The 68640-nt window shown below is 40.4% G+C and overlaps 1 protein-coding gene across 2 annotated transcripts; it reads right to left on the bottom strand.

Moving 5' to 3' along the window:
• Nucleotides 1–8001: 8001 nt before the first annotated feature.
• On the bottom strand, nucleotides 8002–36661 carry API5 (apoptosis inhibitor 5). Of its 2 annotated transcripts, none has more exons than XM_035012597.1 (14): nucleotides 36448–36661; nucleotides 28387–28548; nucleotides 27073–27166; nucleotides 26531–26596; nucleotides 25754–25905; nucleotides 23754–23960; nucleotides 22930–23034; nucleotides 21948–22037; nucleotides 20593–20774; nucleotides 19309–19402; nucleotides 18455–18511; nucleotides 15167–15243; nucleotides 14504–14640; nucleotides 8002–10129 (listed from the first exon to the last, which is right to left on the bottom strand). In XM_035012597.1, the coding sequence occupies exons 1-14, from the start codon at nucleotides 36514–36516 to the stop codon at nucleotides 10047–10049; spliced, it is 1575 nt and encodes a 524-aa protein (XP_034868488.1). In that variant the 5' UTR covers nucleotides 36517–36661; the 3' UTR covers nucleotides 8002–10046. The 2 variants fall into 2 exon arrangements, with proteins under 2 accessions (XP_034868488.1, XP_034868489.1); XM_035012598.1 differs by having other exon boundaries at nucleotides 8002–10124.
• Between the last annotated feature and the right edge of the window lie 31979 nt (nucleotides 36662–68640).

The raw sequence follows: 68640 nt of genomic DNA, 5'->3' as shown, positions 1-68640 counted from the left end.
CTTCGGCTCAGGTCATGATCCTGGAGTCCCGGGATCGAGTCCCGCATTGGGCTCCCTGCTCAGCGAGGAGCCTGCTTCTCCCTCTGACCCTCCCCCGTCTCATGTACTCTCTCTCATTCTCACTCTCTCAAATAAATAAATAAATCTTAAAAAAAAAAAACAAAAAAAACAAAAAAACATCTCGTACTATGGAAGCAACGACCACAGCTTTGGTTTTTTTTGTTTTTTTTTTTTCAAAGATTTTATTTATTTATTCATGAGAGAGAGAGGCAGAGGGAGGAGCAGGCTCCCAAGGAGCAGGGAGCCCGATGTGGGGCTCGATCCCAGGACCCCGGGATCATGACCTGAGCCGAAGGCAGACGCTTAACCGTCTGAGCCACCCAGGCGCCCCCACAGCTTTGGTTTTTAGTTCCATCTGAAAGTAGCTTTTCTTAGAGGATTGAAGTAATGAACATTCAGCTCTCTAAAAATGTGTGGCTTGCCCACTTTTTTGCCTAGTTCTCTGCCAGACAGTGGGTATGGAAATCTGACCACCGAGCAATGTGCAATTTAGCGGAATATTGGCAGGTTAACAATTGAAATACAGGATGATGGGGGTGTATACGGGCGCATGTATAGAAGGGAGAGCGGCCAACCAGGTGAAAGGCTTCAAGCAAAGGTGCTGATTCAAGCAGAATAAACAATACATGTGAAAAGGTGAAAACAGTGTCAGGTTGTAAAGGTTTCTTCTATGTCATACCAAAGAGTTTAAACACAGACAATAGGAAGTGCTCCAGAATTTTGAAATACAGGAGTGGCAAGTGAGTCTCCCTGTTCTCAGCATCTTATTTTAAGGCGTAGACATCAATCCTCCTACCTGTACATAAAATTGCTAAGTAATGGCAATTGTCATCATCTAACGTGTGTTAAGTGTTTTAATACATACTGGCACTGTACACACATAGTAATCTTTGCTGACTTACCAGGCATAGACTAGTTAAGTAATTTGGCCAAGATCATATAGCTAGTAAGTGGCAGACCTCAGATTTGGACTCAGATCTACCTGATTCTAGAGCGTGAGAATGGCTGAAGGATGGTGAGGAATTTGGGAGAAGCCCCAACATCACCTATTTAGGCCACCAGCAATTTCTCTGGCACTCATAAGTTAACCTATAGGGGGCGGAATCATAGCTTCTGTAGCTTTAATGTACAGGCCTCTACTTTCCCTAGATGATAACCCTGTCCTTGGGGATCCTGTGTTAGTTTTCTGTTGTTTTTTTACCATAAATTTACCATAAATTTAGCAGCTTAACACATATCTATAATCTCACTGTTTTCATGGGTCAAGAGTCTGGCATGGCATGGTTGTGTTCTCAGGGTCTCACATGGGTGATATAAGGCTGCTTTCTTCCCAGGGTTTGGGGGCCTTTTTCCAATTCTTGGCAGAATTCAGTTTTCTTGCTGGCTGCTGACTGTGGCCATTCTCAACTCCACTCACCATTCCTTGCTACCATGACCTTCTCAACATGGCAATTATTCCTTCAAGGGAAGCAGGAAGATGTCCACTGCTTGAGTCTCTGACTTCCTCCATTTCTGATCGCTCGGCCCAGATTTAAAGGGCTCATGTGATTAGATAAGGTCTGTCTGAATAATCTCTCTTTTGATTAACCCCAAAATTAACTAATTTGGGTTGGTCTGTAATCTGTCAGTGGACATTTGGGTTGCTTCCATATCTTGGCTATTGTAAATGATACTGCAATAGACATAACAGTGCAATATATCTTTTCAAATTAATGTTTTTATTTTCTTTGGGTAATTACCCAGTAGTGGAATTACTGGATTGTATGATATGTCTATTTTTAATTTTTTGAGGAGCTTCCATGCATGGCTGCATCCATTTACATTCCCACCAACAATGCACAAGGGTTCCTTTTGCTCCACATCCTCGTCAACACCTGTTATCTGTCTTTTTGATTCTAGTCTTCTGATAGGTGTAAGGTTTTGATTTGCATTTCCCTGATGATTAGTGATGTTGAACATCTTTTTATGTGTCTGTTGGTCATCTGAATGTCTTTTTTTAAAAGATTTTATTTATTTATTTGTTAGAGAGAGAGAGCACAAGCAGGGGGAGCGGCAGACAGAGGGAGAAGTAGGCTCCCCGCTGAGCAGGGAGCCCGATAGGGGACTCGATCCCAGGACCCTGGGATCATGACCTGAGCCAAAGGTAACACTCAACCGACTGAGCCATCCAGGCATCCTGATTTTTTTTTTTTTTTGAAAAAATGTCTATTTGGGTCCTCTTCTCACTTTTTAAAAAAAAAAATTTATTTATTTGAGCGGAAGTGTGTGTGCGAGAGGTGGTGGGGGAAGGAGCAGAGGGAGGGGAAGCTGACTCCCTGCTGAGCATGGAGCCCAGATTCTGACCTGAGTGGAAACCAAGAGTTGGCACTCAACTGACTGAGCCACCCAGGCATCCACCTCTGCCCATTTTAAAATCAGATTATTTGTTGTTGTTTATTTTTTGGTGTTAAGTTATTTATATATTTTGGGTATTAATGCCTTAGCAGATATATCATTTACAAATATCTTCTCTCATGCAGTAGGCTGCCTTTTCATTTTATCGATGGTTTCCTTTGCTGTGCGAAAGGTTTTTGGTTTTGGTTTTTGTTTTTTGTTTGTTTTTTGTTTTTGTTTTTTGGTGTAGTCCCAATACTTTATTTTTGCTTTATTTTCCTTGCCTTAGGAGACATATCTAGAAAAATGTTGCTAAGGCCAATGTCCAAGAGATTACTGCCTATATTTTCTTCTAGGAATTTTGTAGTTTCAGGTCTCACATTTAGGCCTTTAATCCATTCTGAGTTTGTTTCTGTGTATGGTGTAAGAAAATGATCCTGCTTCAGTCTTTTGCATGTAGCTGTCCATTTTCCCAGCACCATTTATTGAAGAGACCATCTTTTACCCATTGTATATTCTTGCCTCCTCTATTATAGATTAATTGACTAGATAAGGGTGGCCCAGTTAGGTGACTGTCTTTGGTTCAGGTCATGGTCCTGGAGTCCCAGGATTGAGTCCCGTATCAGGCTCCCTGCTCAGCAGGGGGTCTGCTTCTCCCTCTGACCCTCCCCCTTCTCGTGCTCTCTCTCTCAAATAAATAAAATCTTTAAAAAAAAATTGACTAGAGAAGCATAGGTTTTTTTCTGGACTCTCTATTTTGTTCCATTGGCCTATATGTCTATTTTTGTGCCAGTATCATACTGTTTTAATTACTACAGCTTTGTAGTATATCTTGAAATTTGGGATTATGACACCTCTCACTTTGTTTTCTTAAGATTGCTTTGGCTTTTTGAGGTCTTTTATGGTCCTGTACAAATTTTAGTGTTATTTTAGTTCTGTGAAAAAGATTGTTGGTGTTTTGGTAGGGATTGCGTTGAATCTGTAGATTGCTTTGGGTAGTACAGACATTTTAACAATATTTGTTCTTCCAGTCCATGAGCATGGAATGTTTTTCTATTTGTTTATAGCACCTTAAATTTCTTTCATTAGTGTTTTATAGTTTTCAGAGTATAGGTCTTTCACTTCCTTGATTAAGTTTATTCTTAGGTATTTTTTTTTTTTAAGATTTATTTATTTGAGAGAGAGAGAGAGAGAGAGCACCAGAGAGAGCGAGCGAGCAAGCACAAGTTGGGGGCAGAGGGAGAGGCAGGCTCCCCGCTGAGCAGGAAGCCCGATGCGGGGCTCAATCCCAGGACCCTGGGATTATGACCTGAGCCGAAGGCAGATGCTTAACTGACTGAGCCACCCAGGTGCCCCTATTCTTAGGTATTTTATTCTTTTTGGAATAATTATAAATGGAATTGTTTTATAAATTTCTCTTCCTGATACTTCATTATTAGCATATAGAAACATGATTTCTATGTATCCTGCAACTTTACTGAATTTATTTTTTACTTATAATAGTTTTTTGGTGGGGTCTTCGGGGTTTTCTATGTATAGCAATGTGTCATTTGCAATAGTGACAATTTAACTTGTTCCTTACTGATTTGGATGCTGTTTCTTTTCCTTGTCTGATTGCTGAGACTAGGACTTCCAGTACTATGTTGAATAAAAGTGATGAGTGGATATCCTTGTCTTGTTCCTAATCTAAAAAGGAAACAGTCTTGGTTTTTCATCATTGAGTATGATGTTAACTGCGTTTTTCATAATATGGCCTTCATCATGTTGAGGTATATTCCCTCTAAACCCACTTTGGTGATGGTGAGAGTTTTTTATCCTGAACAGATGTTAAATTTTGTTAAATTTTTCTGTATTTATTGAGGTGATCATATGATTTTTATCCTTTGTTCTGTCAACGTGGTGTATCTCATTGATTGGTTTGCAAATATTGAACCATCCTTGCATCCCTGGAATAAATCCTACTTGATCGTGGTGAATGATCCTTTTAATATATTGTTGAATGCAGCTTGCTAATGTTTTGTTGAGGATTTTTTTCTTCTATGTTCATCAGAGATATTGGCCTGTATGTTTGTTTGTTTTGGTAATACCTTGTAAACTCTTGAGTAATTCTTTTTTCAGTTAGTTATACATTGTTAGCATCTGATGACAGGAAGCATTTCCGATACAAATATATTTTTGTCTTCCAGAAAGCTTGGTTAGTTTGACTTTTACTTACAGTCTCTATAAAGTATAGAATTTTTGAAGCTAGGAATTGGATAATGATAAAACGAACTTTCTGGATTGTTTCCTTTGGGCCATTTTATCTGAAAGTTGCAGAGAATCTCCATACTGTTTATTCCTTAGAGAAAATACAAGATATAAAGATACCTCTCTGAGAGGGTTAACATTCTGTTCAAATTCTGTTAATTATCTTTTGCTTCATGGTAAACCAACTTAAATTTTAGTGGCTTAAATGTTTAATTTTAAAACATGATTTATTATATTTCATAGTTTGTTGGCTGGACTCAGCTGGGTGGTGGTTCTTCTGCTGTTGGTTTGGGTCACTCATGGGGCTGCATTCAGGTGGGACCTCAGCTGGGGCTGGAATGTCCTGAAATGGCTCAACACACATCTAGTACTTTAGCTGGAGTGGCTGAAATGGCTAGGGGTGGCTGTGCTCTCAGGGTAGTTACAGAGGCTTCTTACATGGTAGAAGCTGCCAGGCTCCTTGAGGGCCAGCCCAGAACTGGCAGTGTCACTTTTGCATTCTAGTGGTCAAAGAAGGGAATAAGGATAGTTCAGATTCAAGGGGAAAAGGAAATAGATTCATCGTCATAAGTGAGGCAGCCATGTTTAAGCAGAAAGGGAAGAAATTATTGGCAGCCTACTCTGCATATAATTAATTCCTTTAGAGGGATTTTGAATTGATAGATGTTGATAAGGTGGGTAAGGAAGGAGGCTAGTTATGGCTGGAAGGGCTGTAGAAATATATCTCCCCAACAGCTATATGCAAAGTGAATAGGATTTTCAAAAAGGAGACAGAGGATACCTAAATAGAGTAATTTCATTTAGAAATAGTTTGCCAAATAGATCAAGCAGTCTGAAGCATGAGGACTACTATGGATGAGACCAAATGTCCAGTCAGCCCAGGATTCTAGTTCACAGTGACACTAGGGCTGCTCTGAGGGTAGCATGATGGTCAGCCTTAAAAGAATTTTCCTGATACAACCTACCAGACATTAATTTATTGAAAGCCTTGCAGCTGTTACTATATTTGGGGAGAACAGTTATATTTGGGGAGTAATTGTATTGTGACTGTTCATTCTGTAAGTAACAGCCATACCTGCTCCCACCCCCAGCTTTTACTCCCACATACACTCAAGTTTCAGTATCCTTATTTTATGATGAATCCAAGTTCATTCTATTCAAACCTTTTGTGAGTTTGTGCTTTTGACCTCATCACCCTATAGCAAGCTAAATTTTAGTTTTTCCTCATAGGAATACCATTTCCTTATTTCTTATTTGCTCTTCTCTGTTCCTTTTCCACTTATTTCTTGAGAAATACCAACTGGAGCTGTATGTAGTATTTCATCTGTCTAAGGCCTTGTCTCAGATCTTGTTTGTAATATCAACCCTTTAGGACCAGAATTTTATGGGATTTTCCTATTTGTGATTGCATTAGTTTTAGGGAGTAAATGTGCAACTTCTAGGAATGAATCTATGATTTCTTAGGTTTTTGATAAATTAGGTTTCATTAGTCTAAATTTTAGTTTCCATCACACTTATTAGACTTGAATCTCATTTGCGGTTTTCCACCCACCCAGAACGGCTCTGAGTTCTTTCTTCCTATGGTTTCTAACACGGGGAGAAGATCGTGTGCTGAGGCAGCACACAAGTGGATGGTCCTGTACCCAACTTGGGAGGAGAGGCTTCCCTGGGAGAGTGAACTCTAGTGGGATCTGAAGGATGAATCCTAAGTTAGCTGGATGAATGGGGGTAGAGTGTGGGGGGTAACAGTGATTTTCTGGACGGAGGAAACATGCCTCCGTCTCAGAGCACAGTGCCCTTTGAGTTAGTCAAAGAGTTCCTTATCATAGATGAGGACTTTAGGAGCCCAAGGGTTGAAACTAGGAATCTAAGAGCTTTGGGATAGCCCCCGACCCCCGTGTTTTTGTTTTGTTTTAGCGCAGCCTGGTGCTCTTGAAGCCAAGTGTTGTGCAGGTTTGGTTGCCTCCATCTCAGATGCTTTTCCCTGACCTCTTTATGGGCTGGCTCCAAATCATCATCCAGGTCTCAGCTCACATTAATTACTTAGACTTTTCCCAACCGTTCTTTCTATGCTAAGTCACATTAGAATGCGTTTGTTTTCATGCTACTACTCTCTGAAATCAGCTTACCAGGCCTGCATAATAGAATGTGAGCTCCCATGAGTTTGCCGCTCTTGTTCACCGCTATATTCCCAGTCTGAAACACTGCCTTTTTCATTGAAAACTTACTATGTACCAAGCACTGTTTCAGGTAGTTGGAATTATCAGTGAGTAAAATACAAAAATCCTTACCTTTGTGGCATTTTAGCCTCATTACATTCTATCAGGGAGAGACAGAATAAACAACGTACAAGTAAACTATACAGTATGTTAGAAGTTGGCAAATGCTCTAGGGAACATGTGGTAGGGTAAGTGGGATTTGGAGTCTTGGCAGGATAGAAAGGGGTATTGCAGTATTTAATTTTCCTTGAGAAGGTGATCTTTGAAGATCTGAAGGAGATGGAGATGGAGTTAGACAAGAGATTAGAAAAGAAAGAGTGGCTAAAGGGACCAGCTAAGGCAGGAGTGTCTTTGCCTTGCCTGCATGAAGCTAGCTGACTGGGGCAGAGCGATGGGGAGGAAGAATAGCAGCTGAGGTCAGGGATGGAAAGCCATGGCAATGTTTTTGATTTATATTCTGAAATGAGCCATTGAACAGCTTTAAGTAGGAGTGGATCTCTGCTGTCGTGTTTAGAACAGGCTGTAAAAGAGTCAAGTGTAACAGCAGGGAGATCCATTAGAAGGCTGTTATGAAACTCTAGGCAAGAAATGATGGACATAGAAATTTCGCAGTCCTCAGCATATAGGTGGTATTAAAGCTAGAGGACTGGATGTGATCACCAGGGGAATTTAGTTATCTTGTTCTATCCATTTAAATTTTGGCTTTAGAACACTCCTAACCATTCTTGGTGCTACTTCAGGAAGACTTTTAATAAAGGCTGGTTGTCAAATTAAGAAGTTCTGACTTGCTTTACATATTAACTTGAAGATGGAAATTATTTATTTCCTAACAATTTGGCAAGTATGTATCTGATGTTTTGCTTCAATAAAAATAACCAAATCATTTTTTTCAGAAGAGTGTATTAACTTTTAAAAATAAATCTCCAAAAATGAAAATTAAAGATAACTTGCAAGACTGAACTCCTTGAAGGCAGAGCCATAACTTGTCCATCTTTATATTTTCATGGTCTAACACACTGGCACAACAGAAATAATCAATAATGTTTAGTGGATATCCAGGAATCTTAAGTTACCATAATCATAACACATCAAGACACAAAACAAAATTACAAAAGGAAATTTATTTCAAAAGCATAAGGGAACATTTACATTTGAACAAGGTGATAACAGGTGTCTTGCAAAAGAAAAAAAATTCATGGCATGAAGTTTTTCTTTCAAATTTTTGAAGCAAAAATAACCTAAGTTGTGCACTATTGCCTTTGGAAAGGTAAGAGGAACAATGAGGTGGTAAAGGAAGGAACACAGTCAACTCAGTATCAAACTTGAGAAAGTAAAGTCACTTCTGCTCAGCTTTGAGTTTACAAATATGCTTTAAAAAAGAAAAAGAGGAAAAGTTAGACTTAATGTTCAAATTTATATAACTGTAGTCCCAATACAGTTTCTGTATTTGAAATGGCTTTAGGCCACCGGCTGATGCCTCTGAGGTCCAGACTATCTGGTCACAGTTTTCAAATGGCAATTCTATGTTCCTATGTCTGTTCAGATTCCAAGGGAGCTTTAGGTTCAGCTCATAGTCTTTTGGAATGTTTAAGAGATTATTGCCACCACTCCATAGTCAAGCTGACCAACTTCTTTTGCTCACTTGTATCATTCTAGTCTTTAAAAAATATTTTTCCCATAAACATGTGCAGTAATTCTAACAAAGGGGTTTTGCTTTTTCCCCAATGTAGAGGTAACAGTAATGAAGACACCTGCATTAGAATCACAAACTATTCCTCAAAAAATATGTCAAACTACTAGAAAATGTCATTCAGGCATTGAATTTGAATAGCAAACTTGGGGAGGGAAGATTAACTGTGGAACAAAAATATATGAAACATTCAAATGCAGAGCAAAGGGCCTATGCTACTAAAAATGCCCATGACATTAATCACTCCACAAACCCCCCGTCTGTTGTTTTAACCTAAAGAATCTATTAGCTAACTTATACAATAATTTTGATTAATAACCTGAGAAGTTAAAATCTTGAAAGTGGCAAAAGCAAACCGAGAGAGCATCCCTTTCTTATTGGTACACCATGTTTTCAAGTCACTTTTCCTGGGTTGCCCTGGTTATTAAATCCCCAAATTCTAAATTATTCTATCTCATCCTGTAGAAACCTATATGTACATAAGATTCAATATTTTGGCTGTATTTCTCCAGCAGGGATCTCCAAATTTATCTTTGAAAATGCAGCCTTTGTTTATTTTTAGTTTTAAATAACAATAATCATGTAAGTGCAACTGACTCAAAATTCCTCACTACTGGGAGGAAAACCTAGGTAACAAGTTAATAATGGATTCAGCCTCAAAAAGGATCATCACCGTGTCAAAGACTACCCGTTCCAGGAATTTTAAAAAAATGATTTATGTTGTGTAGTCAAGTTTCACAGCATGCATGTATATATACACACACATATGCTTATGTATGCATGTATATTATACATACACATTTCTATTCAAATAGTAAGATCCCATAGTCAAAAGTTTATATCACAACATATGGAGAAGAGTTAAGTAAGCAGTGCAAAGCAACTTACTTCCTCCTAAAAATGTAATGTCATTTCTACATTTTAAGAAAGCTGATAAGTATTTTGCTTTTATAACACTAGGTAGGAAATGCCTAGCAGCTTTATTAAAATTAACAATGAAAATAAAATGTTAAGATTGACCATGACTCTTCTCCATATGTTGGGGAAGAAAAAAAGACAGAGGGTAGAGGAAATCAGTAACCTTTCAACTGATCATCTTTACCAGTTATCAGAAACAGACTGAATTTCATTATATTTTAGACTGGAATAGATTTCAATAACAAATTACCAAGATGTTTAAAAGTAAAAGATTCACAATATGAAGTCTGAATAATGATGATATTGCAAAAACAAGTCAAGATTGTGGACAAAGCATCCAAAAATATCACTGTGGTTTTTACCTTGGACATAACCATGGTCTGTTTACAAAAGTAGATCATACATACAAAGGTATAAAGAACATTAAGTTTTTAGCTGAAGGCAGCAGTCCTTTTAAAGGGACATCCCCGGCAATCCAATGAGTAGTAGAATTTAAGTATATTAAGCTCATGACAATGCTGAAGAATGTGATGTCTTATTCAGTAGAGTCTTCCCCGACTACGATTTCCTCGTGCTCCCCAACCTCGGCCACCTCTACTTCCCCTGAAGGCTCCTCTCTGCTCTACGAAAAAGCGAACAAGAGTTTAGGTCTTGCTCAGGACTTCATGGTACAGCAAACACAGAAGAAATGTAGCCCGTAGCTTTGAGTGTATAGCAGTAAGCTCTATAAAAGCAGCACTGGTATTCTGCTAGTCTGTAAATTCAATCTGTACATAAAACCAGGGCAACATATATACTAAAGCACATATTCAGAGTAGGTACTCAATTAAATGTATCCCACTAACAAGATGTTTCAAGGTGACAATGTTATAACTACATTTCTTCGTTCTTTATTTTGATGCCTATCACTACTAAAGATAATTAAACTATAAAAATTTCTATACTTGATATGAAATTAACAAGCCACTGGTCTTCAAAAGCTAGTGCCATGAATGCAAAATATCTTAAATTATCAATGATCAGTTTTGAAAAATTAAGCTAGACTGAAAAGCGTACCTTTCAAATGCAATGAATAGGCAATCTGTTTTGGTCACAGTATTTCAGACACCTGGACTCACAAAAATGCAGGTATAAATGCCAATAGCTTTTCTCACTGCTTTATCAGCTACGTGAGCTGCTCAGAGTACTGCCAAAAAGGTGATTATGTACACAGTGTTTAGCACACTGATGTAAATTAAGAATATCTTTTGCTGAAAAATCAAGTCACTTGTGTCATACAGTTGAATGAGTTTTTGATTCATTCACTGGTTACTCTCTTTTATAGCTCCAGAGAAATATTCCTTTAAAGAGTCTTTCCAGTGAAGAAAACTGATTGAAGTTATCCGCCAGGTTGGACTTTTCATCATACATAAATAAGTTAAGAGTCTCAAACTTCTAATTCCAGAGATCAAATCTCTTCATTGAACTTTCAAACTTCCTCATTGCAGCAATCTTGTTAGGAGCAATAAAAACCACCTGGCGTTGCCGTTTTGGATCCATAATGTTGAATGCTTGAAAAATTCCTATTAAGTCCATATTGCAATCATTTTTTTGCCATTATGGCTAGAAATATAATTTGGGTAATGTTTTGATGTTTTTTTTTTTTCCCTCCAGCAACCATGAGTTAGAAAACTAACTCGACCTTTCCCCACCTTAGCCAATATTTATCTGTTTAATGGAATGGGATCGGATTCAGAGTCATCTTTCATGTCATGGCACATTTTTCTAAGCTGATCTATTTGAAAGCCGTTTAAGTGACACCACCATGTTTATTACCCCTTGAACATATTCAGAAAATCAGAGGTGGTCTGAGGGTAAGATGTTCCCAGTAACTGATGCAGTAACTGCAGCAGGGAGTGTAGCAACCCTTATGTACGCTCTAACTCTTGCATTTTTGACTGTTTAAGACTTGGCCTCATCTATGCAGATGTCAGCACATTTTCCCCCTACTGTACTCATTATAAAACCTTCATTTTTCGGTTAATTTAACAACACACTTAACAAATTAACATTTTTTTTAACAAATTAACATCTTCATAGATATCATTATTATCTACAAGCTAGCTGACTACTAAAATACACCCTTTCAATTGTTTTTCTTTTTTTTTTTTTTAAGATTTTATTTATTCATTTGAGAGAGAGACAGAGAGAGAGAGCACAAGCGGGGGGAAGGGTAGAGGCAGAGGGAGAAGCAGGTTCCCCCGCTGAGCAGGGAGCCCGACCCTGGGATCATGACCTGGGCCGAAGGCAGACGCTTAACTGACTAAACCACCCAGGTGCCCCTACTGGCTATTTCTTTTTGATCTGCAATGGATGCAGCCATTTCTGTAGTTCAGGGAGTCTCCAAATTTTCTTTTTTTGAAGGGCTCCATCCTGAGGGACCATTCTGCACTTTCAGGATCTTTTCAGTGGTTTCAAGCTTACATTACTAACTTGAAAAACCACTGCTCCCAGTTAAAATTATACTTTCAGTTATTTTTACATTCTAGAAAGGTAAGAGATGAAGGACACAAGTCACAACATATAGCATGTTTAGTACCTCTGGGTTACTGGGCAACTCTGTATGCAGGAGGGAAAACTAAACATGAGTAGGTGTTTGTAAATACTTTGATTGAAAATGCACCAGGAAGTTGAACTGAGTTCATATTTATAAAGCAAATAAGAGACCTTGGTTAGTAAAGTGATAAACTTGGATAAGGAAAAAAAGTCTACATAAGCCTGCCTGGATTCAAAGAACAATCACAAATTCTGGTTCCTCTTCTATGATGAATAAGTTCAGGCCTATGACAGTGGCACAGTCTATTTATTTGACTGTAATAAGACAGTATATCAATACTGAGTCTCTAATAACCAAAAAGAGTAAATTTCCTAACCCCTCAGCATACATGACTTTAAAATTAAAAAGACCATCCAACCAGTCTTTAGAAAGATAAAACAAAACGTGAGCTTGACAGACACAGAAAAGTGGAATTACAATGATTTTACCAAATGTGGTTAAGAAAATCTATGTACTAAGTGACATTAAGAACACAAAACATGTTCTCCTCTCCAACTTTGAGGCAACACTGACATCCCAGAAAAAAAAAGCAACGTGCTTCTTTCTTCTGCACACAATGTCAGTTCCCTAAGAAAAGGACATAAAAAAGGTGGAAAGAAACCTGACGTAGGTAGGTCTTCCAAATCTCATCTGTAGTATCAAGAACTGTTTTCAATTGGATGGGTAAAAGAAAGCGAAGAAAACTCTTGAAATTCCTACTGTGAGAATACCTATAACCTGTTAACATTCAACTCTGAAATGTAAAATGCTAGCAGAAATTTTGCTGCTACTTTCCATTCCAATAAAAAGAGTCAGAGTTTAGTTTGCTTTGTAATTCTGTTTATGACCAGCACCCAAATGACAAGGCTGACCCCTTTAGTAATATTAAAGTGCTGTAATATCAGACACAAAAAACAATTTAACAGGCAAGCCTGTTCTGCCCTTGCTACTTTGAGGACTATGAACAACTGTTAGTTATAAGGGACTCAGATTTTTTTCTACTGACAGTGAAAAACAATCACAATCCAAGGCTTTGTATTTTTCACATCTCTTTTCCACATGCATTATGTCATCTGATTCTCACCATCAGGCAGCCAATGAGTTTCTTAGGGCAGAATCCTCATGGAAACTCAAGAGTAACTCACTTGCCCAAGTGACAAGGAATACAATTCTCTATATATTGCCACTGCTCTCAATTACTTTAAGTCAAATATAGGATCTGAGATAATAGTTGGATTTTAAGAATAATTCTCATAGACACATTAAATCATACAAGTGACTGAAGACAATCTTTTTTGCAATGAAATAGCAGAACCCTTTCCATTTACAAAATGTTTTCACAAATACTGTTTTTTCCCCCTCTTATTTGACGTTTTTAAGAGCTCTGTGTTATCCCTATTTTTCAAGTAAGAAAAGAGGCTAAGAAATGCACATTTACATAGTAAGTACAAAAGTTCAATGATCCTTCCTACACTAATTTGCCTCCAAGTCTGACTGGAGTAGAAGGGTCATTTCACAATCTAAAAACTGCCTTTCCATGATGTTTGCTTTTTATTTAGTTATTGTAGGAAGATTTTAATGTCACGATTATCTCACCTTGCAAATGATTATAGACAGTGTATGTTTCAGAATGTGTTTTAAGAATAATTACTGCAGCATTAACTGACTGGTAAATTAGACCAGTCATAAGCATATTTGGTTGTATTATTAAGCTTTGTCTTCTTAAGCAAGGTTAAGGAGCTGACTCAGTGATATTTCACCCATTCTTCTTTGAAAGGATCCATCACATTCTCAGTCAAATGAAACAAACTTTGCTTCTTCACCAGCACTGGGAGAGAATGACTAGTGGGAAGCTCTCCTGGCACCAATGGCTAACGCTAGGAGGGAGACTGCACTCTGGGCAGTGGAGAGAGACTGCAATGTACACACCTTCCTTGCCAGATGATACTTTTAACATCTGACTCCACTTCTAGGACTTCTCCTTTTCAAATAGTTAAGAAGATGGAAGACAAGCAGGAGGCAGATAAGGTCCAAGATCATTAATATCATCACATCTGCTAGAACCTATAACTATTCCTGAGGGAGAATGCACACAATGTCTTTCCTTGAAGTTACAACAGGGAAAACCAAGAATGGATGGTTCATGCCAACTTCCTTTGTTTTGTTACTTCCTCTGAATACAAGAGGCATATTTTTCTTTTCTAAGTTCTTTTCTAAGTATTGCATGCTCAATTCATTGAGCCCACAAGGGAGGGTCAGAAAGGAATGGGGTAACTTGTTTCCCCAATAGCTCTAGTTTCCCAAGCTACATCAGAAGTCAGTGGAAAGAAGTATTGTGTATGTAATATATATAATAATTAAAGTACAACACAATTTCTGCCTAATTTCTCATATTGCTTGTACCCAAACGGAAACGCTCACCATAATTAAAGTTGCTCAAATTGCTGCTATATTTCCCACTAGGAGGATTATATATCTGCCTGGCATCCCTTTTTGGTCCTGCTGGAGATTTCTTGGGTGGTGAACCGGAAGTTGTATCTTCATTGGCTCTTTTTTGCCTATAATGGTAAGAAGAATGGCAATAAAAAATTCTATTACCGGAGGACATTAAAACACTTGTAATTTAGCATTATCACTTACAAAGGACATCCTAAAGATGATAGTCATATCAGAAAAGAGGAAATAACGTTCTGAGGTCATCAAATTAACTGTGCCTTAGTTATGCAGACAGTGCCAGAGGGCATTTACAAGGCTTGAAAATAATCTGGAATACGTGGCTACAAAATCTTATGTAAGGGCAAGTGACTAAGTTGTAAAATTCGTCAAAAGTCTAGTTATGCTGCAGAAGTACAGACAAGCCTGAAAATTCCAGGGTTGTATTCCACCCGTTTATTTGATAAACACTGCAATTAGACTTTATATTTTAAGCCATGCTTATTTTATTTACATATTTTAACATCTTATTAAGATTATTTAACTGGTAAGGTACCATTTTGTATAGTGAATATAACATCTGAATTCTGATTTTTGTATTTATAAATCTTAAATATCAGAACCCTTAAATCTCTTTTAAATATATCTTACCCAATTTCAACCTTCTGTACAGGTTTCCAGGATAATGTTACTGTGCTTTTATAAGAAGGAGGAATGTGGAAAAGATCCTAAAAAGACAAAATGAAGACAAAATTTCTAATATATCTGGTGGTATAGAGAATGGTGATGAGGGTAAGAAACATGGAGACATCTTAAAGTTTAGGAGAGAGTAAGCTCTGATCTATTCTTCTTGTTCACCTAAAAAAGACAGTTGCAAGGGCACCTGGGTGGCTCAGTTGGTTAAGCGACTGCCTTCGGCTCAGGTCATGATCCTGGAGTCCCGGGATCGAGTCCCACATCGGGCTCCCTGCTCGGCAGGGAGCCTGCTTCTCCCTCTGACCCTCCCCCCTCTCATGTGCTTTCTCTCTCTCATTCTCTCTCTCAAATAAATAAATAAAATCTTAAAAAAAAAAAAAAAACAGTTGCAAGAGAAAAAATAAACAGATGATTTTGTTTACAAATTATACCTATTAAACTTCACTAATGTCATTTTGTATACATCACTTCAGAAACTGTAGCTAAGTTTTTTTCCTATTTATTTGAGAGAGAGAGCGAGCGAGCTTCAGCACGAGGTTGGGGGCAGAGGGAGAGGCAGAAGCAGACCCCTGCTCGCTGAGCAGGAAGCCTGACATGGGGCTCAATCCCAGGACCCTGGGATCATGACCTGAGCCAAAGGCAGATGCTTAACCGACTGAGCCACCCAGGCGTCCCTAGCTAAATTTTTTCTAAATGATGATCATTTAGAATTCCAGGATAAAATATATCAACTGTATTAAACGATGTCTTAAGTATTTCTTTTGCACAGCTGCAGTCACCAAGGTGCTTTAAGGGAAAAAGAATGGTACAAACTACATTGCTTTTGCAGACTTTTAAGTGGTTCAAAATTAGAACAAAATTAGAAAACTAAAGGCCTGGCTAATCATATTTTTCTTCTTCTCAAATATCTATAAATTACCAATAAGGGAAAAACACACAAGATTTAAATACCAAATTATTAGTATGTGGTAATGCAAATGTTTGCTGAATTTAAAAGTTAAAGTAATCCAGAACTGAAATAATCTAACCTCATGATATCCTCAAAACTTGGATGCATTTCTAAATATATTTATTCTTAGTATTTTACCTTTCTTATCAGCTTTAACTTTGGTTTTTTAGAAGATTTTATGTATCTATTTGAGAGAGTGAGTGAGTGGGAGGGATGGGATGAGAGTACCTGAAGCAGACTCCACGCTGAGCGCAGAGCCGAAAACGGGGCTCAATCCCGTGACTGTGAGATCATGACCTGAGCTGAAACCAAGAGTTGGACACCCAACCGACTGAGCCACTAAGGTAGCCCACTCTGATTTTTATATATAGGTAAAATTTGATTAAACTGTTCTTTCCAGGGGCGCCTGGGTGGCTCAGTTGGTTAAGCGACTGCCTTCGGCTCAGGTCATGATCCTGGAGTCCCGGGATCGAGTCCCGCATCGGGCTCCCTGCTCGGCAGGGAGTCTGCTTCTCCCTCTGACCCTCCCCCCTCTCATGTGCGCTCTCTCTCATTCTGTCGCAAATTAAAAAATCTAAAATAAATAAATAAATAAACTGTGTTCTTTCCACAGTTAAACATACTAATAAAATCACCTACTATATGAAACTTAAGTCTACTCTGCCAGATAAATGCAGGGAATTAGTGGTAAAGTCCTTTGGATCAAAAATGCTTGAGGTTTCTAACTGGACTATTTAACATATGATGTTATTAAAGGGATTTTACTTTATATGAGAAAATGGATGTTGGCTATATCTATTTGTGGTATATATATGTATGTTAATCATATTCTATACTTTAAACTGATACAGTGACTGTGTAAATTATTTCTCAAAAATAGCTCACATTTTGATTATGAATTCACTGTTTGAAATTATTATTTTTAAGGTTTTGAAATGAGTGGTAGCTAAAATTATGCAAAGAGCCCAAATGTCCATCGACTGATGAATGGATAAAGAAGATGTGGGCTGTGTGTGTGTATAAGAATATTACTCAGCCATCAAAAAGAATGAAATCTTCCCATCTGCAACAATGTGGATGGAACAGAAGTATATTTGCTAAGTGAAATAGGTCAGTCAGAGAAAGAAATAGCATGATTTCATATGTGGAATTTAAAAAACAGAACAGATGAACAAGGGGAAGGCAAAGAAAAATAAGATAAAAACAGGGCAGCAAACCATAAAAGACTTTATAGTTAAGACAACAGAGGGTTGCTGGAGGGGAGGTGGGTGGGGGGATGGGCTAAATGGGTGATGGGTATTAAAGAAGGCACTTGTTGGGATGAGCACTGGGTGTTATACTTAAGTGATGAGTCACTAATTCTACTCCTGAAACCAATACTACACTTACATTAACTAACTTGAATTTAAATTAAAAAAAAAAAAAAAAGTAAAATTATAAAAATTTTCTTAGGAGATGGGAGTATTTGTACCTCTTCTCTTTCCATGATACTCATTCTTTAATGTCTCACTGTTGCTTTCTCTGAAAAGTTTCCCTCTCTTCTGATAAAAAGTAATTATTCCATGGGATTTTTACCAGATTAGTATTAGGGTATACCACTAGTCCTAATTTTGTTACTGTCAGGCTTTGTGCTCTAGGTGTTACAAACATCAGTGCTTTTTCCACCTGGCTACGATACTGTTAACTTAGAGGAAGAGATGATGGTTACTTTGTTGTGATTCTTTTTTTCTCCCCCTCAGATTGTGTTTTGTTTAGATTAATGGATACTTGGGGAGGATAAAGAGAACTGAAGGGTATTTAGGGTTTAATGGTAAGGTACATCTTAGTCGACAGTACAGAAAGCGCTCAATTTATTACATAGACAAGTTAACAGAAAAGACCACAGGGAAACATTTCATGGGCCACACAGGCTTGTCCATCTTTAATGTAAGCAAAGCAGGCTTTTACTGGCCATTTGAAAGGACCCAACAGACCACCCGAACTTAAGTCAGTGAAATTTCTGAGTCTACACGTATTTGTTCCAATGCTTTTGGGTCAGAGAAAATCTGCATGCCTTTGTTTGCAGTATTTTCTGCAATAACGTTTAAATAAATAATACAGAGTATGATTTTATGATAGCTACAGAAATGGAACTTGGTGTTGTAAAAAGGATAAAGCCTTAAAAGGCCAAAAGTCTGGAATACAATGGTATCTCCCCTTTAACAGTATCATCACAGACCTAAAAACACATGGATAAACCTCTTGCACTAACTTTCTAGCTAGCTGGAAGGACTGGGTAAGAAAGGAACACTTACCTTGATTAAAACATTAATATTATTTGTTATTTTCAGTGCAACAACCTTAATCTTGTTCTGCAAAAGGAAAACAAAATTAAAGTGCCAATAAACTTTTGTGATGCATATCCCATTCCCATATAGAACTGGAGTAATTACACTTCTCTTTCAGAATCATTTCTGCTTACTCCCACTTCTTGACTCTAAACCAGTGTAGAGATGGCAAAGAAAGCAAATAATCTTTATGTTCCCTTGACAGGTTAGAATATTAAACTGTTATTTACCATTTATCTGGAAAAATGAGTGAGAGACAGGTCATATGTACACAGGAGTTGTTTTAGAAGTCACCAGCTTAAGTTACAGGAAGACATAATGAAAACTTAAAATATTTCATTAGAATTGGGATGAAGATTGATCAAAATAGGTGAGATCAGAGAAATCCAAAAATCCCAACACAACACACATACAGTTTGGTTTAGAATTGGCAATTTAATCTTTTTTTCAATGTAAATTGATGCTGGGTTTTCCAAAAGGTAAAAATTAAAATATCACAAACATCAATCAAATATTTGAACAAAATGTGCTAATGAGACCCTAGTGAAAGACTGGTATGTATCTAAATTTGGGAAGACTGTTCATAAACCTGGAAATATTCGAAATATTTCAACAAGGATAAAAACATAACTTAGCAAATCACTAGGCACTTAGACAATATGATGTCTTCTAACATCATATTGTATCTTCAACAAAGACTTGTATTACCAGTTCAAATGAAGTCAAATGTTACATTTCAACATATGAATTGAGCCTGAATTTGTACTACATGCTGGCTATTATAAAAAATTTCCTTACAAGATGTGACCCAGTATTCTTACCTCTTCTGTTTTTAAGGCCTCGCCTGTTTTACCCTGCAGAGCCAAGCGAAGTTGTCGGATATAAACCTGCAGTCCCCGTGCAAAGTACTGCAGCCTAAATAAAAAAGTATTGGTTAGTTAGCAAATCATTACTTCAACTTTGTTTTTAAACTCAGACAATCTTCTACTATAGCTAAATGTTCTTAACTAATAAATTTTTGAGGAAATTTTTTTTATTATCAATATATGATCCCAAGAGATACATAAATAAGCGAAATAAAAAGTTTTCCTTTACCAAAAACGGGAATAAATCCATACTCAACCTGGCAAGGGAAAGATTTGTAACAGTGTGTTTGTTATGTTAACCTGTAAAGCGTGGTCAGAGTGACCCATTCAGGAGCCATGGATTAGAATCATGGGTTCTACTCTTTCACTGGCCAACTGAAGGTCAAGTGACCTTAGATCACTTACCCTCTATGTATTTATCTGCACACAGTGTTTGATCCCCAAGGTCTAGTTAAAAATAAAACAAAATTGCTAATCTGAGAATTATTATAAACTCATATAAATCTCAACGGGTTCGAAGAAATACCCTTTTCAAGTTTGTTCCCAGATAATATGTGAAGAAAGGCAGTATACAGCCCCATCTTGCTGACTTCTAGAACTCTGCTTAATAACCTGGCATCATTTTTTAATTTTTGCAGGAATTTCTTAACTTGTAGCTTCTGACCAAATGTTTCACCAAGTATTAAACCACTGCCTTACCTAAGAATAGAGGACAGTAACAGATGGTACAGTGGCCAAGCATTTCAAAATTTAAGATGTGAAGTTGTTAATAAAATGAACAAAGTGTGTTCATGAAACAACTTATGATTTCTCCAGTGCTGCTCCCTTAGAACACGCTAAGACATTAACAACGGCAGCTCCAATTTACAAAGTACCCACTATGTACCAGGCACTGTGCTCAAACCTTTCTATTCACTGTCTGATTCTCACAACTCTACGAGGCAGGTGCTGTTACCATTTAATGTAACTGCTGAGGAAAATCAGGGAGTTAGAGAGGTTGGGAACCTACTCAAGATCATAAAGCGAGTGAGTCTGTTTTTGAAAAGGTTCTCTCCCCCACATAGATCTATCTGTTGCACCACAGGTTTATATACATTCTTGTTTTATGGATCTTCTATTTTGTCCCGCCAGGTAAGGAAGGGTGGGGAGACAGCTCTTGTAAAAGGAAAAGAAAACCAAGGGAGTATCAAGATAGCCATCATCTTTGCCAAGGATTGGGCCACTTCAATCATACATCACCTAATTTTAAAATCTTTCAGCTTTTCTGCGTTCAGTTTGGCCGTTAAGAAATCTGGAAGTTTTCGGCCCAACTGGTGAAAGCTGTACAACAAACATTCCACATAGCTGAACTGCAGCTTGGGTTCTTCATTACCAGCATTCTCCCCATTTTCTGCTTCTTCTGGAGGGAGAGGCATGTACTCCTAAGAGATGAAAATATAGAGGTATTTGCAATATGCTGTAAATGCTCTAATTATAAACACACAGTGAAATAACTACAGGGCATGCTTTTAAGGCATGAAGCATTAAAAACTACCAAAATCAGGAATTCAGGTAAGATATTTCTTTTACCTATCGGATCAATGACCTAGCCCGTCAACCCCTCCATATTAACCTATGTTGTAGCTGCTGCGACCACCACCACCGTTACTATTACCGACAGTGAAGTAGCTCGTAACATTTACTAGGCACTTACACAAATGAAGGAACTGAAATTCTGACAGCTTAGGTAATTTTTCTATGGTGAAAAAGTAAGATGAAGAATCAGGATTCAATCTAGGTTTGCCACCAAAAGCTGACGCTTTTAACCACTTTATTATGCTAATTCCAAAAATCTTTTCTGAACATTTTCCCACACTGTTTGACTCTCCTTACATTCCAAGTACTGCCAAAGGCTGTCACACTCCAGTAAGGTGTACAGGTCTGGAAGAGCTCCAGATGTTGGATGACTCAATTCATTCTATAGGTCTAATGCTCCTCACTCACTGTGTCAGTTATACAAGTGCTTACATCCAACAAGAAAATCACTTGGTGATGCTGATAATTATTTTATCAGATGGCCTATTTTTTCCACAATTATGACTTAAATGATTTTATTTCCTGGCTGCTATAGCTACTTGGCCTTGGGCAGCAACCTGGATGGCAACCTGGAGCAAATGTGAAAAATATTTTGCTAAAGGAATAGCAGAAACACCTACTATAAAAATCCTGTATTATCTTTTACACAAACTATCAACAACAGAAACAATGCCAAAGATTTTCTTTTAAAAGTAGACAACAGGGGTGCCTGGGTGGCTCTGTTGGTTAAGCTACTGCCTTCGGCTCAGGTCATGATCCTGGAGTCCCAGGATCGAGTCCCATATCGGGCTCCCTGCTCAGTGGGGAGTCTGCTTCTCCCTCTGACCCTCCCCTCTCTCATGCTCTCTCAAATAAATAAAATCTTAAAAAAAAAAACAAAAACAGACAACATGTGGCCTGAACAACTAAAAACACTTGCTAGAATTATTCTATCTAATCTGAATTTCAAAAGTTGGTTCTCTAGAAATTACATCACACTATTACATACTGATTATGCCATAAGAAAAGAAAGTTCTTACCAATAACTTGTCAAATAGTTTTCTTAAATTTGTTTCTAGCTTTTCCATGTCACCACAAAATGAACTCATCTCTGCTAATAGTTTCAATACCTAAAACACACAATTCACTGTTATTAGTATTATTTTTTTTTGAATGGGCAAGGGCTGTAAAATAAGAATGATTTTAGATAACTTTTTAAGGCTGCTTCCTGCTACAGCTTAATATTGTACTACGAAGAGACACTAAGGAAGAACTCTTAACAGCAAAGAATTATTTACTAACATTTAGAATAGGCTTCATTTGCTATTAAATTTAGTCTCTGGACACTAACTCAAAGTATTGGTAACTGCTACTATTCTTGAGGTCCATCTCTCTTTTACTCAATCCCAGTCTTTAATAAGCCAAACCCAAGACATCTGAAGCAAATGACAACAACAGTATACAGTGGGTCTCCTCTCTTTCCCAAAAACCTATGAGGGAAATGGCACACATTTCCACACTTCAGCTCAATTCAATAATCATTATTTAGTGCCTTTCAGAATTGGCTCAGCACTAGATTCTGGGGATACAGAGATGAATCAGTTAAATGTGGAGAGATAAATAAATGTTACATGTGCTGTGAAAAAAATGTATATGTACATTACAGCAGAGATACAAAGGAGAGAGTCGTCAATTATATTGGAGAATGGATAAAGGATATTTTGTATTAACCCAGTTTAAATCTGGCTCTCAATTATGGATAGAGGTAGGAACAGTCATGAATTAAACACCTTATTTAGAAATATTAAGGCTACAAAGAGAGAATCATGAACACTATAGGCAGTGCTTTCCCACTGCAGCAAACTTTCATAAATTCATAAAGCATTCCTATGTGATTAATCCTGGGACAGATTACTAGCTAGCCATCATACCTTTATTCTCTTAGAAATCAGCTCTCTATGTTATTTATGTTAAAATATGGGAATGCCTTTTTAGTACTAAAAGCAGACGTTTTTCTCTTACCTCCAACTGTATATCGAGACCCTCCACTGGTGTAGTCAAGGAACTGAGGTTAGGGAGAACCTGCTCACAGAAGTAAGTCACAAACCTTGTGGAATGCACATTTTTCTGTAAAAATCCGAGGAACAATGAGTTGTCAAAAAAAAGGGGGGGGATACTCTTTCAAATATAATAGCAGAATATTGTTCAATAAAGGCTGAGCATGACATCCAGTACTGTGGCTATAAATACAATACAGTGCATACCCCAGTGAACACCAGAAATAACCCTGGTAGACAATACACACTCTGTTACGAAGTAATCTGGAGCATTTGGACATCTATAAGTTTTCAAACTCTTCCTCAATTCTTACGTCAAATTTTTGGGGATATTTTAGTGTTGAATTTTGTACATTTTTCAAAAGGGAGGAGTCCTTTATACAGTGTTTTTCAAACTATTCTATGCACATCCTGGAAGACTCATGGCCAGGGGAATCACAAAGCCAGAGAAAAAGAGCATAGTTACCTAGAACAATGATCTGTTAAAAAATTAAAAAAAAAAAAAAGCTAAATTACTAACCCAAATGGTTTAAAAACTCAGCCAAACCATAAAGTATGATGCAAAACTCTCTAGACTTTAAAAAAATCTCTAAGCAAGACTTTAAAAAGAAATTTCTGGCTGCGTTGGGCTCTCACCAACCCCACCAAGGCCTCCATAAAGTAAATATTCACTCCACTGCGTTACTATTTTATGCAAAAGTTTGAGGAGAATGCTCAAGTGAGTATCTATAGAAATAGAAGCTTCAACAGAGTAATCAAAATAGCAACTAGGTAAAACAAAGAGCTCACAGAGAAGAGGGGCACTGCCTGCCGAGTGCACTGTAAGAGCCTGTCCACACAGTCGGGATCTGAGGGATTGAAGGTTTGCTCCAGGTCGGCTTGTTCAGCCACGAGTTCTACAAGTTGCTGCCTTCCGCTCACTGTCTGTAAGCTTTTTAACCCAGAGAGTATCTTCATGAACAGGACAAATTCTTCACCAGTCACATCTTCTAGGACCTAGAAAGAGACAATTCAGAATTACAGTATTGGTATCACTTGAATGGTAAAGAAAGAGCAATACTGAAACAGTGTAACAAATTTGTCCCTTATTAAAGTCAGATTACTATTAATATTTCTGAAATACTGATGAGAAGACAATTTCTGGCTTCAGTCAATTTAGCTTTAGAGTACACCAGGCATTCTCAGTGGAGCGCTACACTGTCTCCAAAGGTGCAGAACTTGGTTCTTGGAAAATTTACTCTTTTTTTATGTATAAAGTACAGATACACAGAGTGCATAAACAGATAACAGTGTATCTGTGGCATTAAAATTTCATAGGAGAACAGCTAAGAAAAAATAGTCCAAAAAGGCTCTCTTTGGGGGGGAGGGGGTGGTAAGAGCAGAAAAAAAAAAAGTAGAAGAATTCTATAGTCCACTGCCAAATTAGATTCAGCTTCCTATATTTAAAAGCAGCTCAGAGCGCCTGCCTGGCTCAGTCAGTAGAGTATGTGACTCTTGATCTTGGGGTTATAAATTCAAGTCCCATGTTAGGTATAAAGATTACTTAAAAAAATAAAACTTTAAAAATACATAAAAGCAACAATAAATTAATTAATTCACATTAATATGGCAACTGTATACAAAATAGGAGACCATACAAGTCTTAAGTGCTCCACATCAGTGGGTCTAAGCCTTTCTATTCACTGACCGAAGAAACAAGCAATCATGACATACTCCACCAGGTTACTAGCTGGGGCATAGGTAAAATATGTTGATATTCCCACCTGGAAAGCTGCTCCTTTCGCTCTCACTGAAGAAATCTCATCAGTAAGCAAGTGAGTGATATTGTTAGAGACAATTCTGAATTTTCCTGAACATATATATAAAAGCAATGATCTTCAAACTTTGGCACTTTATGAGTGAAAAGTTAGCTGTGACAAACCTTGTGAATCTTAGCATTTCTAACTATGCTGGTGCTGGGAGCACAAACAGGCATGGTCTCCTTATAGTGATATGGGGTAAGATGAAAAAAAAAAAAAGGCATTTCAATGTGTTTCCTTGTCATTTTGAAATGACCCAGAAGACTATAGGAGAATATCCTAAAAGTGGGGAGAGGAGTGGAAATTAGGTAAAATCTCCTGAAGGAAATGATTTGCACAGAGTACTGAAGAATGCATAAATTTTGAGGATAACACCACAAAAGATTTAAGTGTGATCACATCCCTTTAAATTAACGTGCTGATTCATCATTACTGGTGACCAAAGTGCAAAATACAATATAAGAAAAGCTTGACATTCTATGGTGATTTTAACAGAATATATCATTTTATACATAAGCTACATACTGCTAATTTCATCTTTTTTTTTTTTTAAGACTTTATTTGAGAGAGAGAGAGAGAGGAAGAGAAAGCACAAGCGGGAAGAAGCAGAGGGAGAAGCAGACTGAGCAGGGAGCCCGATGTAGTGCTCGATCCCAGGACCCTGGGATCATGACCTGAGCTGAAGGCAGGCGCTTCACCGAGCCACCCAGGCACCCCACACATACTGCTAATTTCAAATACGTTCTTTTGCTTTAAAGAAGTCCTGTTAGGGGCGCCTGGGTAGTTCAGTCATTAAGCGTCTGCCTTAGGCTCAGGTCATGATCCCAGGGTCCTGGGATCGAGCCCCTCATCGGGCTCCCTGCTCCGCAGGAAGCCTGCTTCTCCCTCTCCCCCTCCCCCTGCTTGTGTTTCCTCTCTCTGTCAAATAAATAAAATCTTTAAAAAAAAAAAAACAAAAACAAGTCCTGTTAAATGATGACTGAAGCTTACCTTTTTGGATTCAGTTAGTATAAGTTCCTCTACTTCCTTTGTTAAGACTTCATCTGGTAAAGTCTTAAGTTTTGTAGAAAGGAATTTGATTGCTCGTTCTCTAACAATGTCCTCTCCTTGAAGTATTTGGCTAAACAAGCCACCTAAAGTCCCTGCAAAACAAAACAGTTGTGTGTAGCAAGTCAATTCTATATCTTCATGAAGTTTTCCCCTTTAACTCATTTAACAGTTATTTAACAGTTATTTCTTTTCCAGTGAATAAGCATCCTGAATATCATTGATTCTGGCTAAATTAAGTCTGAAATGTCTACAGCCCCAACCATAACAGTTATCACATGCTTGTTCATGGATTCAGAAACAACTTGAGCATGACTTTCCCTTTTTAATAATTATTAATAATAAACAGACCCAGGTATTTTGGAGAATTTCTTTAATGTGGGGAAGGGAGTCTTCCAACAAATTACCAATGGAAAAGTGTGATCTGTTTTTGCAATTACTTCTGCTGGTTTTTTGAGTCACAAATATCTTGTGCTAAGCAACTTTTTTTTTAAGATTTTATTTATTTATTGAGAGAGAGAGCGCACAAGGAGGGGGAGCAGCAGGCAGAGGGAGAGGGAGAAGCAGGCTCCCCAGCTGAGCAGCTTTTTAAAAGAACACTTAGAACTTTTATGAAACAGAACTCAGGGTGAATCTGACTTTATCCTTAATGAATAATGCCAAGCTGCCCAATTCTTTTTTAACACATCAAGCACAATTCAGAACAAGAGGTGGCCTTACCTTTTGCATCCATCTTAAATATACTTAACAGGGCGTTGTTCACTAAGTTAAATTCTGCAGAGTCATCTGGAGAGAGAAAAAGTAGTACAATGTATAAAATGAATGAAAAATATCATTTGCTTCATTTTCAAACCTAAAATTCAACATAGTTTCTCACAGACTACATTGAAAGTGGAGATACAATTAAGCATTCTGCTCAAGAACCAAGAAAATACACCTGCCCCAGCTGATCTGGCATACCAGGAAAGCTTTTATGTTAAGATGGTACAATTAAAAAACTACAGGAAATTGGGGGGCAAATCATGATACATCAACATTCCCAAAAGAATCACTGTCTTTATAAACAATTAAAAACAAAGGAAAACAGCATTAGGAATTAGATAATCACAATCCAATAAGCTTCAAACTACTGATTGAAAAAAAGAATTTTAATTTCTATTAGAAGTAGTACCTCCAGCCATAAAGAAAAAAAAGCTAAAAACACTCACTTTTTTCAAAGAGAAGTTATATTTAGATAAAAGGGTAATAATAAAATTCCTTACCTGTCTGCAGAAGTTGAGTTAGTATATCTGCCACCCGGGGAAGATTTTCTCCAGTGGCAAACTGAGGCAGCTCTTTAATTGCTTGCCGTCGAATCTGAATACGATTTCAAACAAAAAATTAAGCAAATACTACCATCAACAGAAACAACAATCCCAACCTTTAAGGAAAACTAAAACCACAGAGAAACCACAATTAGGGGCATATGAGTCACCAAAATATAAAACATGAGACTTCTGGCAGTTTTAGAAATAATTTGTTCCAATTTAATAGTCAAGCTTCACAGAATAAATATGTGGTAGAAAGGAATGTTAAATACAATTACCCGACTGGAGTAGACAGATTTGAGATCATAAGCAAAGTTTATATACTGAGTACATGTAACTGCTGGGTCTTTACTACCTTCGGGCATATACTACAGTAGCCCTTAAAAATGGCTAGAGTGGCAATGACCTATCTAGTAACTATATTTACTTCAGAATTTCCAGTATTAACTACTTAATATAACATCTGTGAATATATTTTGTGTACTTAATTCCAAATTTGTGGTCCTGGTTTATTTAGTTTAAAATAAAAATGGATATGACTTATTTTTTTTAATTTAATTTAATTTTATTATGTTATGTTAGTCACCATACACTACATCATTAGTTTTTGATGTAGTGTTCCATGATTCATTGTTTGCGTATAACACCCAGTGCTCAATGCAATATCTGGCAAATTGTGCATGGAATGGTGGCGATTAACTAATTTCACTTGAAAAGCCAGGAGGTGATAGTTGAAAGTTCTCAGGAACCTGAATCAGCAGCCAGAAATGCTAACAGTTAATTCTGTTTCAAGGAAAAACTATTTCTTCTTTTTCTAGTAGTCACATGTAATGATTACACAAACCAATTATTTTTTTGCTATGCACAATATTTAGGGGTGCTGAAACTATATGATGTAACACTTAAATATCTAAGCAAGTATAAACTGATTGAAAACTAACATTAGTCTAATTTCATGTGCACAATGTATACCAATCTATGAAAAAATGTGAGCCACAACCCATTTTTTCCAGCGGGTAACAGATAAGCAAAACAAAATATTTTGTGATTCTATGCATTTTTCACAGTTGAAAGGTGGTGAAAGAGAGAATACATTTTCGCAAACATAGATTTAAGCCTCAGGACAGCATCACGCCAAACGACACTGCAGTATTTCGTTGTGCACAGATACGACTGGTGCTTCAATTACATTAGCTGCACATAGGAAGTGTCTGAAAATGGCAAGTGAGACATATGGAAACTTGCTGAAAGCATCAATCATAAACTTACTGATACATCTTCATCCTCACAGAGGTCTAACTGTGCATTGATAGCAGAATCAGCCAATTCTGGAAAATGTTTAAAGAATTTCGGAATAAACTGGGCTGCTAATCTTTTTTCTTTTGTACCACCTTTCACACCATCTAGTATCACTTGATAGGCATCTTTATGCTGAAAGAAAGAATAAAGCAGAAAAGAAACAATTTTTAAGGATAGGAAGCTAAACAAACATGAGTCTGCTTTAAATTAGAAAAGTTTTACATAGGCTAAAAAAAAAGTAGGGCTTATTTTTGGAGTTTTACTGTTTAAATTGGACACCTATATTCCTACCATCTTCTCCCCTGCCCTCTCCCCGCCCCCATGCATTATTTGTCAGTTGGGAAAGAGAGAAGGAGGACTTGAATTTTAAATGGAGAAAGCAAATAAGTTTGTTGATGCACCAAGGCTTCCTTGTACTAGTGATTACTGACCTGACCTTGTGACCATATTCATGGTTAAACATTATAATTAATATCATATCATAGAATTCTCAAAGAATTGTGTTACATCTACTTAATCATATTTATCTGATTTCAACTAGCGCCTTGATGAAGGTGGAGAGAATACAATCTTGAAATTAAGCAATAACAGGGAGGTTAGGAAGCTTTTTTGGTTTCATTTATTTTATGATACAAAAACAGTAATTCATTCTAGATAGTTAACTTTGGATTAAGATAGATTCTAATGTTACCTATTTACTTTTTTTTTAAGATTTTATTTGTTTACTTGAGAGAGAGAATGAGACAGAGAGAGAGAGCACGAGATGGGGGAGGGTCAGAGGGAGAAGCAGGCTCCCCGCCGAGCAGGGAGCCCGATGTGGGACTCGATCCCGGGACTCCAGGATCATGACCTGAGCCGAAGGCAGTCGTTTAACCAACTGAGCCACCCAGGCGCCCACATATTTACTTTTTATTAGAATACATTAAAAACTCATTTGTTTCCTTTTATTTATTTATTTTTGAGAGAGAGAGAGGGAGACAGCACACAAGGGGGTAGGGGGAAGGGAGAGGGGAAAAGGGGAGAGAGAAAGGGAGTCTCCAGCAGACTCCATGCTCAGCACAGAGCCCAACGCAGGGCTTGATCTCATAACCCTGAGATCATGACCTGAGCTGAAATCAAAAGTTGTATGCTTAACCGAATGAGCCACCCAGATGCCCCTCATTTGTTTCCTTAAAAAAAAAAAAAAAACTTCAGAAGTGCTCTCCCTTAGATACTTATAATGTGAAGGGTCAACAAGTTCCCAATCCCCCTTACACCTTGCCTCCAAACCAGTCCTTTTCTTAAGTGACAATGATCAAGCTGGCAAACAGGAGTAATAAATCCTGAGATTATAGATACACCTTCTGTTTGGACATATGAATAAAACTTCTAATTACTGAAAAACATTAAACATTATAATAATGATACCAAATGTGCACACAGCATAGTGTTTACTTACTCTGCTCAAGGCAATGCTCTGCTTTAGATATGTGTTTTAGATACTTCCATGCCATCAAAAGGAAAATAACCAATAAAAATCCAGTGGATTATAGAATTGCCCAAACTTTAGTTTTATAATAACTCTTTTCATGGACAATACTATGTTAAGTGGAAAAAATAAAGCAAAATGCAAAGTTACTTGGGTACAGTAGGATCTCAATTAAGGACTTTAATAACAGAAATAAAGTGTTCTAGTATCAAAAAGGCTACAGTCACAATTGGATATTTTAAAGGTACAGGTTTTAATATATTCTGCAAAAATACTAGATTGAAACTTCAAATACTGCCAACCTATCTAAAAAACATAAATTCTAAAAATTAGTTCCAAAAAACTAAAATTCCACCAACTGATTGACACTCCTTTTAATATCTTAAACATAACACCAACTCCTAAATAAGAAACATTTCCTGAATTAGGTTAGCTTCCTCATGAAGTGCAGACACAAAATCAGTCATTAGGAGTTACTACTTCAAAAGCATATTACACACTTTTTAATGCAAAGGTTTGAAAAATTATGGCTACCTTCTCTACCACTGTACATTCCTGTGGTTTGTCTCATGTCTTCCAGAGACTTCGTAAAATCAAAGTTTTAAACAGTTCTGACACCCTTACTTTTTGCAGGGTATCAAATCCAAGTTCCTTTAAATCAAACAAAGCTTTACTTATAAAGCCTTTTGAAGAAATTCCTTATATTATCTAAAATTAATTGAAGAATCCCTACTTCAAACAATTCATTCTCTTGTCAAGAAAAAAATATCTGAATAGAGTAAAAAGGAATCATTAGCGACATTTATTGAAAGCCTACCGGGACTGAGTAATGCCTTGTGTACATGCCTCACAGTAATCCTGTGAGTTAGGTGTTCCTACTATCCCTATTTTTTAGATGAGAAAACCAAGACTCAGAAAGTGAAATAATTTGTCCAGAGCTACACAGCTAGACAAGTAGCAGATCCAGACCTGAACATAGTTCTGATAGGCTCTAAAGTCAAGATCTGTGCCTAATACCAAGCCTCTTTAAGTTCTGAGATCTTTGTTAACAAAGGAAGAGAGAAAGAAAGCTTGCCATATGTAGGACTGTCAGAGCGAAAACTTGAATCCTAAATATAGGCTCCATACAAGCATGTACACTGAGATACAGCATCCCAAACACAGCAAGTGCTTTGAAAAGTTAAGCATTTTAACATATTCAAACTAGAAATCTAAGTTTCTACCATTGGTAGGCATCAGTTTTTGTTTTTTGTTTTTTAAAGATTTTATTTATTTATTTGACAGAGAGAGACACAGCGAGAGAGGGAACACAAGCACGGGGAGTGGGAGAGGGAGAAGCAGGCTCTCCGCAGAGCAGGGAGCCCGATGTGGGACTCGATCCCAGGACCCTGGGATCATGACCTGAGCTGAAGGCAGTCGCTTAACCGACTGAGCCACCCAGGCGCCCGGTAGGCATCAGTTTTATCAAATAATTTCTATAAACGTTACTAACAGACTTCACACTGATTACCCTAAGATAATGCAAAATAAAATGCTCTTCTTTGCCAGCTCATTAACTGTAGCATAGGGACAAGACTTTTTACAGAATCTCCCTAAAGTAGTTATTACTTCTGGTTTTCCAAGTAGGAAACAAAATATAAGTGATATTTTCAATGATCACGGTGATTTAGTGACAGACAGATTGTAACCATAATAAAGTATTTCAAATACTACACAGCACTGCTTATTTTTTTCTCTTCCACCACAAGTGTATATTTTAGCTAGATAAATTTGTAATCCTAGTAAGTTTTAATTGTAAATATTTTAATGCATTTCTGAAACTATGTATTTGTGTGCTTTTAATAGCTAATTAAAAAAGTAAACTCTAAAGAAATCACTAAAATATTTTCAAGTAAAAAGTCAGCTACAATAAGATCCACATTCAGCAGATACCTTCTACAATAAGAAATTTGTGATAGTGATTGTCAAAACACAACCAATATATTTAAGTGATCAGTGACATGCCAGGTAAAGCCATGTTTGAGACCAGGATGCAGCTTCTAGGAAATAAACAATTATTTTATTTATTAAGATCTATTTATTTTAGAGAGAGAGAGAGCAGCAGCGGGAAGGGGAGAGAGAGAGGGAGAAAGAATCTTAAGCAGACTCTGCCTGAGCATGGAGCCCTACACGGGGCTGGATCTCATGACCCTGAGATCACAACCAGAGCCAAAACCAAGAGTCGGCTGCTTAACTGCACCACCCAGGTGCCCCTAAACACTTATTTTAGAGAAGAAATGATATAGTTCCAACAAACGTATTTCTCAAGTATGACATAAAAAGAAAACGGATATGCTAAGCTATATTACTTTCTTCTTCAATTTGTAATCTAGTTTGTATGTAATACTGAATTAACACTTTATTTAGTGAAGTATAGCTGACATATGGACGTACAACATAGGGATTTGACAATTCTATATATTACTCAATGTTCACTACAATTAAGTGTAGTCGCTGTCATCATCCAACATTATTACAATATTATTGACTATTCATACTTTTACCTATTTTTGAGGGATTATAAACTTGGTCTGTGATTTTAGCTTAATCATACAAAAAAAAAGAGAGTGCTATTTCATGAAATATAAATCAATCAAGCTTACACTCTTCCATGAAGAGCCAACATACTCCCGTGTGAGAGAACAAAGGAGAAATTGGAGTTCAGGCATTATATTGATTTTTTCTTAAAGATTTTATTTATTTATTTGACAGACTGAGAGACAGAGAGCAAAAGAGGGAACACAAGCAGGGGCAGTGGGAGAGGGAGAAGCAGGCTTCCCGCTGAACAGGGAACCCGATGCTAGGCTTGATCCCAAGACCCTGGGATCATGACCTGAGCTGAAGGCAGACGCTTAATGACTGAGCCACCCAGGCACCCGGCATTATATTGATCTTAACTCAGCCTAACTGCCCCAGTCCTTTCACAGGTGTTTTTTTTAAACTTTAAAAATTTTTTTTGACTACATAATAAAAAACTAAATATATCTACATTTAAAAATTAAGTAAATTCAGAAAAATTAGAAACAAATGTAGATAATGGACCACAGCTTGCTCTATGATGGCGAGTTGGCCGCTCTAGGCAGAGCACAGTGGAAAGGGGGCTAGGGAGGTAATGGAACACTTGGCAGAGGAAAGAGAACGGAAGGGGTAGTAGCAGAAGCAGAGCTGGGGGAAGGGAAGCCGAATAGTAGGTGGAAAACAGGAGCTACAAGAGGGAAGCAGACAGACTGGAGGGTTTTGAGGCATTAAATAATGCTTCACTTAGAATTTATCACTCGAAGTTTGCTTATTAGAAAAGACACTCGGGCGCCTGGGTGGCTCAGTTGGTTAAGCGACTGCCTTCGGCTCAGGTCATGATCCTGGAGTCCCTGGATCGAGTCCCGCATCGGGCTCCCTGCTCAGCAGGGAGTCTGCTTCTCCCTCTGACCCTCCCCCCCTCATGCTCTCTCTATCTCATTCTCTCTCAAATGAATAAATAAAATCTTTAAAAAAAAAAGAAAGAAAGAAAAGACACTCATGGTTTAAATATATGATGCAAGAGTATAAAGTTCTCATCTTCATTCATATATATATATATGTGTACACACAGTAATTACATTTATATATCACTTATTATATAACATATTAACTGTGTAATTACAAATTTTATTATTAATATAATTACACCTGCTCTTTCTTTGAATATATTTCTTCAACTTTAAAGAAAAAATGTCTACTGAAGAGCAAGGCACAGTGCAAGGAGAGAAACAAAAAAATGAGTCTTAACCTCAAGACTTTATAATTTGGTAAGGGAAGAAGAGAAGTCCTCACGTGAAATAAAATATAAATCTGAAGTACTATAAATGAATACACAGTGTCAAGGAGGTTCATCAAGAGAAACATGCGATCTGTTTGAGGAAAATTAGCTGAAAACCTCAGAGAACTTGTGTTTTTCCTAACATATTCAGAGAGCATTACTCTCAGAGGAGAATCGACAGTAGTGAGGAGGGCACTCCCCTCACGGCAGCAGCACGAGCAACTGTGGTACTCGGCTCTTTGACAAAGGATAAAAATAAAAATAAATGTTAGAAGGAAGTTCTAGAATAAAAACTCAAATATGGTCTCAGAAATGTCCAGATAGGTACCTGCCAGGAAACTCAACGACCTTGACTGCAAACCTTGTAAGTTAAGCGAAAATCAGGCTTTGCTACGCTAAGAATGTAAGTAAATACTTTTTCTCCTTAAAAAATCGTCAGTGGTGTTCTTTCCATTAAGTTGGCTCTTGCTTTTAGTTAAAATTCACATGCAGGATCCTGAAACCCACTATCTTTTTTGGTGAGCAGTTTTAGGACTTTCTCTAAAAGGGGAAACGTTATTACACAATAGAGCAGAATCAGTAGCCATATGGATTAGTCCAGCTTCAGTCCTCCCAGAATTCACTGTTTGAGGCTGAGAAAATCACTACACTTCATTATGCACAGGTCTTTTTGTCTCAAATAGTTGCCTGACAGCTGTCATTACAGTGTCATGAAGGTACCGATCTCACATCATGCTAAGAAATTGTGCTAAAATTTTAGCAACTGGCACAGTGTTTGGCACACGGTAGGCACTCAAAAAATGTACTGAATAAATGAAACTGTGGGCCCTCATTGAAACCTGAATGAAAGAGCCCCTCTTCTGTTTTTCACAAACTTGTCTCCTAAGTGCTCTTTCCAAATTAAAAGCAAGATTTTTTGCCTCGAGAAAGACATTTTTGACCTCTTGAGGGAGAATTCTCAATCCTACCTGGTATTTAAGATTAAAGATGACTTTAAGAGGAAAATGTGAGCAACTCTCAATTATTCACAATGTGTATGTAAATTCCAGTTTGGATTCTATTTGCCCTAAGAGACTAGGTGGCTGTCAACCTTTTTGCTATCCAGAAAAGAATGAGGGAGGGGGTATGGGACATGACTATGTACACAGTTTCTAAGTTTCCCTAAAAAATTTCTGATCTACCTCTTTGGGAGAGCACCATCTACAAACTGAGGATCACTCCTGGTTTCTACCCCATCTCCTCTGCTGATCTGCAACAAACTCAGTTTTAGGTAGAACAATTTGCTACAATATTCCTCAAATCTGTCACAATGAATGAGAATATCTTCACTACTACATCTTTCTAGGAACAACAACAAAATCAAAATATGACTGATCATAGTTTTTCCAATCTTGTCTTAATGGGCAGAAAATTTCTCCTTCAGTACCGACCTAACACACACCCTATATTTATCTACAACAGACTGTCAGTATATTTCTCATTGACGATGTCAAAATTCCCTACTGAAATGGAAATATATTTGGAAGAAAAATAATCTGGTACTTTCAACTGGTATATTTACAATTCTAGATTAAGCTTAAGGAAGGTCCTGACATCACAATTTCTGGTGGTGGTGTTCAGCTGGGAAATAATTTCCCTGAATTACACATGTCCAGAAAAAGGGGCTGGGAGGGGCCGTGCCACATAGCCTTGCTAATGTTAGTAGCAGACTACAGGATCTTCCACTTCTTACTCCATGGGACAGACAAGCAGAAGAATCACGTTAACGAGTTCTAAGCACCGAAATAGAATTTCTAACAACAATAATCAAGATTACTTCTGGGAGAGCCTGGTTCTTTTCCCAAGAAACACACACCCCCCCACCACCCCCCCCCCCCCCCCCCCCACCCCCCAACTCCTTAAGTTCAATATACTCCAGTACTTGAAGACTCACGAAGAAGCCCGTATGGTCAACTCAACACCGCAGAAACTGCGTGTCTTGGGGAAACACTGCGGAGAGCTCTTGCCAGACAACTCTATTTAAAGCCGCTCTCTCCCCCTCCCCCCTGCCACTGCACGGTCCCGTTATATTTTCTTCACAACACTTTCCGAGGCGGGTATCCAACTTTCTTATTTATCATTAGTCTCCCCCCCTAAAGGTACATTTGGGGAGCGCACGGTAACTTTCTATCTTGTACCTTCAGCGCCCGGCACAGCGCCTGGTGTATAGCAGGCGCTCAAAAACGTACTGAATAAATGAAATCGTAAACCCTCGTTAAAATCCGGGCAAAACGGCTGGCTTCTCTTCTGTTTTTCACAAACTTCTGTCTGCTAAACACTCTTCCTAAATCAAAAGCAGATTTTTTGCCTCGACAAAAACATTTCTGACCTCTTGAGAACTCTCAGTTTAATCTTCCGATGGGCTGAGGTCCACCGGAAAGGAGAAAGACTTGAGAGCAATCTGCAGGGCAAGGCTCGGGATGAGAATTAACGCGGGGGCTGACGAGGCTTAGTTAGGAAACACCACGGTCAGAAAAGGCTGGTCAAGGGAGGCAGAGGGGCCTGGGACCGGGACCCGCGCTCTCCCTGGCGAAGCCGGAGTCTACACTCCCAGAGAGGCCCACCCCGACGAAACAGCCGGGGCGGCTGGGAGCCCGCGGGAGAACGAAGCAGCAGCCCCCGCCCGGCCTGGGGAGCGCTTTCGAGAGGCCGCGGAGCACCGGGCCCTGCAGGCCGCTCGGGGACTTACCTGGCCCACTTGCTCCGTAGCATCGGCTAAGATGCCATAGTTGCGATAAAGCTCCTCCACGGTCGGCATGGTGAGCGACAAGCCCAGGGCCCGCTCCTGCTGTCGTCGTCGACGCCGGCGCCACCGCCGCCTCTAAAGTTCTCCAAGCCCGCGACCCGCACTATTACGCCTCCAGCTGCCGCCAGCGCCGCCGCCAGTCACCGCGCTCAGGACGGCTCCGCCCCCAACGTCTACGTAAAGACGTGCGCGTTGGGAGCGGCCTTCATTGACGGCGGATGCACGGCCTGGAGTTATAGCGCCCTCTAACGCTTGGCTGTGCAAAAAGCGACAACGATGATTGATTAGCTCAGGATCCTTTGAAGGATTGTGCCTGGCCAGGAGCTGGGGGGGGGGGGGGGGGGGAGGAAAATACAAAGATGACTGCGTTTCTGCTCTTAAAAGGTCTCCCATTGTCCAGAAAAGTAATCTTAACGGGAGAAAAATAGAATGAGGGGTCGGAGAGTTTCAGGGTTGAAACATTAAGCTATTATAGATGATAAATTTCAAAGCCAGATCAGTTTATGCAGAATATGCACAGGCAATGGTCACAAAACAATTCCCTGGCTCTTGTACTCCTCGGTCAGATTAAGAATATTAAATGGGTGGGCCCGGTGATCGGTATCAAGGAGGGCACATATTGCATGGAGCACTGGGTGTTATATGCAAACAATGAATCATGGAACACTACATCTAAAACTAATGATGTACTGTATGGTGACTAACATAACATAATAAATAAAGGAATATTAAAAAGGATTAGGGAGCAGAAGGAGAGGAATCGGTGAGGTTTTGTTTTGTTTCTGAGAGAAATGTGCTTAGAGATGTGAGTAGCATAGGGCAGTGGCCATCTCCTTCCCTCAAGCCTGGGTCCATTCTGAGGAATCTGAAATATGATGCCTGTAGGTGGGAGTTGCAAAAGACTGGTTCCTGACATATGCTGAAGAAGTTTGAGTTTCCTGTGACGGCAGAGTGGAGGTGGCCATGTTGGGACCTACTTGCATTCCCAGATTTTGCTGGAGGAAGGGTGTTGGAGTGATTTCCTTGTGTCAGAAGTGGGTCATGCAACAGAGAGAGAAAGATAATAGATCCATTCAGAGTCCTCCTCCAGAGGTCTTCTGCCTGAGAGTGAGAAAGCCCCATGACAAGAGTCAATGGCAGCAGGAACTAGGTGGTGATTACAGAGTGATTACAGATCACTACAGAGTGATCCACGTGAAAGACTTGGTCTCTACCAGACCAGAGAATGTCTGGAGTACTGCACAGTTCAAGACCTTTCTTATATACTCATTTCTTCCCTCTTCTTGCTCCCCTTATACCTAGGGGGGCTCAGAAACTGCCTTCCAAATTTAGTCATGGATGAGAAGCAGAGGGGCAAGAAGGAGGCCCCAGCTGGAGCAGAAGAGATCTAATTGTAAATCAAATTTGGAATTTGGGTTCACATGTTGGAATGGACATTTTAATTTCTGAACTGAGGACTGTCTTTTAACTAAAAGTGAGCAGAAAAGTCATGGGTCTAACAGAATTTCTGTCTGGGACCAGAGTGAGATTACTCCACCTGAATAAATCTTAAAGAGATCATGGAAGACAATAATAAAAGTGTATCTTGATGACACCCCCCCCAAGTTAGGTATTCAATGTAGTGTTGGGTACATGTGTAAAAGTACAGAAAGGGATCAGGGGCAGGAAGTGAGACTGTGTGTGTTCATGTTTTGCTTTGGCTTCATGTTTTAATTCATTACAATAAGAGTATGCTAATATATACATGCTATGTGTTTGTATGTCTCTATATAATATACATACTGAAAATTTGAAACATAAAAAAAGACAAAGATTCAATCAGTGTTCCTCTGTTCCAAAATATAAGCTAATCATACAAGTTCTTTCCAACCTAATCTTACCTAACGTTCTAGGCAGTTTTATTCAGCACGATGTCCTTCCCTTCCTGGTGCTGTCTATTAATTAGTAAGCCACAGTAATCAGGCCTGTGAACTCTTCTTGTTTCCTTATTCCTCTCTGACTCTCACTCTTGGAGAATGCTTTAAATCATTTTATATTTTTCTCTATTTCCAGCTAGTCACCTAAGCTAAGGCCTAGGACTGATAATGTTCATGATAATGCTGCTGGTGATGGTAATAACAGAAGTCATTCTAATAATAACCAACATAGACTGAGCAATGATGAAGTTCTAAGCACTTTACATGAACTGATTCACAATATCACCTCCGTTTATAAACAGGCAAACTTAAACACTGAGATATGAACTAAGTTGCCCAACGTCCCTTAGCTGGTAAATGGCTCAGTTGGGCTTTGAGTCTTGGCAGGTGAATTCCAAAGCCCATGCTCTTTACTATGAAAGTATATTGCCTCTCATCCCCGAACAGCACCCCCTCCATCCCACTACATTCAGTCAATCACAAGTCTCAACTCTATACCTGAAATCTATCACATGTTTATCTCTTTCTCACCATTCCTTCTGCCCTGGTTCAGGCCCCATTGCCTCATATTTGAGTGATGGTCACAGCTTCTTAAAAGGTTTCCTTGTTTCCAGCCTCAGTTGACTCTACTTACTAAGTATCTTTTCATAATTTTGAGTTTTTTCCTTTAATTAAACAAGGTAATGTAAGAATAGGGCACTGTCATAATTCATTCAAATACTACAAAAATATTTCACATAAAACCTGAATGTTCCTCTTCACATCTCTCTTCTCCAGAGATAACTATGGTGACCAGTATGGTTTATATTCTTATAGACCTTTATATGCAATATATAGTTTTAAACATATATGTGTAAATAGTAGCACATTGTATATTTTGTTCTGTGCCTTGTTTTGGTTACTTAACATATGTTCTGTAGATCTTTCCATGACAGTCGTGCCTAGTATTGATGTACCATACTTTATTTCTTTTGGGGCATGCAGGTTGTTTCCCATTTTTCATTATTACAAACTCTGATAAATGGGTGATTTTTATTTCTTTCTTTGTTCTTTTCTATCTTGTCCAGCTTTTCCAAAAGGGGTTTTGTAGTTTTACATATATTCTCTCTCTTTGCCATTGGATCTGTGAATGGGTTCAGAGGTCATTTTTGTAGAACTCCCTCTCTTCTTACAAAGGCAAAATTAAATCCCAGAAAAGAGAATTGAATTGGCTCAGCTGAGGTCACATATCTGCTTTGGTCCAATCAGTTAAGACCAAGAATGCAACATCATGGGACGCCTTGGTGGCTCAGTCGGTTAAGCATCTGCCTTTGGCTCAGGTCATGATCCCAGGGTCCTGGGATAGAGCCCCACGTTGGGCTTTCTGCTCAGCGGGGAGCCTGCTTCTCCCTCTCCCTCTACTGCTCCCCCTGCTTGTGCTCTCTCTCAAATAAATAAATAAAATCTTTAAAAAAAAAAAGAATGCAACATCATACCAAGGAAACATAGTTCCAGGGGCCCATGTTACAGATGGAGGAGGTTGGGACTGCTCCCATAGAAGGGAGAGATGAGGAGGGTGTCGATCTCCTTTTGGGGCAATTGCTATGGCATCCTCTACCAATCGGAATGTTTAAAGGCCATCTGGATTTCATTCTGCCAAGCTGCGTGCTTGAGTAGAAGTTGTGTTTTTTTTGGCTTAACCATTCCACAAGTATTTATTGAACACCTCCTATGAGCAGGAACTGTTTTAGGATGCAACCAGGCCAAGGAGGCATGAAGCTTACATTCTGGTAGAGGGAGAGAAATGATAAACAAAATACTCAAATAAAATGCATTTGGTTTACAACAAAGCAATAACATCAATATCTAGTACAACCAGCCAAGAGAAAGTTCTCATAGGCTGATACAGTGGTACGTGACTGATGACCCAGTCTGAAATTAGCTTTACAGGGAGGCGAAGAGATCTGGACAATTGTCTAATTTACCACTTTCCCCGGAAATTTGTGGTGAACATCCCTTTCCTTTTATTGTTCCTCTACAACACTCAATTCTTTCCAGCCTGGATTGCAGTTGTTTGTATACACCACCACTAGATAATAAAATTTGGAACTATTTATTATTGCGCAATAAATGTTCAATAAATGAAGGAATGAGCTAAGGAATAAACAAATGAATTCAATCTCCTGACCATTTTATTACAGTATGGCAGTGCTCCTACAGATTCCTTGGCAGTAGGAATTTTTTACTTCGTTTTTAATTTCATTATTTTATTTTAGTTTTAGGCAAACCATTCCCTCTGTCTCCTTACCTCCCCTTCCCTCACCTACCTACCAATCAGCGGCATTTGCCCTAGAAAATTGTGACATTTCCAGTGCTGTGATTACCTTTGAATCTACTTATTTTGTAATTTTGAGATTGGGTTTAATTTTCTATTAAATATACGTTGAAAGGCTTAAAGGACCGCCCTCCTCCTCTGCCATTACTTTATATGCCTTGTACTTTGGATCAGTCTGAGAGCCTACATTCTGAGAGCTTTTATTTTAATCCAATTTCTGTCTTCCAAGGAGGCCTTTTTGATTCTAGCAGAAGAAAAGATCATGGTTCCCTACATATATCAGAGAAAGATTAAGGTCTAGCTGGGTCTTAATTGAACTAGTGATGATAACAATAGCAAATATCCTTTGAGTGTTTACTGTGTGCTTAATAGCACGTGAGCTACAGCAATAACTAAATCTTATGGAGAGCCTGAGATCTGCTAGTCTTCATCCTAAAGCTTTACGTGCTTTCACTTACAATGACCTTATGTGAGGCAGCTTCCAGCATTATGCTCATTCAAGAGATGGAGATATTGGGATGCCTGGGTAGCTCAGTCAGTTAAGCGTCTGCCTTTGGCTCAGGTCATGATGCCAGGGTCCTGGTATCGAGTCCTGCATTGGGCTCCTTGCTCAGTGGGGAGTCTGCTTCTCCCTCTACCTGCCATTCCCCCTACTTGTGCTCTCTCTCTCTGACAAATAAATAATAAATAAAATCTTTAAAATGTTACTCTCATTCGAAAACACCCTTGTAGATACACCAAGAATAAAGTTTGACCAAATATCTGGGCAACCCTTGGCCCAGTCAAGTTGACACATGAAATTAACCATCACAGGGCTTAACCATTTGATTCTGAAACATTGGTTGGGGACCCATTGTGTCACAAAGCCCAGGAACTCAGACCAGGTTCCTAAGCAATAACCAAGACTGGGAGAAAAGCCAGAGGAAAAGTTGAATTGTTTACCTGGAAAAAGCTCTGGATGAGCAACCTGAGGGTCAGCTAGCTCACATCCTCCCACTGTCTGTCCTCTGTTGGAACACAGTAGGCCCACATGTTGCCCAAGATGGTCCCTGCTACAGAGGGGCAGTTGAGAGGCAGACTCAACAAGTGGTTAACAGCACTGGATTGGAAACCCGACAGAGGAGGCCAATCACATTTTTACCCCCGTGATTTTTAGCAAGTTACTAAACTGTTCCAAACCTCAGTGTTTCCATCTTGAAATGGGAATTTTAATTATTCCACATCAGAGGGTTGCTGTAAGGTTAAAATGTGAGCACATGCCCCAGAGCCTGGCCCATAGTGATGGCCTAATAATAATTAATAATAATAATAACTGGTACCATGTTTTTTTTTTTTAAAGATTTTATTTATTTATTTGACAGAGAAAGATACAGCGAGAGAGGGAACACAAGCAGGGGGAGTGGGAGAGGGAGAAGCAGACTCCCTGCCGAGCAGGGAGCCCGATGCGGGACTCGATCCAGGGACTCCAGGATCATGACCTGAGCCGAAGGCAGTCGCTCAACCAACTGAGCCACCCAGGCGCCCTGGTACCATGTTTTGACATGCCCCTGGGCATCCCCAACTTCCAGATAAAATGACTGAGACTTAAGTAAGACCAGGAGAGGTTAATGACAGCAGTTTGTATTATTAAAGCCTTTCTGCCAATCACTCAGTTCATTTTACTCCTTCAGCCTCCTTTTTTCTATCTTCAGGTAAGAGCAATTCCTACATTCATATGTTGTGAAGATTGAAAGGATATAAAGTACTCTGAGGATGAGCAACTTGTTTTATTTTAAGGAATTTGGGACTATTCCTTAGTTATTAACTCCTGGCATTACTTATTTCATACGTTTGAAAAAGCCTTACACTTGGACACTTTGTTTTGCAAAGTGCTAAAAGCTCTGGAAATTGGCTCTCAGTTTCTTAAATAAGGACTTTGTAAACTCAGAGAAACCATTGAGAATGGTTTCTCTAAGCTAAAGAAAGTTCATGTTGTTTGAAGTGTGGCATATGGGGCAAAATGTTTCATAAATATTGTCTTCTTTTTTTTTAAATTTTTTTTCATTTGAGTATAGTTGATGCATATTGTTACATTACTTGCAGTTGTACAACCTAGTAATTTGACATCTCCCTACATCACCCCTCACCACATGCATAGTTACAGTTTGTCACCCTATAACACTATTACAATATCATGGACCATAGTCCCTATGTCGTGCCCTTTATTCCCACGACTTATTCAATAACTGGAAGCCTATATCTCTTACTCCTTTCACCCATTTTGCTCATCCCCACCCCACGCCTTCCCTTTGGCAACCATCAGTTTGTTCTCTGAAGCTATAGGTCTGATTCAGCTTTTTGTTTGTTTATTCATTTGTCTTTGTTTTGTTTTGTTTTTTTTAGATTTCACATATTAGTGAAATTGCATAGTATTTGCCTTTCTCCGTCTGACTTACTTCAAGTACATTACCCTCCAGGTCCATCATGTTGTCACAAATGGCAAGATCTCATCCTTTTTTTTTTTTTACAGCTGAGTAATATTCCATTATATAGACACTTAGGCTGCTTCCGTATCTTGGCCCTTGTAAATAATGCTGCAATAAACATAATGGTGCAGATATCTTTTCGAATGAGTGTTTTCATTTTCTTTGGGTAGATACCCAGTGGAATTATTGGATCATTTGGCATTTTTACTTTTGATCATTAGGACATTTAACAGTTTGTGAGTTAACATAAAGGCACAGTGGAGCCTGGGTATGGCCCACCTTCCTCGCTTGGATTGGTTGCCAGCCCTGTGGGGTCTCAGAGGGTGGACAGCATGTGAGACAGGGAGGGAGAGTAGCTGAGACGTTGCCGCGGTTGCTGCGGATAATAATGGTAATGACAATTACAAAAGTGACACTTCACCTATCATTTGCTCTATGCCTTGTGCCTCTCCCTTTTCCCCTTCTGGTTTGGGAAGTATAGGCTTAATTCTGTGCCATATCATAGAAGTCAGAAAGTGACATGAATTTCCAAGCTGGCTCAGCTTGATTGGTGACAGAGGTGGGATTTGAACTCCGATCCATCTGACTTCAGAGCCTAAGCTCTTAGATTCTGCAGTTTTGTGTCTTCTCCACTTTTTTGCCATTGCAGAAGCCAACTGAAACTGACAAGAAAACCCCTTCCCTCCATCTGCTTTCCCTTCATAAAGAAGGAGCAGAGACTATTCCCTCCCTGCTCTCCACTCTTTAATCAAAACAGGCTTACTGGATGCAAAGAAATGAAGGGAGGAAAAGAATACATAAATCAAAAATACAAAAAAAGTTGCCAGAGATCATGTCAGCTGCTGTGATACAGAATGACAGTGGACATGGGGCTTGGGGATGGTCTCTGTGAGGACAAAGCAGTTGCTTTAAGACCTAGAAGTTAAGAAGGAGCCAGTCTCTTGGAGAGTGGTCCAGAAGGGGGAGCTATTCGCATGGCTAACTTACTTAACTTTTCAGTGTTTCATTCTCTTCATCTGTAAAATGAGGATAATGATAGTAATGAGCTTCAAGGTAAGATGATGAGGATTTAATGAACTCAATGTAAAATGCTCGCATCATTGCCCAGCTTGCATTTTTATTTCATGGCTGTCTCTGCCTCTAGTCCTTGGGTAGTGGTGGCATGAGCTGTCTGTATTCCTCCCTCTGTCAATCTGTGTCTTAAAACTCAGCCCTTCACTGGCTTTCATCAAAACAAACAAACCAACAACAACAACAACAAAAACACCACAAGCAAACAAATTAACAATAATCAAAAGCATATTAATAAATGATAAAAACAATTTCATTCTTACGAAGCATTCACAAATTTTTTTTAAAAGATTTTATTTATTTATTTGAAAGAGAGAGAGAGAGCATGAGAGAGGGGAGGGTCAGAGGAAGAAACAGACTCCCTGCTGAGCAGGGAGCCCGATGCGGGGCTCAATCCTGGGACCCTGGGATCATGACCTGAGCTGAAGGCAGATGCTTAACCGACTGAACCACCCAGGCACTCTCATTCATCAATGTTTAAAGTCCACTTTACTGAAGACTTGGGGATCACAAGGGGGAGTGACGTTAGCACTCAGAGATCCATCATCTTGTGCGTTTCCTCTTTTCTTCCTTTCCTCTGTCTCCCTCTCTAGAGCAAGACTTTCTTTCCCCATCTCATGCACAGATGTTTAGCTTCTTTGTGGCTTGAGCATGGCGTAAGTGCTCCTTCTGTGTGCATTGCAATATTTTTCCCAAACAGAGGTGGTGCTGTTACTAGGAAACCTGGTTTTGTTAGGCTCCGTCTTGCTATGCTGTAGTAACAAACATCTCTGGAGATCTCAGTGGCTTAAAACAAGGAAGATTGATTGGTTGCCCATATCATTGTCTTTTGTGGGTTTGGGTGACTTTTTTTTTTTTATTTGGGTGTAGCTGACTCACAATGTTACAGTGGCTTCAGGGGTACAACATAGTGGTTCACCATCTCTATACCTTATGCTGTGCTCACGACAAGTGTAGCTACCATCTGTCAACATGCAACACTATTACAATATTATTGACTATATCACCTAAGATGTAGGTTTGGGTGACTTTTTAGGGCGACCCCCCTGCATACAAATGGCTCGGTGTTACATTCTATTTACATGAGCTGCCAAAAGTCACTGCAGCAAGAAAAGAGTGTCATGGAATTGAGCCCTGCTGATTTAAGTAATACTCACTTCCTCTCCTATTTCATTGGCGAGAGCAAGGTGTATGGCTCTATCTAAGGATGAGGAGGAGAGAAGCACAACCTGGCTTATGCCCAAAAGGGGAGGGAAACAGGACATTGGCGAAACGTGTTTCATGTCTGGTGAAAAATTGATCTTGACTTCATTACCTTGAGACAAAGTGAGGGGCTGCTAGAGCGGGATGAGAATCCAGAACTCTGGTCATCCATTCTAGAACCCTTCTCCCTGGAGATGATACCACCATAAGGGAAATTAAACACCTACCGAGAGCTTGTGTTCCCGAGATCAACTCCACCCAGACTATGCCTCATGGAAACAGAGAGAAACATTAAGTGTAGTTTCATTTCACAAACTGAACACAATAAAGATACATTGATTCTGAGTTCCTTTTTGGGGGAGCATTTCATCTACATTGAGCTGAATATTCGTAGGGTACATTAAAATGCTTCCATGCCATGTAAAACATCAAAGCTCAATATATCTTCACAACAAGAGAATCAACACAAGTTTAGCTTTTGTGAAAAATATATCAGCAGTTGACTTTGAGACAAATTGTCAGGCAAATGCAATCACTCAGATCAGGCCTGGCCAATGGTTGGGGCCCATTAAATCTTTGTGGAATGAATGGATGAATAAACTCTATCCTCCAGCCAGCCCTATTGCATGTATTCATTCAGCAACAAATATTGAATGCCAGTGTGATACATGATTACCTTGGGGGCTCCCAGGGGAGCATCCCTCCCAGTATTCATACTCTGTGTAATGACCTTGCACATTCAACCCTGGGCTCGCTCATGTGACTTGCTTTGTCTGAGGGAACGTCAATGAGGATGACGCAAACAGAAGCTTGGTAAACACTTGTGCATTGGAGCTGATGCCACCAGCATGGGGGTTGGGGGAGATGTGGTCCAGCCTTCCTGACGATGAAAGAACATAGGGAGAGAGCAGCTCAGTTATTATGGCTGTCCCAGCTGAACCCACCCTCCAGGTTCACCCTAGAGCTGAGTGAGCCCAGGAGAATGGCAGCAGAATGACATAAACCATAGCACTGTGAGATGCAGAAAATTCTTTGCGTAGGTCAGTGGTGAGCAAGTCTTTCCTGGAAAGGGGGCCAGATAGTAAATATTTTAGGCTTTCATACAATTTCTGTCGCGATGACTCAGCTCTGCCATTACAGTGTGAAAGCGGCCGATGGCGATATATAAAGAAATAGATATGGCTGTCTTCCAAGAAAACTTTATTCTCAAAAACATGCAGCAAGGCGAATTCGGCCATGGACCAGAGTTTACTGACCCTGTTTTAGGCCCTAAGTTTGGGACAGTTTGTTTTGCTGGGGTAAATAATGGAAATAGCCTGCCATTTTCTTCTTCTTCTCCCAGGTGTCCTCGTTCTGGGAAATTTCCATGGCTATGACTTCATTCCTGATGATTCCCTGGGGTGGAATGCCCTCATTTCTCAGGCCTGGCCCTAGGAAAATTCGGAAGTCAGCAGCATATGTTTTTAGCTTCCCTGTCGAAAGGTTCTATGAGGGCTAAAAAGAAATGGTTGTGGAAGGTGCCAGCTCCTAAGTTCCAAATGAGTGGAGGAGACTCTCGTCCTGCCGCGGGACCCCCAGACTCCATAAAGTCTGAGCAAAATGACTTCAAGCTGCATAAGAGGCAGTGTCCTAGGAAGTGTCCTAGCCTGATGGTCTCGTTATGTCATTAGAAAGACTCAGCTGTCCCTTTAAAGTGGTGGCTTCTGACCCACAATCTACACATTGCTCAAAAGCCCTCAGATTTCCTGGAATTTCTACCAGAATTTCTAGAACTCTAAGTAATGGTCTTCAAAAATCAGAATTATTGCATAAGGAAGGGTTAATCATCAAGGAGATAGAGAAGCTGCCCTGTTATTATTTCTGTTCTAGTTGGCAGTATATCTGATGCTGATTCTGGAATCAGGCTGCCCAGAAGCAAATCCTGCCTCCCATCCACTTAATCACTACATGACCTTGGGCAAATCATTTAATACTCTACGCCCAAGTTAACTCAGTTATAAAATGGTGATAATAATAGCATTTACCTTTATGATTTTTGTGATGATTGAATGATGTCATCCATGTAAAATATTTGTCACAGTGCCTGGCATATACAAAATATTCAGTAAATGGTAGCTTTTACAATTATTAACCCACTGCCAGTCAATTCAGCAGAGTTTCTGAATTCTGTAGATTTTTATAGAATATTTATTTCATTTCCTGAAGTGTTCTGACCTCCCCCTAACTCATTTATTTGCCTAAAAAAATTGTGGGCTAGGTAGCTCAGTAATAATCTCAATTTAAGGGGGAGGTAAGTGAGGTTGAGGTGTTAGGTATTCTTTTATTGTCCCAGTTATCTTTATTCTTGCCCAGGGAAGTGGTAAGAGACAAGTATCTTTGTCCCCATCCTTGTTCCATATACTCAGTTTACACGTCTGGAGGAAAGAGGCAGGGGCGTGGCAAGTACAAGAAATAACTACCATTTAAGTGTTGCAGGACAATTTCCCAAGAAGCATACTGAGATTTCCATGAAACAATTTCACTGGAAAGTGCTCTCTGGGTCGACAGCTGTGGGGAAGGGAAGGAAGCAGGAACAGGCAGAGGGAAGAGTTGGGGTGGGATTCAGATGCAACAAAGGTCTTGGTTATCCCACCAACTGACCAGTAACTGGGTGTGGGCCACCCCCAGTAAGGGGTGTGACCTGGGGCAAGGCTGCCATCTTTGTTTGAGAACAAGTTTCAGGATGGACACAGCTGTGAGCTTTCCGCTGTCACCACTCTGTGCTGAAGATTTTGGGGGTGATTTGGGTCTGTGACACATCCATGTCCACAACATACAGCTTCTATTGTGTGCCAGGCATAGTGCTATGGACCGTCATGTACATCACTTCATTCAAACCTCACAATGAACGTGAGGAATAACTTATGAAGACAGCTATGATACATTTAGTGCCTATATGTCCGGAGGTTTATTTTACAAGCTTTTAGTTCATGTAATTTTTTTAACAGCTCATCAAGGTTGGAATTGTTTTGTGCATCTGGTGGAAGAGAAATTTCAGAAGAGAAAATTGGAAGTTCTGAAAAGCCAAGTTAGTGCTCAGTACACGAACCCAGCTCTGTTTCATATTGGAGCCAGTGCCCATCCCACTGGGCAGTACTGACCCATTTTCCAGATGAGGAACTTGATGATTAGATTAGTGAAATTAAATGACTTTCCTGAAGTTCAGAGCTAGTTGAGGGCTGAGATGGGGCTTGAACTCAGGTCTGTGGGGTACTCTTTCTTAGGTACCATGCTGCTCTGGTGGAATGAGAAAGTTGTACATTGGGAAAAAGGAGCAAGACCATGACATACTGAGGAAATGGCAGCTGAGATGCAGCATAACTTCTCTTGAACTCTGTTAACTTCATCCTTGATGTTTCAAGGGCTTTCAGATGCTTCCTGACAGCGACAGTTTATGGGCTTTGAGCGTTTCACTAGGGCTGCTGAGAAGGCTTTAGGAAACTACCTCCCTGTTTTGCTCCCCACCCCCCCACTCCTGTATCAGCCCCTAGGACCTGGCCACGACTTCGAGGAAGTAGGTGGGGAGAAGCTAGAAGATCTTACCTGGGAGTGTGAAGTTACCAATGAAATCTGGTGCTTTTGGCTGTGCTCTTCGCTGTGTTGGCTTTCAGTTGGGGGGCCACTAGATGGCGTTCACCCTCCATTCCTGAGACTTCTGTTGCCAGAGGGGCTGGATCGCCTCCCTCCCTTCTTTCTTGTCCTGTATTAACAGTATTAATAGCAAATAGTTATTGGGAAGTTACTGTGTGCCCAATAAGTTACTATGTTAAGTTCTTTACATAAATTATCTCGTTTAATACTTACCATAACCCTTTAAAGTAGGTATTGTTATCCCTAATTGACAAACGAGGGTAAGTAACTTCCCTGGTAACAAACTTGTGTTGGCTGGGCGAGCCCGCGATTGAAATCAGGTTGTCTGACTTAGAGGTCTGACTTCCACCTTCTACCGGCTCCCCGGTCATTATATAGTAACGACAACCGAGTGTTTACTGTTTGCCACAGTGTGCTAAGTGGTTTGTAAAGTTTGCTTCATTTAAAACTCAAAATTTTCTCTCCCTCCCTCCCTCTCTCTTTCTCACACACACACAGATACAAAAGTATGTGAGGTGATGGATGTGTTAATGAACTTGATGGGGACAATCCTTTCACAATATGTATGTATATAAATTGTACATTTTAAATATCTTGTCAATTATAACTCAGTTAAAAGAACTCCATTGGATCCTGTGGGAAAAGCACTCCTATTCTCCTTCATTTAAAAACTTAGACAGCGAGGGGCGCCTGGATGGCTCAGTCGTTGTTAAGGGTCTGCCTTCGGCGCAGGTCATGATCCCAGGGTCCTGGGATCGAGCCAGGCATTGGGTTCCCTGCTCAGCGGGAACCCTGCTTCTCCCTCTCCCACTCCCCCTGCTTGTGTTCTCTCTCTGGCTGTGTCTCTCTCTGTCAAATAAATAAATAAAATCTTTTAAAATATATTAAAAAAATTAAAACTAAGACAGTGAAAGACAAAACCATATGATCTCATATGTGAGATCTAAAAAATAAAGCTCATAGATACAGGCAACAGATTGGTGATTGTCAAAGGCGGGGGGTAGAGGGTGGGCGAAATAGGAGAAGGGGGTCAGAAGGTACAAACTTCCAGCTATGGAATAAATAAGTCCCGGGGATGTGATGCACAGTATGGTGACTATAGTTAATAATACAGTAGTGCATATTCAAAACTGCTAAGAGAGAGGATCTTAAATGTTCTCATCACAAGAAAAAAAATTTTTGTAACCATGTATGGTGACAGATAGTAACTAGACTTATTGTGGTGATCATTTCTCAATATATACAAATAGATATACTTTTTTTTTTTTTTTTTTGCGAGAGAAGGAAGGGCAGAGGGAGAGGAAGAGAGAGAATCCCCAAGCAGACTCCCCACTGAGCATGGAGCTGCTGGGCTTGATCCCAGGACTCTGAGATCATGACCTGAGCCAAAATCAAGAATTGGACAGAATGAGCCACCCAGGTGCCCTAAATATATATATTTTTATTGAAGTATATGTTATATTAGTTACAGGTGTACAACACAGTGATTTGACAAGTCTATATGTCATTCTATGGAGCTACCATCTGTCACCATACAATGCTATTATAATACCACTGACTATTAAGTATTGATTTATTATGTTGTACATATGTAACTAATACAATGTTATATATCAATTATACCTCACTAAAAACATTAAAATAAAAGTGAGAAGATTGAGGGATAGAAAGGCTAATTGCCAAGTTACAGCTAGTAAGTGGTGGGGTCCCAGATTAGGATTCAGATTTCCTAGGCTGTGAATCCCAAGAAGGTCTACCCTCGAGGGTTCACAAAAAATGAGAATACTGGAGGACTTGGGTTTCAGAGTCACCCCAAGATTCTCTCTGTATGTACCTTCTGCCTCTTCTCAGCGGGCTTACTCTGCTGGGAATCAGCCCAAGCTTTGAGTCACATTTAGGTTCAAATCTTGGCTCCACTGTTTTCGGGCTCTGTGGGACTTCTCTCAGCTTTTGCCGCCTTGGTTGGCAACATGCAGACATTATGGTCCCAGTACCGTTCTGTTACTGTAAGCTCACAGGCCAGGCAGGGAGGGGGCATTCAAGAAATGGGGTCTCCTTCTCCTCTCTCTCAGAGTCCCCATGGCTGAAGGAGGCCCAGGAGGAGCATTGGGCACAACTTTTCCTAAGTGGTCAGAGGTCATTTAAGATTGATGCCACCTTTTCTGGAGATGCTGAGAGAAGCAATTATTTAATCCCTTTGTTTGTACATTTCCTCGATGTCTCTCTCCTTTTCTAGTCCAGCATCTGCCAATAGAACTTTCTGCAATGATGGAAATGTTCTCTATCTGTACTGCCCAATATGGTAGCCAAGAGCCACTTGCGGCTTTTGAGTACTTGAAATGTGGCTTGTGCAGCTGAGGAAATAAATTTTAAATTTTATTTGATTTAAATTACTTTAAATTGAAATAGCCAACGTGGTTATCTACTACTTTATCAGAGAACAGAGCTCTAGATGGTTCAGTGTTCAGTGCTGCCTCCTCAGAGCCTGGCATAGCATGTGCTCTTGGAAAGGGTTGGATAAGGAGAATAAAGTGTCACCCTAGGAAGTTAACAGTCTGGAGGCTCAATTAGGCCACCAGGTGTAAACTCAGTTACATTCATAATCTCTACTTTTGAATTAAAATCAGTGATCTGCGAAGAATACTGGCTCTTTCCATTTTTCCTATGGAGTCTCTCTTCCCTAAGGCTCTAGCTCTCTCTCTCTCTTTCCTGTGGACCTAGTGTAAATTTTTCATCATCGTCATCATCATCATCATGATTCATTGAGCATATACTGAATGAACGAATTACATCATTTAATCAACAGAACTCTGAGGGAGATGATTATCTTACGTCACATTTACTGAACATTTATTATGTACCAAGTATTCTAACTCTTTACATGTTCATAACCTCCCCAATCTCCATGGGTAGGTGCAATTATCATCATCATCATCACTCAAATTTATAAATGAGGATGCTGTGAATAGATGGGTCAAATAACTTGCCCAAGACTATCCAGCTAGTAAGCAGCAAAGCCAAGGTTTAAATCCTGGGAAACTGGGATCTAGAAATTATATCATACTGTCAGGTTCTGAGAGTTACCATGTATGTATTAACTCTTAATCTTCATAATAACCCTACGAGATGGAGATTATAATGATCAGACCCATTTTACAGGTGAGGAAACTGTGGTTTAACAAGGTTAGGTAGCTTGTCCCCAGTCATACAGGTAGCTAGGGCTGGAGCCAGGATTTGAACCCAGGCAGTTGGACTTTAGTAGTCACCCTCAAAAACCACTAGGGTGGAAATACTGGGTTGAATAGTGTCCCCCCAGTCATGTCCTTCCCAGAACCCCAGAATGTGATCTCATTTGGAAATAGAGTTGTTGCAGGTGTAATTGGTCAAGATGAGGTTATAGTGGAGTAGGGTGGGCCCTTCATCTGGTGTGATCACTGTCCTTTTAAGTAAGAAGAGGAGAAGAGACACACAGATGCACAGGGGACATGGCCATGTGGAGGTGGTTGCAGACATTGGAGTGACAGATCTGTGAGCCAAGGAATGGCAACGGTTGCCAGGAAAAGGATTCTCCCCTACATGTTTCCGAGGGAGCGTGGCCCTGCTGATACCTTGATTTCATACCTCTAGGCTCCAGAACTGGGGGAGAACAGGTGTCTGTTGTTTAAGCTATTCGGTTCGTGGCACTTTGTTCCAGCTGCCCTAGGAAACTAAGACAGTACGCATTCCAGGATAGAGAAAGAGCAGACCATTCTGTAGCTTGCTCATCGGCACAAAGAAGCCTAAACTCTGAAGTCTTCCCAAGAGCTAAGGTCGAGGGCAAGTTTTGTGGAAGGCGGGGGAACAGGCAAGCGAATAGAAGAGGCAGCCTGACTGCCTCCTTCGATGACTGTATCTTTCGCACACAATCAGGAAGGTGCAGTGCTCGGTTGGCCCTGAGCACAGCTGTTAAGGTTCAGGCTTTGGAGGCAGACAGACCCGGGTTTACGCCAGGTTCCTACTACTACCTGGTGACCTTAAACACATTTCTAACGTCTCCAAGCCTCAGTTTCCCCCTCTGCAGAAGTGATACTCTTTAACGTGAGTGCCACTGGGAGGATTAAATGAGATACTATAAAGAATGCCCCTGGATGCCCATATTAAACCCTCACTGAATTATGGTTGTTTTTCTTCTGGGAGCTTACAGACTGAGGAAAGACAGGGCCTCTGGCCTACATGGTTTATGTTCCGGGGCTGAACTCAGTGATCAGAGGGTTGAACCTACAGTCGCCAAGGTCTTTTGCAGTTCTATAATCCACCCCTCTTTTTGGCCCTTTGCAGACTTAACAGCTGGAATCAATGAAATATTTTTGCTATACTCTTTTCTTTCCTAATCCAGTAGGTGGCAATACGCCTCCATCATTGTTCTTTATCCAGAATTTTCTCTTCAGCCCTAGTGCAGGCTGTGTTGCGGAGGGGGCCACTGCGAGTGGTTGAAACAATTCAGACTTAGGAGCCTCCTTTGGGAAACATTAAGCCCTCCTCAGGGCACAAACAGGCCTTCATCTCCTTCCCAGAGGGACTTCCCTAGAGTTTTTTCTGGTTATTTTTATGCCCAACACAGCAACCACAGATACAAAATTTATATTTGTAACAAGAGACCTTCTATTTTGTTACCAGAAAGAGGGTAAATCATCTTCCAGCGGACTCCCAGTCCTAATGGTTAAGAAGTAAACCCCACCTCACTGGCAAATCTCACCGTATTTTGCAAGGCATCTACATTGTCTCACTGAATTCTGGATCCACAGCAAGGGCACCACCTGGGAGTTTCTTAGAAATGCAGAATGTCGGGCCTCATCCCAGACGGGTCCAACTGGCATCTGCATTTTTTTTTTTAAAGATTTTATTTATTTATTTGAGAGAGAGAGAATGAGAGAGAGCAAGCACATGAGAGGGGGAAGGGTCAGAGGGAGAAGCAGACTCCCTGCCCAGCAGGGAGCCCGATGCAGGACTCGATCCCGGGACTCCAGGATCATGACCTGAGCGGAAGGCAGTCGCTTAACCAACTGAGCCACCCAGGCGCCCTGGCATCTGCATTTTAACAAGCAACCGAGGTGACTCATACTCACTCAGGTTTGAGAAGTTCTGGTTTACAGGATCCTCAGGAGAAAAGGATTCCTCCTGCCAGCCCGTAATTAGTTCTTTTAACTCAGCGGAGAATAATTAGGTAGCATTGTCATCAGGTGTCATATTTACAAGGGGTGTTTTTTACTCCCCAAGGACATTATATATATATATATATAGTCCTATTTGATTGCTTTGTGCAGATTCCCGCGGGGAAGTGGGGGTGGGGGTGGGGGTGGGAATCAAACCACAGCCTAGAGCACATGGTCCTCCTTCTGACCAATCCTCAGAGGGTCAATAGTAGCCTCACGCTGTGTCAGGACGTCCCAACGCTGCGTCCTTCTCATTTCATCTCATCACGTAGGCATTTTGTCATCTCCTATCATCGCAAGAAGGGTGAGTGCAGTGCAATAAGATATTTGGAGAGAGACCACATTCCCATAACTTTACAGTATAGTTGACCCTTGAACAACACGAATTTGAACTGCAGGGGTCCACTTGCATGCGGATTTTTTTTTTTTTTGTAAGTACAGTCTTGCAAATGTATTTTCTCTTCCTTATGATTTTCTTAACCTTTTCTCTTCTCTAGCTCACTTTATTGTAAGACTACAGTGTATCAGTGTATCATACAGATAACACAACAGATGCGCTGCACGCACGACTGTTTATGGTATCGTAAGGCTTCCGGTCGATAGTAGGCTATTACTAGTTAAGTTTCTTTTTGGGGGGGTGGTCAAAAGTTATATGTGGATTTTCTTTTCTTTTCTTTTTTTTTTTTTTAAAGATTTTATTTATTTATTTGACAGAGAGAGACACAGCGAGAGAGGGAACACAAGCAGGGGGAGTGGGAGAGGGAGAAGCAGGCTTCCCGCGGAGCAGGGAGCCCGATGCGGGGCTCGATCCCAGGACCCTGGGATCATGACCTGAGCCGAAGGCAGACGCTCAACGACTGAGCCACCCAGGCGCCCTATATGTGGATTTTCAACTGCACAGGGGCTTGGTGCCCCTAACCCCGCCCCCCTGCCCCCGCTTTGTTCAAGGGCTAACTGTATATTGTTTTAATTATCCTATTTTTTTTATTAGTCATTGTTGTTAATCTCTTAGTGTGCCTAATTTATAAAATAAAAGTTATCCTAGGTATGTATGTATGTCATAGGAAAAAACACAGTATACACAGGGTTTGATACTGTCTGTGGTTTTAGGCATCCACTGAGGGTCTTGGAATGTATCTTCCATGCTTAAGGGGGGACTGCTATAATAGAAATAAGAGCTGACCGGGCGCCTGGGTGGCTCAGTTGGTTAAGCGACTGCCTTTGGCTCAGGTCATGATCCTGGAGTCCCGGGATCGAGTCCTGCATCGGGCTCCCTGCTCGGCAGGGAGTCTGCTTCTCCCTCTCCCACTCCCCGTTTGTGTTCCCTCTCTCGCTGTGTCTTTCTCCGTCAAATAAATAAATAAAATCTTAAAAAAAAAAAAAAAGAAATAAGAGCTGACCTTCAGTCCTCACTATGTACCAGGTAATATAATTATGTTAAATGCATTATTTCATATAACCCTCCTTATAATTCTAAGGAGAGGGTACTATTATTGGCACCATTTCACAAATGAGTAAACGGAAGAGTAGAGAGGTCGATACACTGGTCCGGCCATTCCGCTGCTAAATGCATGACTGATCTAGAATTATAACCCACACCAGTAGGACTCCAAGCCTGAGAGTTTAACCATTATAGCTTAAGTTCTCCCCGAGGGTTGTATGAATTCCTGGTATATATGGCATTATAAAACATTTATTTGCCTGGGGGCCCTGGGTGGCTCAGTCATTAAGCGTCTGCCTTCGGCTCAGGTCATGATCCCAGGGTCCTGGGATCGAGCCCCGCATCGGGCTCCCTGCTCAGCGGGAAGCCTGCTTCTCCCTCTCCCTCTGCTGCTCCTCCTGCTTGTGCTCTGTCTCTCTCTATTAAATAAATAAATAAATAAAAATCTTTAAAAAAATAATAAATAGGGGCTCCTGGGTGGCTCTGTCATTGGGCATCTGCCTTTGGCTCAGGTCATGATCCCGGGGTCCTGGGATCAAGCCCCGCATCAGGCTCCCCGCTCCGCGGGAGGCCTGCTTCTCCCTCTCCCACTCCCCCTGCTTGTGTTCCCGCTCTCGCTGTGTCTCTCTCTCTGTCAAATAAATCTTAAAAAAAAAATAAAACATTTGCCTGTACTTATACTTTTGAGTAAATCATTTTTAAGCTTAAAATTAATAATAATTATTAATAATTCAGGACAGTTTCTTCCCCAATGTTTAGTCTCTTCTCTTAGTACCTGTATTAATTCCCTATGGTGGCCATCGGTACCACAAACCAGATGGTTTAAAACAACAGAAACTTATTTTCTTCCAGTTCTGGAGGCTAGAAGTAGAAAAATCAAGGCTTCCTCTGAAACCTGTAGAGGGGAATCCTTCATCACTTTTTCCTCGCTTCTGGTGGTTTGCTGGTAATCCTTGATGTTCCTTGGTTTGTAGCTACACATTTCCGATGTCTGCCTCTGTCTTCACCAAGCATTCTGCCCACATGTGTCTGTTTTCTCTTCTTACAAAGGCACCGGTCATAAATAAAGGATATTTATTGGATAAAGGACCCACCCTACTCTAGTATGATCTCATCTTACTAATTACATCTGCAATGATCCTCTATCCAAATAAGGTTACATTCTAAGGCACTGGAGTTAGGACTTTGACATCTTTTTTTTTGAGAGGGGGGATACAACTTAACCTATAACAGCATCTCCTAAGATAGAATAGTGGCGAAGCATGTGGGTTCCAGAACCAAAGTGCCAGGGTTCCAATCCTAGCTCTGTCACATAAGGTGGGTGACTTAGAGCAAGTTACTTAGACTAACTGAGCCTCAGTTTTCTCCTCTGTAAATCAGGAGAACCTCATAGGAATTTGTCATGAATTAATACACCTGCAGCACCTACCTAGAATGATGTAGTAGAAACTGCCAGTGTCCCTCCCAGATCCCTTTACCAGTTGGTGTCCCCATTCCCATCCATTGTTAACAGCTTACACCAGTAGCCTTCTATGGAGACTTGTCCTCGTCTGCGGGACCCACCTTGTAGGAGATGCCTCGGATGTTGATCTCTCCTGCCTGGTTCACTGACCAAGGCTAGACTTTGAGACTTTATCTCAGCTCTTTCCTAATATTTACTCCTTTATAGGTCCTTCCTGAGAGCATGGCGTTAATTGTCCTGAAGCTCTGCCTCAGGTTCTGCTTCTCAGGGACCCTATTTGACATGAATGCCCAGGATGAAAGCATTGGATTGATATTATTTTCAAGGAGTCAGGAATTGACCTCCCAGTCTTCCTGCCTTTTTCCATGATTTGGTACTGCAATTAGGTCTCATTTTTCCTGCCATTAATCTTGTAATGTCAAGGATGGTCAAGTTTTTCCCATACACACTGACTGGTTCCTGGGCTGAGACACCCAGGGGAAGCAGCTCCTTCATTGCTACTGGCCATCTCTCAGAGTGTGTGCAGACCCCAAATGCTTCACCCTACCTCCACCCTGGACTGCCACAGGCTCTTCCTCGCTTCACGGTGTCTGGCCATTTCTTAGTGCTTGCTACTCAGTCATTTGTATAGAGAGCCAAGTCTGCTTTATAACAGGATCAGGGATTAGTAATTGTTTTTGCATCAGCCCAACACAGTTCTCCCTGTCCATCCCCAGTTGCGGACACCTTAGCCCCATCCTTATTGCTATCATCATAATAGCTACACTTAGTGAAAGACTTAAGGTGTGACAGACTTATATAGTATATATAATAACATGGAAATTAGTTTTAACCCTTGAAAACTCTTTGAAAGGGAGAGTGATATCCGCATTTTACAAAGTACGGATGGCCAGAGAAGTTACAATGGTTAAGTCAGTCTCGGAACCATGATGATCTGGTGCGGAAAGCAAGTGTAACTCTCAAGTTCGTTGTTGAAAGTACATTCTCTAAAGCACTCAAACCACAAACCACTGATTTTTCACCCTGTGAGTAGCACTTTTAATAGCTGGGGTCCTATTCCCTGCCTAGCAAGGTGAATTGATATCTTAACTTCTTAAATTGTTCTTTTCCTTTTTTCTCCAGTCAGGGCTTAAAGTTTTCTCCTACCTTTTCACTTCTATCTGCCATCTCATCCTGCTTTGAGCTTCTGCACCAGCATCCCTGCTTCACCCCCATTCCTCAAACCCTAGGCTAGCAAATTCATGCATATTATTCACCCATTTCCTTCTGTCCCCAAGATTTCATCTTTTCCAGCATTCCATTTATGTCACTCAAGTTCCAATTAACCACAAAATATGCATTTCAGACTCACATTTAAATCAAGGCATATGTAATTCTTAACTTACCATAGACTTTGAGAAGGGGGTGTACCGGTCATGTCTTTTATCATAGTTTATGTATAACGATGCCTTGGGAAGATTTCATAATTAAGCTCCCAAACAAAGCCTCCTTCTTTCTTCCTGGTAGCCCAACCATTCATTAGAATTAGATTATTTTGAAATCATAACTTGGGAGAAATCTGTGTCAGATATCTAAGTTTCTTTTTTTTTTTTTTAAAGATTTTATTTATTTGACACAGAGAGACACAGTGAGAGAGGGAACACAAGCATGGGGAGTGGGAGAGGGAGAAGCAGGCCTCCCGCAGAGCGGGGAGCCCGATGTGGGCCTCATCCCAGGACCCTGGGATCATGACCTGAGCCGAAGGCAGACGCTTAATGACTGAGCCACCCAGGCGCCCCAGATATCTAAGTTTCTTAAGAAATCATGGGGGTCCTATGAAATTGCGTAGAGAAAGCTTTGCAAGTGAATGTATCCACTAATGGACTCACCACTTACGACAGTTCCCAGTCAGACATCCTTCCCTGATCAGCCCTAGCCTCTATCCTCTTATATGTGTGGGTGGCTGTCAGGCTCTTGATGATTTATGAAGGGTAAACGTCTGATAACTGCAGTTTAATGTAAATCAATTGCAAAGTGAAACTGGGAATACTGCAAAAGGTGTAGGATTTCATGAAGTCAATGGAATTGATGTTGGAAGGCTGTCTGAATCACACGCATATTGTTTGGCAAAAGGATTGGGAAGAACGCTTAAAAATTAAAGCAGTTGACGAGGATAAGGATGCCTGAGCTTCTTCAAGAGAGAATGCTTAGAATATCAAATGCTTAAGAGAGTCCCTTGGGAAAACCGAGGAACACTTTATATTTTCCAAAAATGCCTCCCTTTGCTCTTGCTGTGCAAATTAAATATGAAATCAAGAATACACTATTGTGCAGTCATACGGTTTGTGGAAAAATTATGCAAAAGGAATCAATACATGATTTATTCTTTGTTATGGAATAATAATGACCTGAATTTTGTTAAACATAAGCAAAAATCAATTTTTACAACTTTCCATTTTTAACAGAGAGCCCCTGACAAAGCTGTTTTTTCGCTATTTACTGTGACATTTTGCTCTCCTTTTATAAAAGTAGCTTCGTTCTATGGAGATCAAGGTCAATTACCCTTGGAGATCAGAGAACTTGCCCTCTTGGAGCTTATGGTCTTATGGGGAGGCTTTCCTACCACACTGGGGACAGGACAGTGATGAGTGAGAGGATCCTCTTTGCCAGGTTGCAAGTACAGTTTAACTGTAGGAAGGAGGAGAAGAGAGAGGTGGGAGAAAGTGTCTTCGGCTTCACTGAATCTTTAGCCTGGCCCTGGCTTTCTTTGGCTTCCAAAACGCCTCTCTGCTACTACACAAACCTTTCCACCCGCCACTGTCAGTAATGTGTTGACAAGGCTCCTTTGTCGGCTTCCTGAGGGAGCTCATGAAAAGCGCATTGGGAATTCAGCAAAACACTGGGGCTCTAACTGCTCCTGAATGAGACAGAATTAGAAAATGGTTTCAAATTGAAAACTTAATTTTCAATTAGTGTACATTCAGGCAGGAGTGGGAGGGATTAAGGGATGACAACTTGTTTGGTTAACATGCTTTTTAGAAGACATGCTTGCAAGCTATTAGTTAGCTTCCTCCTTCCTTCCCTTCCCACCCCCCAGCCCCCCAAGTGCTCCTTGCTCTGTGATTTGGCAGCGGCTGCTCAGGGGCCCGCTGCGTGCTCAGTCCCTGACGAGCTCAGATGCAGATGGCAATGGCAGCAGCCTCAGGAAGTGGGATGCAGCCTGTCACCTCTGAGACTGGCTTGTGTGTGTCATCCTTGCTGTGGACCCTGCGGGACCACAGGTGAGCTTGTCACCTCTAAAGATGCATGCCCTCTGATGACTTTGAAAAACACATTCAGTACACATTTTTCTCTTTCCAATATATTTTATCATAGTTTGAGGCTCTCCACTGGGCAAACATACTCAGTATAACTTGAACGTTTGGGATTCGTGATAAAGAGTGGAGCTGAAGGTGGTCGAAGGGATGACGTTGGGTGTAGGAGATGGAAGGGGCTGCCTATTGGGGGCATGAATGGCTTTATTTGTCCCCTAGTGTCTTCCTTCCTGTCTTTAGTTGGAGCTCCCATCCTCTTCCCTCCCTTCCCCGCTTTCCCAGCCAGAAATACTTTACGGGGCTTAGAGTGTTCTGGCAACCATGGCGGGTTCCCGCTGGTTAGCCCCGTTTTCTCCCAACATTTCGCTACCTGTGATGAGTTCACTGTGGAGTCAGTGTCTCCAAAGCACTGCCTCAGTTCACACGTGAGCACGTTTCACACGGTGTGTTTACAAGCACTGGAACTGGAAATCATTAATTCAGTCGGCAGAGCGATAACTTCATTAGGAACTTCCTTCTGTCATTTGCAGGCTCGAGGAAACAGGCTACAGTGACTAAACACACCATCTCAGACGCGGCAGGCAAGACTGCTAGCTGCTTGGCAGGCTCTTTTCATCTGTTCATCTGACTTCCAACTCTTTTCCGACACAGCAAAGTTGGCAGTGAAGGGTGGAAGGAAGCCTCCCGTCTTTCTAACAGACATGGCTGCTGGCTCCGCATATCTGTCACTAGGTAGGGTTTTCCTAACTTCTTCTCCGACCTTGGCTCACATCCCAGCCCCAAGCTCCCAGGGACATCTGCTCCCCACAGATTGGCTTCAACAGATTCCAAGTGCCTTTACTTAAGGCTCTCTCAGTGAGCGCAACCCTACGCTAATTCCTGCAACCTTTTCTCAAATGGACCGGTGTCTTCAGCCACCTTTGGTGCAAGCCTCCCCTAGGTCAAACTGCTCTCCAGAGAAATGATCACTGCACACTGTTTCTTTCATTAGTCTTCTCATGCCAATGAGCAACTGTTGTTAATCCTCCATCTCTGCCATCCAAGCTGTAGCCTTCCAGCCAGGTTCCAAGAAGTGTTGGATTTCACTGAAGAAAGGATGAGAGGGAGAGCCACTACATGTCTCAAATGCTAACACAAGCTTCCAGACTGACGAAAGGAGCATGGGAAGGAGAAGTTTTGAAAAACAACTTCTGCTAGACAAACACCAGTAAATCCTCACAGCTTAGGCACAATTAATTTAGAGAAACAAAATGGAAAACTAGGATTTTGGGGTTTGGATGGGGCTTAGAAGTCTTGTAATCCAACCCTCTTGTTTTATAAGCAGGCAACTCTGACTTAAAAAGGCTAAGGGGCCTGCCCAAGTGACTAGGGAATGTTAGAGAAAGGTCTCCAAAGCCTGTGACTCTCCTATCTCCTGCTTTATTCACTACACCACACGGCCTGTCTCTTCTTTCCCTTTGTGAAAGCAGTTGAGAAGGTTTTTGGTGAAGGGGTCAAAGCTCACCTACTTATGACTTTTAAAGATGCCAATATGCTCTTCCCCAGGATTTAGGGGCATATCCATCAGAACTCTTTCGGATGCAAAAGACAGAAATACAACTTGTCAGAAAGGAGAGGTTGTTCCAATTTTAGTATATGTGCTGCCGAAGCGAGCACAGAAAGGAGAGGTCATTAGCCCATGGAATCTAGGGGAGGTTGGCTGACCAGATCGTAGAAATCTGGGACAGGGGAAGGACTAGAAGGAGGACCAGAACATCACTAGCCCTTTCGTTGTGGTTTTCTTTTTTTTTTTTTTTTTTTTTTTGGTGTCTCCTGCATTCTTTCCTGGAGACTGCTTCTTTGTCCTCCTTTTTTCTTTTTTTCTGCATGGAGAGAAACCATTGTTATCAGTAGATCTGTGTTGTGCCTTACAGCTCAACATTGGAGAGGATGTAATCACACAATCTCAATATTTGGAAAGTGTCTGCTTGCTTGGTGGGTGAGGAGAGACTCAGGTGGCCTCCCCCAAGCCAGTCATTTGTAGCCAAGTGGATGAGGTACTGTTGTTGGCCCTGCTTGAGTCCGGGCCCCATCCAGGACCAAATATTAGTGCTCACGGGGTTGGGATCTGTACGAATGTGGCTCCTTCTATATAAACCTCATGGTTCCAGCTTTCATGTGGGGAGGGTAGGCAGGGAATGACATTTCCACCGGGAAGCAGGTGCCGGGTAGACAAAATGACAGTCATCTTACCATCAGGGCTAACCCTGTCTCCTCTCATTGAATGAATCCTATTTCATGAGATGACATAAGGCAAATTTCTGGTTTTTTTTCAGTATTTCCCACCACCTTTCCAAATACAAAGCAATAGAAGTTGACAAAAATATATGGCAAAAAAAAAAAATTCCATTTGAAAGTATCTCATTGGACTGGTCAAATTTGAAAAGGAGAAGCATTAATGTGTCCCCTGCTACAGCCTAATGAATCCAATCCTTGAATTTAAAAATAACAGTATATTCTTTACTGTTGAGTTTGTTCATCATTTGTGCCCATTCCATCCCGTTATGGTTGTGAGCTCTCCCATTGGTCTGTTCTAGAGAACTCAGAGGTCTTAAAGTGATACTAACACCTTTACATCACTGGTGGGATTTTAGAAGGCTCCTTTTTTCTTCTTTTCATAACAACTCTTGGAGTATAGTGTGTTTCATAAAGTGAATATGAGTTATTGTTACTGTGAAACTCTGAACCTTCCATTCCTTCTCCAGGTTCACATTGGTAGCTTCCCTGATGCTAGGGGATGTTCCACTAGTTCCAGTGATTATTTTATCCCATTCATCACAGGATGCACAATTAGATCAGCAGTCAATAGAATAATAATCCTAACAACATCGATACTTATTGAGTGCTTACAAGGCACCAACAACTGTTATTTTTACATGTTTTAACATCCATGATCCTCTAAAAAAAAAAAAAGAAGAAATATAGCAGGAGGGGAAGAATGAAGGGGGGGAAATCTGAGGGGGAGATGAACCACGAGAGACTATGGACTCTAAGAAACAAACTGAGGGTTCTAGAGGGGAGGGGGGTGGGAGGATGGGTTAGCCTGGTGATAGGTATTGAGGAGGGCATGCTCTGCATGGAGCACTGGGTGTTATATGCGAACAATGAGTCATGGAACACTACATTAAAAACTAATGATGTAAAAAAAAAAAAAAATCCATGATCCTCAGAACAACCCCAGAAGTTTAGTACAATTAATATTCCCCCTTTGTAGGTGGAGATAGTATAGTAGCACAGATAAGTCACTCACCAAGGTCACCCAGCTGGAAATTGGCAGAGTTGGGATTTGAACCCGGACCATCTGGTTTGTGGTATGTGCATTAAAACATCATGCTAGTCCATCTCTTAAGTGGCCAGACAGTATTATGGGACTTAGGAAATTTTTGGAAAAACTTCTTCTACTTCCTTATATACTTTACCTACCTGTTGAATAAATGACTGATTGATTGAATTCAACGTACCTATTTTACCATAAAAAGTAGAAATAATCCCGGAACAATATCCTATTAATTTTGATTAGTAAATTACCCTCAAATTCAACAAATATGTTTTTTAAAGGTTTTATTTATTTATTTATCGGGGTTGGGGTGAGAGAGAGTGCACAAGCAGGGGAAGCGGCAGGCAGAGGGAGAAGCAGGCTCCCCACTGAGCGAGGAGCCTGACGCGGGACTTAATCCCAGGACCTTGGGATCATGACCTGAGCTGAAGGCAGACGCTTAACCGATTGAGCCACCCAGGCGTCCTCAACAAATATTTCTTAAGTGTCTGCTACGTGCTCTACCTCATCCACTTGATACAGAAGTACCATGAAGTGGGTATATTGTCTCCATTTTACAGGTGAGGAAACTCAGACTTAGCTAGATTACATGATTGCCAGAGTCACATGGAAATAGGTGGGCAAGCCAGGATTTGAACCAGGCCTGCCTCACGATCAATGAGCTTAGTGCGCGCTGTCATACTTGTTAATGACATGAATCTGTGAGATGTTTGCCACTTGGCAGAGCAGATTTTAATAGAGAAGGAAGGTGGAAGGTGCATGACATTGCGTCCTTGCAGGAGGAGCGGTGGGATCCCTTGAAGGGTCTGAGGGGACTGGTGTAGGAAGAAACCAAAGGGCAGATGTGATAGGCTATCCTAGAAAGTACCCGTTCTCTCCGTTCACTGCCCAGAGAGAAGGAAAACATGTACTTAGCTCACATTTTTGGAAGGCTCTGGCAATTAGGGTGTTAATATTCTGCATAGTCACAATTATGCTATAACTACCAATTATGGGAAAACTCATCATTTTACTGTAATGTAATTACATTAAATAGCACCAGTCATGTCAGTGCAAAGACTGAGGCAGCCTCTAATTATCCACTGCACCCAGACACCTCAGCCTGGATCAGGAATAATTGGTGTAATGCAGTTTTGCCTTTAGGAGTTGGCCTCAGTTTTCCTCAGAAAAGCTTTTCTTGTCTTCTGATCCTCCCTTGTGTGTGTGTGTGATTCTGCTGTGTTTAAAATCTGGAAGCAGATGAGGTGCTAACGTGCCCAATCTAGGTGTGACTTAGTATTTCCCTCAGCACGAAAGGATTAGGGAGGAAGTTTCTCTAACAGGTGGTGAGCCCCCCTGAGGGTCAGGACTATCGTTATTCTTCTTTCACCATTGCAGGGGACAGAGAATGAGAATAGTTAACACATCCTGACTGTCTCCCTTCTGCCAGGGACTGTGCTAAGCACTTTATATGTATTTTATTATTAATTCTCCAAACAGCTCTATAAGGGAGATATTAAAATCCCCATTTAATAGACGAGGAAACTAAGGATGAGGGATGAAGCAATTTGCCCAAAGCCGAAGAACTAACAAATAGTAGAGCCCAGCTTCATTCTTTAGCCAAAGCCCATGCTCTTTCCACGCCTTCCTGAAGGTGGCTAATAAATACTTATTGGATGTAGGTAGAGCTAGGCTACACATATTTGCATGTGAGGGCAGTCTTTTACTTTCTGGTCTATTTCATCAACTTTTTCAGACCTAGATCTCTGGTTTGGTTAATTTCTAAAAACTCTTCTTTCCTACATGATAAGCCAAATGCAATTCTTTTCAGTATTTGGAGAGGGCCTTCCGGTGATTGTGTGTATGTGTGATGTATACGTTTTAAAAAGGTCATTCGATTGTGAAGTTGATCTGAATGAATATCCTCAGGGAAGACTGAGGTCTTCAAAGGAAAAACCGAACTACCATGAGGGGAAGAGACCCAAAGGTACCATAACGCTAAAAATGGTCTTAGTTTTTAAAATTTCTTTGGTGTTTGGATTTGGCAGTGATCTGATCTAAAAATTAGGGGACTGCTACTGATGTTGTGATTGGTATTCACTTGTAAAATGAATGATGAGGAGGCCTCCGTGGGTTTTCAAGTTATAATAGCTGGGATTACTTTGTTGTATTTTGCAGACACATAGTGTTTTGTTCATCCTTGATCGATTTCTTCTCATCCGAGAGGCAGCAGGGGCAAGAATAGGCACTCCCATTTCTGAGATGGAGACACTGGAATGAGGGGGAATGATGAAAAACCAGATTTACCTTGGGAGGGCATCAGCACTGGTCACTGGTGTGAACTGAGGTCCTGTGAACCCAGCCTGATGGATTTTAGTTCACCTTTTTTTTTTAATGTTTTATTTATTTTTAAATATTTTATTTATTTACTTGACAGAGAGAGAGAGAGAGTGACAGCAAGAGAGGGAACACATCAGGGGGAGTGGAAGAGGGAGAAGCAGGTTTCCCGCGGAGCAAGGAGCCCAATGCGGGGCTCGATCCCAGGACCCTGGGACCATGACCTGAGCCAAAGGCAGATGCCCAAGGACTGAGCCACCCAGGTGCCCCAATTTTAGTTCACATTTAAACAGAAACAGATATTATTACAACGGAGGTCGGCAACTGACCCCTACCGTCTTTGGGATTTGGAGTTTCTTCCTGACAGACGGGCCTCACCTTTCCAAATGATTTTTTTTTTTTTTGCTTATATTAAGTCTCCTCACAGAGACTTTTATTGGCTTCTGTGAAATCAGAGAAGTTGGGCTTTTCTGTTTGGACATTACCATTGTCAATGAAACTACAACAGGGCTTCTTAGTTAATTAATATCTGGAAGAGAGAGCCATTACTTTGGAAAAACGCTCAAGTGATTTCACGGAGAGGGTAAATCGGGATGCCCCTTCCAGAAGAAGCTGAGGAGGATGGGCAAAGCCGGAACCTGGAGGAGAGAACACCTCAGGAATATCCAAAGTGGAAATGCAGCCCCAGTGGGAACTCACCCAGGACTGCGGTGAGTAGTTATTATAGTAGTTATTGGAATAACCAAATGTCCAGAGAATGGCATAGAATTTTCAGGGCTAACAAAATTTCCTCTAAGTTTTGATCTGAATTCAGAGTTTTTGATCTCCTTTTTATCCTAAAAGTAATCAGTGCTTCTGATAAAATTCAAACAGTTGGAAGGGATATAAAATAGGAGACTCCCTCCCTCTTCCTTAACCCACCCTCACACCCTTTAGGACTAACAACTGTAAACAATTTCTTGTGTTACCCATCCGAGATCATTTTAAATAAACACATGCAGTATTTATGAGTGCGTGAGTCAAGCTCGTCCTATATTTCCACAGCCAAATTTTGGGCATTGTTTCATATCATTAACCATAGGTTTACCTTGTTCATTAAAAAGTTATTACAAATTGTTGCTTTGCATGGATGCACCATTATTTCCATTTCTTTCTTTCTTTTTTTTTTTTTTTAAGATTTTATTTATTTATTTGAGAGAGAAAGTACAAGCCTGGGAGAGAGGCAGAGGGAGAGGGAGAAGCAGACTCCCCGCTGAGCAGGACCCTGGGATCATGACCTGAGCTGAAGGCAGATGCTTAACAGACTGAGCCACCCAAGTGTCCCTCTTTTTTTTTTTTAAGATATTATTTATTTATTTGAGAGAGAGACAGAGATAGCGACAAAGATAGCGAGAGAGAGCACAAGCAGGGAGGAGAGAGAGAAGCAGACTCCCTGATGAGCAGTGAGCCCTATGCAGGGCTGCTGGGCTCAGTCTCAGGACCCTGGGATCATGGCCTGAGCTGAAGGCAGACGCTTAACCAACTGAGATACCCAGGTGCCCCCATTTCTTTTCTTTTCTTTTTTTTTTTTAAGATTTTATTTATTTATTTGACAGAGAGAGACACAGCGAGAGAGGGAACACAAGCAGGGGGAGTGGGAGAGGGAGAAGCAGGCTTCCTGCCAAGCAGGGAGCCCAATGCGGGGCTTGATACCAGGACCCTAGGATCATGACCTGAGCTGAAGGTGGATGCTTAACGACTGAGCCACCCTATTATTTCCATTTCTTATCGGTGATGGTGGTGGTCATTTTTTTATCATTTTTAAAAAATTGTTGTTGTCATTGCAAATAATGCTACCCTGCATGCTTTTTGTATGAGTTCATTTTAGAAACCTGAAGACCAGAGCTGGAAGTATCTTTAGAGATCAGTGAATTCAAGTTCCTTTATTTGCGGGTGAGAAAATTGACATCAGACAAAGAAGAGAAGTGACTTTCTCAGGATTATACATTCTATTATGGTTTACCCATGTATACAATCCTGATTTCTTGACTCCACAATCTTTCGTGTCCTGCAATTTAGATAAAAGTGACTATTGTGGAAGCAGGAAAGAATGTCCAATGGAACAAAGACAGTCTCTTCAACAAATGGTGTTGGGAAAATTGGATAGCCACATGCAGAAGAATGAAACTGGACCATTTCCTTACACCACACACAAAAATAGACTCCAGATGGTTGAAAGACCTCAATGTGAGACAGGAGTCCATCAAAATCCTAAAGGAGAACACAGGCAGCAACCTCTTTGACCTCAGCTGAAGCAACTTCTTCCTAGAAACATCGCCAAAGGCAAGGGAAGCAAGGGCAAAAATGAACTCTTGGGATTTCATCAAGATAAAAAGCTTTTGCAAAGCAAAGGAAACAGTCAACAAAACCAAAAGACAACCGACAGAATGGGAGAAGATATTTGCAAATGACATATCAGATAAAGCGCTAGTATCCAAAATCTATAAAGAACTCATCAAACTCAACACCCAAAGAACA

This window comes from Mirounga leonina, unplaced genomic scaffold (genome assembly GCF_011800145.1).
Source record: "Mirounga leonina isolate KUSES-001 unplaced genomic scaffold, KU_Mleo_1.0 Mir_166, whole genome shotgun sequence".
Lineage (NCBI taxonomy): Eukaryota > Metazoa > Chordata > Mammalia > Carnivora > Phocidae > Mirounga > Mirounga leonina.
Note: the sequence above shows the minus strand (reverse complement) of the source record. Positions and strands in the feature narration are given on the sequence as shown.

Excerpts from the sequence above, each read along its gene's own strand:
- API5 (XM_035012597.1), bottom strand. The coding sequence starts at position 36,516 with ATGCCGACCGTGGAGGAGCTTTATCGCAACTATGGCATCTTAGCCGAT. Across the intron at positions 26,597-27,072 it reads AACTCAACTTCTGCAGACAG|ATGACTCTGCAGAATTTAAC; the intron begins GTAAGGAATTTT and ends TTCTCTCTCCAG. Across the intron at positions 18,512-19,308 it reads AGGCCTTAAAAACAGAAGAG|AACAAGATTAAGGTTGTTGC; the intron begins GTAAGAATACTG and ends TTCCTTTTGCAG.